The sequence below is a fragment of the Gigantopelta aegis genome, chromosome 8 (genome assembly GCF_016097555.1).
Source record: "Gigantopelta aegis isolate Gae_Host chromosome 8, Gae_host_genome, whole genome shotgun sequence".
Taxonomy (NCBI): Eukaryota; Metazoa; Mollusca; class Gastropoda; order Neomphalida; family Peltospiridae; genus Gigantopelta; species Gigantopelta aegis.
Window position 1 is genome coordinate 62926348 of NC_054706.1, and position 72089 is coordinate 62998436.

Below are 72089 nucleotides of genomic sequence, written 5' to 3' on the forward strand. Positions count from 1 at the left end.
GGGTGCAAATCCTCAAATTCGGGCAAAAAATTAGAGAGAGATTTTGGCAAACTGCTAATCTATAGTTCATCCCATAATTCTATAAAAATGTTTTTTATAAATAATTTCAGTTTGGTTTGTCATAAGAACAGTAAAAGTGTTTTGGAAATAACAGACATATACTATTTTTGTGTGCAATTTACAAATCAGTTGGCTCAGAAATAAATAACTTGTGGTAAATTTCATAGTATGAAAAAAGGCATTACCTGTGGGACGGACTATAAGGCCTTTTAACCATGTATTTTCGTCATTCTACCTGCAAAATTAGTTATAATCCATGTAAAAATGTGTAGTGATTTTTGTGCAAACGTACATGTTTATAGCTGTTTAGCCTATGGCCATCAAAAATGTGCTGTACAAAGACAAACTTGTTAGCAATATCAATCTGGTATAAAGTGTTGGTGTAACTGAATATATCCGATTCAGTCGGTTTTCCACAAAATGTTCTGTAATCCTTTGTTTAGTTTTATCCTATGGTCAGTATACACATGTAGTTAAAGATATTGGGCCAAATGTTGTCTTACATGCAAGTACATGTAACTGCATGCATACATTTACACTACGATTAATACAGGTTGTGTTTTGTAATGGACGACTTGTGAGAGAAAAATGTGATCCTCCAAGACAGGCGACTTAACAGTGGTAGTTGGCCCTAGTTGAGAGACAAATGTGATCCTCTAAGACAGGTGACTTCTTAACAGTGGTAGTTGGCCCTAGTTGAGAGACAAATGTGATCCTCTAAGACGGGTGACTTCTTAACAGTGGTAGTTGGCCCTAGTTGAGAGACAAATGTGATCCTCTAAGACGGGTGACTTCTTAACAGTGGTAGTTGGCCCTAGTTGAGAGACAAATGTGATCCTCTAAGACGGGTGACTTCTTAACAGTGGTAGTTGGCCCTAGTTGAGAGACAAATGTGATCCTTTAAGACAGGTGACTTCTTAACAGTGGTAGTTGGCCCTAGTTGAGAGACAAATGTGATCCTCTAAGACGGGTGACTTCTTAACAGTGGTAGTTGGCCCTAGTTGAGAGACAAATGTGATCCTCTAAGACGGGTGACTTCTTAACAGTGGTAGTTGGCCCTAGTTGAGAGACAAATGTGATCCTCTAAGACGGGTGACTTCTTAACAGTGGTAGTTGGCCCTAGGTGAGAGACAAATGTGATCCTTTAAGACGGGTGACTTCTTGACAGTGGTAGTTGGCCCTAGGTGGACTGATTTTATCTCTTCTTTACGAAGTAAAAAGTCGAAATAGAGGTATTACTGTTCCGATGGCAGCAACTGTCCATTGAAGTGTTAGATGAGTTGCTCACAAACTACAAGTCCTAGGTAACTGAATCTTGGGATCATGTTCATCACAGTGCACTGGCAAGACATTCAATTCCACAGGGCTTTTTTTGGTTTTGGGGTGGGGGTTTTTTGTAACGCCTAATACCCCATGACTGATGTATTAAATAAAGTTGTAGTACATGTATGTAGTGTCCTGCCTATGGGAAAGTGCATATGAAAGATCCCATTTCACTTCATTGGTACTTGACAGAGCACTCACCTGAGGTGTTTGGGTTGTGGGATCAAAGCTCCTCGGCTAACCCATTGTAGCCCATGAAGTGGCGACAGCGGGTTTCCTCTCTCAATATCTGTGTGGGCCGTAACCATATGTCCGACGCCATACAACAATAAATAAAATGTGTTGAATGCATCGTTAAATAAAACATTTCCTTCCTTCCTTCCTCTCCAAGACTATACCAAATTACCAAATGTTTACATTCAATAACCGATGATTAATATGTCAGTGTGCTCTAGTGGTGTCATTAAACAAAACAAACTTAAATGTCAATAAATTATCCAGATTAATATTATCCAGATTTACTGGTCTAATTTTTGTATTTTCTGTATTGCTTAATTTACCACTGTATTCACTTGCACAATTTACAGTTAGCATTTTTTTTGTATAGAACAAATTTATCATTACCTGTATGTCATGATAATAATATAATATAATATGAGATAATTTGAAGTTTTATTTTACATTTTTCTTGCAAGTGTATAAAGGCATGATAAACTGGATACTTGCACAATATTTCACGAGAACCGTTTGTTCACGTGTCGGTTACATAACTTTAAAATCACGTGAACCACCAATCAGTTATGTGGTGAACAATTAATTTCTCAAATTAAAGGTACCTTATCAGAAGTTAAACTGAAAATCAGGTTTTTTTGTTTTTTTTTTAAATACATTTGAACCACCAATGAAGCATAAAACCCTAGGTTTTAGGATTAGATATATGTAGTCCAACTCATTGGTTACTAGAAATATATTTGCGTAACTGAATAATCAGTTAACCAAGTAAAACTCACGTGAACTGACTTTGGGTTACCTAAGATTTTGAAATATTGTCCCCTGTAAATCTGATTTATGTGTTATCGCTATAGGTACGGTAGTACTAAACCAAATAACTTCCAGCTGGGTCAAACTGAGGTGCATCCAACTTTAAGTGAACACCCCAAGTCCTGTGATCAGTGATAAATGTGAGTGTTGGTTGTAAAAAAAATTAGTTTCATTTGGGCAAAACATTTATGCAATTTTATTTCATCAAGTACCACTGTGTCAAGTAGCCTTGTGCTTGAAACATGTATGGGGTACCTGTAAAGAAATTACTAGAATTCTTTGCGAAACTAGGGTAGTCATACATGTAGATGCTACCCATTGTCTTAGAAATGAGCAGCTTGACCCCCAATTTTTTCTGATTCAACTTCAGGGCGAGGGGTGGTAGTATTTATATCCATGGCATTTATGTCAATTGATATGCTGCAGGTAGGAGTTTTAGACACATGTTACTATTGTCATCTATGGGATTTGATTTGGTAGTATACACCCTATAGACTCATGAACTCTAGTTTAGATGTCATTCTGCCATTCAAGTGACTGCATCTAGCTTGGTGGACAGAGTGCTTGCCCTAAGGTGTGTGGGTTATAGGATCAAACTACCTCCTTGGACTCATTCTTTGATTGGGTTTTTCCCCTGTCCCAACCAGTGCCCAATGACTGGTATATCAAAGGCAGTGGTATGTAATGTCCTGTCTGTGGGAAAGTGCATATAAAAGCTCACTTACTGCTAATAGAAAATGTTTTTGGATTGCAGCTAAGGCTATTTTTGTTTAACGACACCACTAGAGCACATTGATTAAGTAATCATTGGCTATTGGATGTCAAGCATTTGATAATTCTGACTCATAGTCAACAGAGGAAACCCACTACATTTTCCAAATGCAGCAAGGGATCTTTTACATGTATATGCACTTTCCCACAGACAGGAAAGCACATACCACAGCCTTCGACCAGTTGTGGTGCACTGGTTGGAACAAGAAAAAACCCAATCAGCTGAAGGGATCCACTGAGGTGGTTCGATCTTGTGACGTAAGCACCTCAGATTAGTGCTCGACCAACTGAGGTAAATCCCACTCCTCCTTTAGCACTATGACATTGTGTAAAAAATTATCACAGACATGCAGGATTTTACTGAAATTCCAATTTTTTTAATCAACTGTACATCATTTCAGGGGTTTTCAACGTTTGTCAAAAAAATGTAATATTCTCCGTCCAAACTTTAAATCATTTTTAATAAAGGCCACCAGTATTAAAATTTATCAAGTTTGACATCTAACAGTCAATAATTATTAATCAGTGTGCTCTAGTGGTGTTGCTAAACAAAACAAACTTTTAATCTGAGATTCAAAATTGTGTATCATATTTCATATTTTTTCCATACTTTTATGTTCACATTTCATTATTCATTATCAACATTATTATGATGTGCATAAATGTATAAACCATAGCAAGTAATGGATTTCAATGACTATGAAAGCACTTGAAGAATTTGACCAAACCATAGATATTACCATACAGAGATTTTAAAGACATGCATATAAACCTTGTTTATTATACCACATTTGACAGATATTTAGTGTCGTCCATTATTTCTAACGATGTGGTTCACAACAAAGTAGTTTGTAAATCAGGCATGTGATTCTTCTGCTAATTGGCAGAATTCCGCTTTTTGAAAAAAAATTCTTTCATTCATTTTCCTTGCATTCTGCACTCAATTATGTGCATTCGGCACGCATGTATCATTTTCAGCTTTTTTAGAAATGTTTCAATCACGTGCCTGATAAATGGTGATGTGTAGGTATGCTATCTTTAAGAAGTCAGGTCTGAGGAAGTTGTCATAGTTCTTGAATGCCATTATTTGCCATTTTCACACATCCAAGTTAGGTGTGCTTTTACAACATAATTTTTTTTTTTTTATATATACCTCTGTACACTGGATGTTGGAATACATTTCAGAACAAGCAGATTCCAAAAATAAAACTTTATGTGCAATGCCTTTATATTCAGTGTTCCAGTACTAATAAAGTGATTATAAATCACCTGTTGTTCTTCTTTTATTTGTCCTTAACAACTACTATAATAGGTGAGCTTTCGGGACCCTTAAAATTCAGTTTAAATCTATCTATAAGTCAGTTTAAGTTTAAATCAAAATCTCTATCCTCCCTCAACATAAACCAAATGAAAGGTTAATCTATCTTGGAAAATTTCACAGATCATAAGATGGAAGCACCTGCCAAATCTCTGCAATCTGACTTGCAAAATATTCTTATATTTTAACTAGGACCACAAATTCATTTTTATTTCATTAAAACAAATATATATACAATATTCATAACAGTAGACAAATTTCAACTGTATAACAAATGATATCCATTCTTTTCTTTTCAAGATTATTAATACTTTCTTTCTGTATCTACTAGAATTACTGAATGTGCTGACACCATTTTATTATCAGCATATCAGACCTGTCAACCCTCCCGGATTCCGCGGTAGTCTCCCGGTATTTGATCAAATCTCCTTTCACCTGTGCGGGAGACAGTTTCTCCTTTTAAATGACATTTTTGTAAGCATAAAAAAAAATAGATCCTCTTTTGTCAAAATAACAGAAGGGAAGTAACTCTGCCTTTTTTTCTCATTCGGAAAATGTCGACTACTTTCGGTTTCCGAGAATGTAACAGGCCGAATTGTCCCGACTGTTTAACCTTTGCTGAAGTGAGAATTGTGGGATAGCCTATTTATATTGTTAAAAAAGCACATGGAGTTTATAAAATGACGTGTTATTATAATGTTTGTTGTCATCGTAATGGCTACGAAGCGTGTTGCCGCTAATTCAACAGGCTGTGTGTTGACATTCAGTGTTGCCATAAAAAAAAAAAAAAAAACTATCCAATTTAGTTCTAATAACACCTCTGAATAGTAAAATGTCTTCCCACTGGATTACATAATGCAACTATGACAAATTTGAACTGCCAGACTCCCGAGTTGACAGGATACACACGATGCATGTTAAAATCACATGTCACAGCAAGACAACGAAAAGACCAATTAGCTGTATAAACATACTTGTGTCAGTTAATTTTGTATGTTTGTGCGGTAAAATGTTGGTTATAAGGGTACACTTCAAGAAATTATTTTTGTACAATTAAAAAATGTTGTGTTTGACATTGACATAAAGTTACTCACGGAAATGGGTATAATTCCGATATATTTCACACGATGTCCGTAATGAGGTTTTACTTATGATTAATGAAAATACAATGTTTATTGCATCATTATAATGATTTTTAATAAGTACCACGCCACCGTTCCTCATTATAGTAAAAACTGAATATTAATTTATAAGATTTATATAAATTTGTCTTTGGTACTTAGGTACACTAACCACAAATGATAATGTAACGCAACCTGTAAGGCTGTAAGTGTAATACCGTAAATGTACTAATTAATTTTTTTATTTCTTGTTCATGTTCTTAAAATTTTTGGATAAAATATTTTATTTTTTTAAAATATGTATTAAATCATAATAATATTTAAACTTTAAAAAAACAAAAAAACAAAAAAAAACAATTTTTTTTTATTTTTTTTTAATGCCAGATCTAAGGTTAAGAAGTATATATGACATTATAAAATATTCATATAACTTATTGTAATAATGTTTTTCTTAAATCTTGCGATTTTGGGTTAAATTGTGTGAATTTAAAAAATCTCCTGCTTTTTGACAAAATCTCCTGCTTTTTCAACACACATCTCCTGCTTTCTCTTGACTAAAGGTTGACAGGTCTGGCATATGTTATTTGTAAATTTTTTATAATGAATACACCTCTTTAAACCATAACTATTTGTATTGGAGCAGGTCTTTAGTGAACATGTCAAATGGTTGGGGTTTTAGCCCCATTATTTCCTTAGCCACTGACAATTACAGAACACTTTCCAAAACATTAATAATTTTCATTTCTCAGTGTTGTACTTGTTTACTATAAATAGCACTGAACATTTTCAAAGTCGTCTCTTAAAATGTCACATGTGTGAAATGAAAACAGTTTTTACTGATCATGTTGGACAGTCGTATATATGAATGGCGCGATCGTCGGACACGGAAACAATCTTTGTTCCTTGTGAGTTGTACTTGGTATTCCAGACCTGAAAGCAAATGAAATAACACTCAACAGAATATAAAAGTCAAATTAAGGATGGTCGAGTGGGCTAGCTTGGGATGTGCAGAAACATTTGCCAAATTATTTATTAAACTTCAATTTTTTTTAAAACTTTTCTATTTTCTAACACAATACCAATTATTACGTGAAATTATCAATTGTTTTAAAAACTGGCAATTGTCAAACTTGGCATGTGACCGAACTAGCCCTGGTGGAGAATCATTGACCACACCAGCATCTTATCAGGAAACCAAGAAAAACATCACAGGTGTCAACAATTAGAATAAACTGTCTTTCAAATATATTAGGTACAGCAGGTTTGTCAAACAAACATGGCTGCCAGCAAATTTCAAAGGCTGTTTTAATTTGAATGATGACTACATTTTACAGATTACATTACAGATTAATAATTTTTTTGATGATGGTGATTGACTTAAGCGGTGATTAGTCGCACTGACTTGTTGCATTTGATCAAATCTTACTGTGCAAACACCTAAATTGTGCTCAAGTCTTACCGATTAGAACATGTCCTATTTCACATGAAACAAGTCGGTGTGACAAATCGCATAATGAGAATGCCGTTTTACAGCCTACTTTGAATATGCAGTTTCCTACATTAAAAATAAGGACCACCTTGGGTACAAAACACTATACAGTGAAACCTCTCAAAACCGGACCCTCTGTAAACTGGAATTCCCTTAAAACCAGACGTTTTTCATGGTCCCTTTTTAAATATCTGTACAGAAGAGAAGCTCTCTAAACCAGATAAATATTAAAACCAGATGCTTTACTTGGTTCCAAGGGTGTCGGGTTTAGAGGAGTTTCACTGTATAATAAAACCCTTCAAACTGGACCCTCGAAAATATGAATTCCCTCATAACCTGACTACATTGTACATGTACCTCTTAAAACGTGGCTTTTACTTGGTCCCTTGGGTGTTTGGTTTAAAGGGCTTTCACAGTATTTGAATTTATAATTTCTCTATACGACACATAGTTTTAAAAAAGTGCATGATGAATGAAGATAAACTACTGTACCTGGTCAGAGTGCTCGTGAAACGTGTGGACACACTGACGTGTTCCAGCATTCCAAACCTTCACCGTCTTGTCAGATGACCTGCAGGATGACAGGATTCAGATATATTATATTTGTATAGTGGAACATATATGTATGGCATAAGTAATGCATATTATGTGTACCGTATTTACTAATGAACTGTCAAGTTGTATCAAATTAACCAATAAATGTACCTAACTTGGAGCCATTAAGGATGAACTGGAACTAGTAAACCTTGTTTTATTAAGAAATAAATGAAAAACAGATAGCTTTATGTATTGTAATAGAAAAGGAAATTTGTGTTTAACATGTACCTCAACACATTGTAAACTAGAGCTATTTGGTGCAACATGGTTATTTTGTTATTTGGCCGAGAGTAAGCCCATTGTGACCACAAAGGCTAATTCTACCAAAACGTAGCAATGTATCTTTTATAAGCACTTGTCCATACACAGGACAGTACATGACACAGCTTTTACGGTATTGGTCATGGTGCACTGGCTCCGATAACAAAAAAAAACGAGGGCAATAGCTCCTAAAAAGTTAAAAGTTTCTTTTGTTTAACAACACCACCAGAACACTTTGATTTATTAATCATCGGCTATGGATGTCAAACATTTGGTCATTTTGGCAAGAGGTTCTAATACCCATCGTAACTCTCTACCACAGAGAAAATGTACATCTCACCTTGGCATGTCACCAAGGATGGTTTGGGAGGGGGGAGATGTATAAACCCCTGTTTGGCAATTATTGTTCTTTTTTGCAGTTCTTTGCCTTCAAAAAATTATTATGAGCCATAAAATGTATTAGGTCATTATGAAAATCGACCCCTTTCAAAAATTCCTCTATAAGTCACTCCCTATAATGATAATCTGGACATCCATGTCGAATTGAGCTTACCCTGTCACAAAGTGTGTGTTGTCTGGACAGAAGTCGACACTCAGTACCCAGTCCCCATGACCAGATAATGTTCCAGCAGGGTTGGCATGTTGGCTGAAATAAAATTATAGTGTAAAGGAGAGTTAAGTTTAAACATATTAAAAAAACAGAAAGTTGCTTTTAGTATAGCACATTAAAAATTCATACAATGACAGTTCTTTTCTTAAAACTGACATAAACTTTTAGCATTATAAAAGAAATTAGATTCTTTAGACATTATTCATTTCATATGCTTAAAAGTAGATTAGCTTTTGATACAATACACTACAAAATTGATAAGCAGTTGTTTTTTGTAAATCGACTGTAAACTCGTGGCTGCTTTCACATCAAATGTTTAGCTAACATTACTGAATATTTTAGTTTTTTCTTTCCATGACTATTTAATCTGAGAAATGTATTCCTTCCTGCTCCCTGGTACTCCCTCTCAACATACAATTAAATGGCTATAATGTGGAATCAATTAATGTTTAAAGACATCCGAGGACAAAATAATTGTTCACTGTGGACTAATTTGAGGGATGGGAGGTGGGGAGGGACAAAGTCTGTTTTGTTTATGACACCACTAGAGCACAATGATTAATTAATCATTGGCTACTGAAAGTCAATCATTTAAAAATTCAGAGGAAATCCATACATTTTTCAATTAGCAACAAAGGGTGATTTATATGCACTTTCCCACATACAAGACAGCACATACACTGTACCACAGCTTTTGATATACCAATCATGGAATGGCTGAAAAAAACAAAGGGGTTTGCTAAGGAGGTTTGATCCTTGATCCAACAACCCAAGAACCTCAGGTGAGTATTTAACCAAGTGAGCTAAATTCTGCCCCTCGGAAGTCAGGTTAATGAATGGAAAAGAAAGATTATTTCACTGGGGTTTTTAAAGGTCAATATGTATGTTTTGAACAGTGTTGATTTAAAGGTCAATATGTATGTTTTGAAGAATGATGACTTGCTGAAAACGTATTCAATGATTCAGTTAACATGAGAAACAAAAATTACAATGTAATCATCACTTACACATCATATAATTTTATGTGACTGTCGTCGGATACTGTAACAAGGAGCTGAGAGTCTGGAGAGAAGCATAAAGACCTGATGGGCATAGCATGACCTGTGTAGAAGAAAACAAAACATATTAAAAGTCAATTGCTGAATGGATCTGGCATGGTGCATATAAAATTTCGAGTCCAGACTCGAGTCTGAGAGGTGAAAGTCATGGCAACGCCATACAAACTGTATGCATGTGACATGATTTGAGACTGAGTCGGGACTCTTAACCGTTTTATAAGCACGGGCCCTAACACTAAACTTATAACACCTTTAGAGTTGACTCAAAAATCTAATAAGAGTCTGAGACTTTAACATCATGGCAACACCACACAAAGTGCATTAATGTGACACTATTAAAGATTGGAGTTTTGACTCAGGTTTTAAAAGCATGGGCCCTGTTATGTACATGTACATGTAGCTTGGCTTAGACTGGTTGAGAGCTTACATGGAGTCACAACAAACAAGAAATGTTTTGGGTTTTTTTTTTATATAATTAAGACCACATAAAATGATTATGATTTAGCCATTTTTGTAGTATAAAGCCCTGCCATTTTATAAGAGGAGTGATTGATAACATGCCCCATACAAGCAAATTAATAACTATTTTATGTGTGCAATGCAAATGCAATTGCTAATTTTATAGTGTTTAGTACTATCAATGCATGCCAGTGGCATATCGATAAAAAGAAAAGGTCCATTGAAAAGCTAAAAGTTGTTTTGTTTACAACACGAGAGCACATTCATTTATTAGTCATCAGCCACTGGATGTTAAACATTTGGTAATTCTGACTCACAGTCACTGGCTGAGATAGAAAACAAATCCAATCAGAGAATGGGTCCACCGAGCAGTTTTGATCCTATGACCCAAGCCCCTCAGACTAATGTTCTACCAACTGACTTACCTGTAGATCCCACCCCAACTTATGTTAAAGGGACTGTTCTGAGTTTGCAGCCATTGTAAGATGTTTGCCATAACAGAGCCTTGTTGACTACTATTTCATACTAAATACATGTTCTTGTTTAGAATACCAGAGTCTGTAAATCAAATGTGTTTGTGGTCGCATACTAATGTTTGTAGCACTCAGTTTTGTTACTTTAATTTGTGATATATATTTTTTCGTATGTACAAAATTATTGAGAGGTAAAATCTGGTTTGGGCTACTACAAGCATTAGGACAACAACAAACACCTTGTAAATACAGACACTGATATTTTAAATATGAAGATGTATTTAAATTGTATGTTACATCATCAGGACTGTCCCTTTAAGGTTCTACATGTATGTTAAGGTGGTTTTGGGGTTCAACACAAAAATATCCAATGTTAAAGCCAACCTTCTAATGTGTGTATGAGTTTCCCTGTTGTGATGTCAAAGATATTCACAATACCATCTAAAGCTCCGGACGCTATAAACCGACCATCTGGACTCTGAAATAAAAAAGAAATACTTCGATATGGTCTTATCAAGGCAAACTAATATATGTTCATATCCTAAGATAAACAGGCACGATAAAAGTGTCATACAAGACAAATTGGAACAAAAGATTATTTTAAAACCACCATCAAACTCCTCATTTGAATTTCTGACCACCAAATACTTTAACCAAAGATTAAACAAATGCATTAGCTTTAATGCCTGCAGGTTGGTATACTCTGTACCAAATAGAATCCCATAACACAAATGTCATACCCATTAAAAAATAAAAGTTTAAATGATTTTTGAAAAGCTGAAAGCTCTATACAGTATATTATACATAAATAAATGTCATTTTTCAATATTTGGTAAACATTATTCAACACACAAAAACTCTGAAATCGGTCAAATTTTTAAAAAATCACATCTCTGCATAGACAACAATGTTAAAGTATATAAAAAATACTATATGCAATATATCATACAAACTTTGACCCATAAATATAAATACTACAACACCTTCCTCAGTTTAATTTCATTTCAATTTATTTTTGTGCTTATATCCAATTAAGGTTCAAGCACACTGTCCTGGACACACACCTCAGCTATCTGGGCTGTGTGTCCAGGACAGTGGGTTAGTTGTTAGTGGTTAGTAGTAAGTGAGAGAGAAGTGGGTGTAGTGGTCTTACACCTACCCACTGAGTTATTAAAACTTGCTCTGGGTGGGAGCCGGTACCGGGCTGTGAACCCTGTACCTACCAGCCTTATTTCCGATGGCTTAACCACAGTGGCATAGCATGGGTTGCCAGCGCACGGGGCAAGGCAAGTATTGCACCCCCTAACCAGAGGACCGTTAACACTCCCCAGAGTCCCTTCCACCAGTCCAGAATTTTGTGCCTGGGGCAACCGCCCCTGTGGCCCCACCTACGCTATGCCACTGCTTAACCACGATACCACCGGGGCCGGTCACCTTCCTCAAAGTATTAAACTGGTACTCTGGATGTGGAAGAACCTCACACAGACACACTTACATAAGCAACACTCAGCGTGAATTTACAGCGAGTATCTAGCGAGGTTTCCTTTCTTCCCGAGTCAATTCCAAACAAGTTGATTTTGCCCGTGTGACTTCCTGCAGCCAGGAACCTGGAGTCTGGTGATATTCCTATTGTCCAAGCATCAACTGAGAAAGAAAATCAAAATAAAACATATAAATATATCAGCCAGTTAATATTGGTCTAAATATTGGTCTACTGAAGTCATTGCTGTCCATCTATGTACATGTATGTACATATACAAGTACACAGATAACCGTCTCTTAAAGACACAGTCCCTAGTTTTAACTCATAAAAATGGACACTAAGTTTAGTTCATCTACAAAAATGTAACACATTTAGATAAAGTTACAACAGAGTGAAAGAAGAGTTTGTGATGTTAAAACCAGGAAATATCCTTTAAAAAATAAGACCAGAACTCGAATCAATAACTACTACTTCTCAGATGCACATACATTTTTAAAAATATGAAAAAATGAATTTTGTGGTATTAAAAACAATAGGATGACCAGAAACACTTTGGTTCTATGGAAAAGGATAATCTAAAGAATAAAATGTAAGTAATGTTTGATTTCAGTGATCATAAATGGCTAAAATAGTGAAAAATATGCTGTAGTGTTTAAAAACTAGGATCTGTCCCATTAAATGATAATTATGTGTAATGTAAATCATATTCAATATCAAGTGTACTACATGTATATGTATATAGAACCAAATAATTGTTGGTAAAATTCAAATACCTAAGCAGGGTTTCAGCTGTTGTGTGTCAAATATAGATTCTGAATTAAACATTGAATCAGGAAATATACACATGTACACTAAATAATAAATTTTTCAAAAAGATAATTTAAGAATTACATGTAAGATATTTTATTAGCCTTTGGTTGGATTTTGTTCAACTGAATATACTACGCCACTGTTCACCAAAATGCAAGTACATGTACATTGTTTGGTTTTTAAAAAGGTAATATGATGGCAAAACAAATTAATAATTTTGTTCTACTATGTAGAATTTTAACAAACATCATAGAAACTGGTTCCAGGTGATCAACAATAAAGTAACCACTACTATTGCCTAGCTGACATCACAATACTGACCAGTATAAGTACAAGCCAACCACAAAACATTAGTAAATATTATATATGTGTGTAAATTATATATATATAATTATACACCTGTGAGATTGAAAGTATAAATTTATATATCCATCTGTAAAACATACCTGGGCCTGCATCAATACTTTTAGCCAGTTTTCCTGATTCCAGATCCCAAACTTTGATGTGTCCGTCTAAACTTGCAGAAACCGCCACTGAGTGTGTTAAGGAGCATTTGTCATCACTAGAAGTTTACTACCAGTTTATATTAATAATCCCAATAGTGTACCAAAATGTGTTATCTTAAGACCTTCACCTTGTCATGAAAAAAAAATTGATGGGTACAATTAAGTGCTCCCTTATCTTAGCATAACTACACTGTACATGTAAGTTAGGGGAGCAATTAATTGCACCCATCAATTTTGTTTAAAGATATTATATTGATACCATATAAATTCACATGCTAAGGGGAACTAAAAATTACTGTCTTTGAACTAGTATCAGAGGAGTGATGGGGAGCATGAGCAAGGTCTTTAACTTCTAAATCACAAGAATGTCAAGAACACATTAATGCATCATTAATAAACAAAGATCCTTAAGGTTGGTGCTATCAACGTCTCAGTCCGAAACCCAACAAATACAAATACCTGATGGAGAAAATTCTCACTGTATCATATAACATCATTTACTAGATGCAAAATATAAACTCATTTGAAAAAACATAAAATTCAAGGACATTTCTTTTTTCCAGGACATAAAATGTTCAATCAATGAATGTTTTTATAATAAATTGTTGTCTGAATTTAGACAGGTTATGAGAAAAGCAAAAGTAAAGATGCGAACCAAATAAACCACCAAATGTTTTGCCTAAATTTCCAGGTCACAATAAAATGTTTTGCTTTTTCGAGGACATTCGAGGCCTGGATATTAAAATTATAAAATCCAAGGACATTCCAGGATGCGTAAGAACCCTACAAACACATCATGATGCTTTTGAGTGTGCATCAACTAGCATGACTCATTAGACTGCGGAATGACCTAATTACACATGGTCACTACCGGTAGTATATAGTTTTAGCAACAACAACATGTTATATAAATGTATATAACCAGAACATATGATAGCAAATTAAAGAATACAGGTTCCCTCTGGGTTTATGTCAACTGACAAAACGCCCAACTGATGTCCTTCCAGCACATGCCTCAATTCTAATTTGTCATCTGTCCTGCAAAAAAAGGAACCCAACACAAATCAATACCAATACATGTATAATAATTTCCACAGTAAGGTATCTTCAAAAATGCATGTAACAGTTACAGTAAAAAAAACAAAAAACATATAAATGTCTATTATGCATCGCAACACTGATGCTCAAGTTACTGTTTTATTGTAGATTTACATGTAGTGATGTGGTCACAATACATATATACAAGTACATTTAACACAAAGAACAGCATTCAAATATTTTGTTATCAATCAAATTTCACCCCCTAAGATAAAAACAGGTACATGTTTTAAAATCACGATAAGTATATAATATGTATATAAATTATTAACATTATGTGACATGTACATGTATGTATAACAAAGTATAACAAAACAACATAAGCACTTACCACTTCCATACTTTGACAGTATCATCTAGAGAGCCTGCGATGATGTATGTATAACAAAGTATAACAAAACAACATAAGCACTTACCACTTCCATACTTTGACAGTATCATCTAGAGAGCCTGCGATGATGTATGTATAACAAAGTATAACAAAACAACATAAGCACTTACCACTTCCATACTTTGACAGTATCATCTAGAGAGCCTGCGATGATGTATGTATAACAAAGTATAACAAAACAACATAAGCACTTACCACTTCCATACTTTGACAGTATCATCTAGAGAGCCTGCGATGATGTATGTATAACAAAGTATAACAAAACAACATAAGCACTTACCACTTCCATACTTTGACAGTATCATCTAGAGAGCCTGCGATGATGTATGTATAACAAAGTATAACAAAACAACATAAGCACTTACCACTTCCATACTTTGACAGTATCATCTAGAGAGCCTGTGATGATGTATGTATAACAAAGTATAACAAAACAACATAAGCACTTACCACTTCCATACTTTGACAGTATCATCTAGAGAGCCTGCGATGATGTATGTATAACAAAGTATAACAAAACAACATAAGCACTTACCACTTCCATACTTTGACAGTATCATCTAGAGAGCCTGTGATGATGTTATCTGTGCCTTCTTTCTCATTCCGTGCCCAGGCACAACTCCAGATGCTGTCATCATGAGCTACCAACGTAAATTTATTAAATGTACACACATAATAACCAGCCTTTTTATGTACAATAAAGTACACACGAAGATACATAGTTGCATGTACATACAAAGATTAAAAAAGATAAAGGTACATGTTTGTCGAGTGAAAATGGAAGGTCTTACCAAACACAATTTATTATGAGTGGCTCTAAAATTGCCTTTAAGTTAACATAAACAACTTATTTTTAAAAGTGGGTCTAAAACTTCATGTGTACATGTATATAGTCAGAAAACTTAGAAAGGACTTCTTAGAAGGCAGGGAGAGATGCTTTCTTTAACTACATGCTGAACACATTTGTATTTATGATTGAGAATAACACACGTCCAGATGTTAAATACTGGCAGATAATGTACACCAGGTGTGAACATTTTGCTGTCATTGATCTTTACTGACAGCATTTTATCCAATTCCAATGGCACAAGTGCCGTTGGTGATGTTGGCAAGTGCCGTCAATGTCATCGTTAAGATTGAGCCCTGGAATATGTATTTATTCTCTCTTCCTCAGATATATGGAACAGAGCTATTCCATGAAAGAAAGCGATGTAAGAAATTTCTATCCTACATGGGATATCACATGCACTCATTTAACATGATGTCATTGGTAATTTGTAAACTGATGGCGAGTGTTCTGTATTGTGATTGGTTAATTATATTCTTTTTCCGGGATCAAATGAAAATAACACCCGGAAAGCTAATGACCCTCGGTGGTTAAAATTTTGACCATGGGACTCGGCAAGCTTCATCCCAGGTCGAAATTTCTACCACCTCGTGTGTACTTTTTTATATATATCTCCCACATGACCACATATGATGGGGTCTTATAATATGTAATTGTTACTGTTAGTTGTTATGTTATGTACACTGGCATCATACTCAGGATAGACCATTCAAAAACTGATAAAATGTAATTTAAATAAAATTATACAATCATGAACGTAAACTTCACATGTTTAGTATGTGCAATATAGTGTTTACAAACAATGGTAATGTTTAGTATGTGCAATATAGTGTTTACAAACAATGGTAATGGCCAGTACATAAGAAAAATTACCTTGCTCTTGCTTAAAGACAATGGAATACTGAAAATACAAAATAATATAAATAATTTAATAAATTAAAATGCATTTTTAAAGCAGCAGCTAGATTTTGTTTTATGATAAATAACACACGATTTTTATACACCTCATTCACCTGCATTCATAGATCTACATGTATAACAAATTATGTAGGTATACATGTACATCATACATAGATGTATTCACACACACACATACACACGCACAAACACACACAAGGGCACAATACACCCTACCTCTGGGTGAGCAAAACATTTTGCAAAATTGTCTATTAAACGTTAAAAATTGCAGAAATCAAGTTATTTTCTAAATATTTTACATTACACTGTTGTTTTGTCTCCATGTCAGATACACAAATCAAAGTTCAATAAATTCATGTGAAGCCCAAATATGTTACAAGGTTAACCAATAAGTTTTAAAATTTAGAGCTGCAAACCATTTCAAAATAATATTTTCGAGACTGATCTCAGACATTTAAAAAATACACATGTATGATATCTTAAAAATTGCAAATTAATTTTAGAAATTACAATCTGGAATATCAATGTAGTACAGAATAATTCTAAGCACACATCACTGATTACCTATGCAAATATAACAGTAGGTAACTGAACAGTCGGATACCATACACTGTACATTGTGTATCTGTAGGCAGGACTCAAATTTAAGAATTTGTAGGAAGGACTCAAATTTAAGGATTTGTAGCCCACAATAATAATATTATTTTAAAAACATTACCATGAGTGAAACAGCGCACTGACGGAAATTTTTAGCCTGCATATAGCAGAGCTTTTTTTAAATCGACTCAAATCAACATAACTGAAAGGTTAAAGAATATTGTTCTGTATGCACGTAGACATATTTCATACGCACAAATGTTAAATACTAGTTAGCAGATAATATACACCAGGTACACATATATATATATATATATATATATATATATATATATATAGTTTAACATCATTGAGGAATTTTATCAATGTTAGAAATGATGCTCCTGACCTACAGTAATTTATATATCTCAACGATAGCATAGAATATTGACAACTGTCCAAATGTCCATGTATCAACATGTAGCTCTTAAACAGCAAAGTACTTGGCCTAGCTAGAGTGAGAGGCCTACCAAAGCTATAATCCAATTTTAATTACAAATCAACAAATTTAAGGCAGTAGGTCAACTAACCCCATGCTGTTTAATTAACTCACCCAAAATTTGTATCAACTCGCCCCAATGATTGGTCAACTCGCCAAAATCTATCGTTATTACATGTAGTAACTACATGTATATGTATGCAAAGTTTAAATTAATTGGAATTGATAGATGCAAGGAAGGAAATGTTTTATTTAATGACGCACTCAACACATTTTATTTACCGTTAAATATGGTGTCGAACATATGGTCAAGGACCACACAGATATTGAGAGGAAACACGCTGTCGCCACTTCATGGGCTACTCTTTTCAATTAGTAGCAAGTGATCTTTTAGGAGTCCGGCGATTTCGCCACCAGTCGATCTCGCTGTAAATTCCATATACTGCTGGGCGAAATCGCCGTACTCTATATACATATATGCAGACGGGAATGTCACTGTTTATTACAATAAATTGGTTATTATAATAATATTTAATTAATGTTTTGGGTTTGATACTGTTCTTTATTCCCAAGCTTTTGTTTTTTCTGTCATTGCTTTTGTTCGGTTTACTTCATATCAGCAAGGTTGGGCGAGATCGCCGACGTTTTGTGTACCATTTCATTGTACACTTACTTATTGTTTGAGAACATATTAATGTAACAAATTAATATTATTATTAATAAACATATCACATAGGCCTACATCATAGTTCCCTACGTCAAGCTTAATTGTTTAGAACATTTATTAAGCAGAAATAGCGACAGTCCCTTCAATTTACATACTCTATGTACATACACCCCAAAGTAGCCTAAGTCCGGACAAAACTATGGCGATTTCGCCCAGCTTCAACCAGCAGGGGCCTTACGGCGATATACAGCGATTTCGCCCAGCTTCGATCTGCAGAATACAAACACTAGCTAACACTTTAACAGGCAAAGACAGAAAAAAAGGACACATCACATTTGATTTGAACATTGTTCGTATCATTTCATGCCATAAATGATAAGATTTAAATGCAAACGATGGAACACGGAAGGAAAACGTGTCGGCAATCTCGACCAACAATGGCGGAGTAAACAGAAAGAAAAAAATATATATATATAAACATCCACACAATGAGTTTATAAGGTAATTAATGTTAGTAATATAAACATTTTAAATAATAAAATTCCTCTTTAGTTAGATATATACAGTACGGCGATTTCGCTCAGCAGTATGTGGAATTTACGGCGTGGCGAGATCGCCTACTTCATCTTTTATATACTCTTCAAAAAAAGAAACGCAAAAGGGTACAAATGGGTTATAACTCCTATTTTATGTTTCCTACCGGTTCATGCTTTGTGAATATAAGGTCATTGCATGTCCCAAACACATTCCCACGGTTACATTCGATAAAACGCAGCTACTGTACAATAAAGTTCCAAAATGTGAATATTCGCAAAAACGCAGCCACGTGCAAACCATGTCACCACTGCACGTGCGTTGTCTGCACGTGCAACATGAACACCGACAGTATAAAAGTGCAGGGTGTTCGCTTGCCTGGCCTCTGTATCTGGCCGACAGTTGACAATCCAGGACATGCCACGTCTCAGTGAACCGCAGAGAAACAATGCCATCGGCCGACTAGACGCAGGCGAATCCAGAACGGCCGTTGCCAGGGCATTCCATGTGTCCCCAAGCACCATCTCCAGACTGTGGGACCGTTACCAGCAACATGGATCAACACGTGACCTCCCTAGATCCGGTCGACCACGGGTCACTACCCCCGGGCAGGACCGCTACATCCGGGTACGCCACCTTCGGGAACGATTGACTACTGCCACCTCCACAGCCGCAGCAATACCAGGTTTGCGCAGGATATCCGACCAGACCGTACGGAACCGCCTACGTGAGGTAGGAATTCGTGCCAGACGTCCAGTTCGAGGTGTCATCTTAACACCACAACACCGTCGACTCCGACTGCAGTGGTGCCAGATTCATCGACAATGGCCTCAACTGCGATGGAGACAGGTGTGGTTCAGTGACGAGTCCCGATTTCTGCTCCGACGTCATGATGGAAGATGTCGCGTGTATAGGCGTCGTGGTGAACGTTATGCGGCAAACTGCGTGCAGGAAGTGGCCAGATTCGGCGGGGGTAGTGTCATGGTGTGGGCAGCCATCTCACACACTGGCAGAACTGACCTGGTCCACGTGCAGGGCAACCTGAATGCACAGGGCTACACTGACCAGATCCTCCGGCCACACATCGTTCCAGTTATGGCCAACGCCAACGCAGTGTTCCAACATGACAACGCCAGGCCTCACACAGCACGTCTCACAACGGCTTTCCTACAGAACAACAACATTAATGTCCTTCCTTGGCCATCGATATCACCGGATTTGAACCCAAATGAGAATCTATGGGACGAGTTGGACCGACGCCTCCGACAGCGACAACCACAGCCCCAGACCCTGCCCGAGCTGGCAGCAGCCTTGCAGGCCGAGTGGGCCACCATCCCCCGGGACGTCATCCGTACTCTGGTTGCTTCAATGGGCAGGCGGTGCCAGGCAGTTGTCAACACACGCGGAGGCCACACCCGGTATTGACTCCAGATGACCTTGACCTTGGTGGTGTGTCCTATCACTTACTCACAATGGACTAGAGTGAATTGTGAACAATCCTGCAACATTTGGTAATTATCGGACTCACCATTCAATAATTAAATCAATTCTCCAAATGTTACGACAATGTGGTTTTGCGTTTCTTCTTTTGAAGAGTATATATATATATATATATATATATATATATAGATATATATGCACCATCCCACAGACAGGATAGTATATACCGCTGCCTTTGTTACACTAGTTGTGGAGCACTGGCTGGCAAGAGAAATAGCCCAATGGTCCCACCTACGGGAATTGATCCTAGATCCATCATGCATGAGCCTGAAGAGGTATGTCCCACCCCTCTAGCTGATCTATGCAAGATGTATTACTTTAAGTGTTGGAGGATTCAGTGCCCCCTACTAAGTACTTCCTGCAGTTATTCAATATTAGGATCAACCTAGTCCAAGTACTCTGTCTGTAAAAGAGCTAGACAGACATTTGCCGTTATCATTTGCACAGTTAACAACACTGACCGTCAGAGACCAATGTATATAAATGGTACTGGCGTTTCATGGTAAAATGTCGAGTTCCAAGGTAAAATAAACAACTAACATGACACATCAAATTATGTAGTAGAATGCTATCATCACAGTAATGGACAGTGAAGTGTGATTGGGACAAGATAACCAATCATAGCGGCGAGTTGACCAACATTCGACAAAAAGGAAACACGGTAACACAACAAATTCAAGTAATTTTAAGCTAGTTTGGCATTATTCTCTACATTTAAATGCAATATGCATGTCCTTTTTAAAATTATACATATTGCATCTACAAATACAGCTCATAAACCAAAATAAGCTATCGCACATGGTATTACCGAGCTCATTTTTGTACAAGCGCAAACGGTTGTTGTCCACAAAGCAACATGCAAGAGAATTTATATAAATTCACAAATTAACGGAAGACATAGAATTAAACAAAATATATATATATTAAACAGCTAAATGTGTCGTGTATAATATTCTAAAATAAACAACCCTATTAAATGTGTTTCTGTACGAATATAAATGAATTTGTGAGTTTAGTGTTACTTCTATATTATTCACCAATCCTTATTCGAAATATTAAATAAATACCATTTTTCGGACAGGCATCTGTCATGGCGTAGGTTGATAACAACAAATCCATTCACCGTTTGATTTACTGAATTTGAGGTTATTTGCTTCATTGTGTTTACGATTTGTTTATAGAAATAGTATTTAGAGTGTTTTACCGTGTTATTCAATGTATTTGACTTTAGTATAAATTATGTTTTATCTTTTGTTTTGTAAATAACCATCGTGCCATTCTAAGATTCTTGGACTTGGCATCGTTTGTTTTGTTTAACGACACCACTAGAGCACATTGATTTATTAATCATCGGCTATTGGATGTTAAACATGTGGTCATTTTTACACAGTCATAGAGAGGAAACCTGCAACATTGTTCCATTAGTAGCAAGGACAGAAAAATAGCCTAATGGGGCCTACCGATGGCGATCGATCCTAGATTGACCATGCATCAGGCATGCACTTTATGAAGTTTATCACTGGGCTATATCCCGACCCACATGTCATTGCGGCAGACCCAGTGGTCCAGTTTTATGGCTCAAGCTGTATGCATGTACACAAATTCTCTTGAATCACGGCCTCAATTGATTCGGGGCATTTGGAATTTTCCCACTTTTTAAAAACAATATGCAACCGTGTATACGTTTTCATTATACCATTAGAAGTGCTAAGTGTGGACCATGGTCAGGTCAGGTTTAACGTGCACATTCAGAACAAGCTGTTGTAGCACACGCCTGTCCTGGACACAGGTGCCGGCCTCGGCCGGCTCCTCCATCCAGGACAGGAAAGGGTTGCGTTGGAGGGGGGACCACCTGCACTAGCAGGTGCAAGGGAGCACCAGCAGTCTGACCATAGCCGGTAACAGGCGGAAGGTGGTATGGTGCTGTGGAATTTGGAATGATTAAGCCAAAGAGGATGGCCCCGGGTGTGCACTTTTGATGAAGGAATTTAGGCACAATTTTGAACAGTCAGCCAAAAGATAAAGATAAGGAGCTACATGTATGTATAGTTTTAGACATTAGTAAGCCGAGAGTAGCTTGTGTGGACCATCCCAAGAAAAATTACCCAGGGACAAATGTGGTCATTGTAACGAGGTCTGACTGTGTATATATATACTGAACCGCAAAAGAAACGCGAGATTTTTAAATGTCATTTCTATATGGTAAATTATAACAATTTATTTCTGGGATGTAACTGTCAATATTACAAGACATGCTGGTTTATGACTGAGACCCAAATTGCAGGTACCCTTTCAACTTTCCATGAAACGACACGCCAAAACGCACCTGTCTCGAAGGCCGTGGGTGGCAGTCGCAAACAATTGTCATGAAAACCGAAATGCACGTGCATCTCGTGGAGGTTATGGGTATAAAAACCAACTTGAACCGCGTTCCTGGCATTCGTAATTTGCACGTATCAGGTATGACCCGATTGTCAGCAGCGCAGAGAGAACGAGCTATCGGCCGATTGCAAGCCAGGTAGCGTGCCCTGGTTGTTGCTAACGCTTACAATGTCCATGTCAGCACCATCCATCGTCTACAGCTGCGGTACATCAACACCAACAGCACTGCAGACAGTCACCGCAGCGGGCGCCCCCGGGTGACCACGCCCAGGCAGGACCGCTACATCAACCGGCAACACCTCCATGATCGCTTCAGAACGGCCAGCATGACAGCTCGCGCGACCATTGGCACTGGACAGCGACCCATCAGTGACGACATGGTACGACGTCGACTGGCCGCCAACAACCTGTTTTGCCGACGTCCCGCTCGAGGACCTGTCCTCACCGCCCGCCACCGTCAGACACGACTACAGTGGGCTACACAGCACCAACATTGGCGGCATCAACAATGGAGGTTGATAGTCTTCTCTGACGAGAGCCGGTACTGCATTTCCAACTCGGATGGCAGAGTGAGGGTGTGGCGTAGGAGGGGTGAACGCTACAGAGATGCATGTGTCCTGGAGAGAGACCCGTGGGGTGGCCAAAGCATCATGGTTTGGGGTGCTATAGGCCTGAATCAGAGAATTGGGCCCCATTTGTTCCAAAATGTTGGTGCAGGCAGAGGGAATGGCATCACAGCGCAGCGCTACGTTGACCAGATTCTAACACCTCACATAGTGCCCTTCTTCACGCGTCACCATAACCACGTGTTCCAGCAGGATAATGCTCGCCCCCACACGGCCAGGATCACCATGGACTTCCTGCGTCAGCACAACATCAGAACCATGCCGTGGCCGGCTCTCAGCCCTGATTTGAACCCGATTGAACACCTGTGGGATGAAATCCAGAGACGGCTTAACCAGGTGGTCCCACGGCCGACAACTCGTGTGCAACTGGAGGCAGCTTTCCTGAGGGTGTGGGCACAGGTGCCAATGGCTTTTGTGAACCGCCTCGTGCACTCCATGTACCGACGGTGTATGGCCGTTTTGAACACCCAGGGAGGACATACACGGTATTGAACATGTCACGCCCTACAATCTCGATGTGCTGGATCCCCCCACTACCTGAACACAGGCAAACGACCCAGAGACTGTGGTCAAAGTGCATCCAATAAATTGACTTTATCAGATTTTTCAAAATTTATCTTTGATATTAATAAATTGAAACATATTTTCTCAGCCACACATGTGTCGCGTTTCTTTTGCGGTTCAGTATATATATATATATATATATATATATATATATATATATATATATATATATATATATATATATATATATATATATATATACATACTGTATATAAATGATAATTTATACAGCTGAATTATATGATCTTTAAATTACAGAGCTCAGTATAATGTCTGATATAGAAGAAGTACCACTGGATGATATTGTTCCTGTGGTCCCTGTTGTTGAGATCTCCACTAACCAGCACAGATCATCTCACCGCTCCAGATCGCCCGCTCATCGCAGGCCGTCATCTCGATCTAGGAGGTCGCCGGTTTACTCTGATCGCGGCGATTATTCCGATGAACTTACAGAGTGAGTCAGTTGTTATTGCACACAGATTACACAGATCAAATATGTTCAATCAGGGCTTCTAGAATTTTTATAAAATCCACCAGCCATGGGATCAGTTATTTAAAAAATTTACTGGCCACGATTTTTATAAAATCCACCAGCCATGGGATCAGTTATTTAAAAAATTTATTGGCCACGATTAAAAATTCACTAGCCCTAATTTACTTAAATTTAATACAGTTTTACTAAATAATAGTAATAATCAAATATGTTACCAAAAGATGGAGATAGAGATTAAAAACACTAACATTGTGTGTGTGTGTGTGGGGGGGGGGGGGAGGGTTGAGGTGTGGGCAGGATATTCATATTTAGAAAATAGACTTAACTGCAACATTTGAACCCAAAAATGCACTAGCCGTCGGGCATGGCAATAGTAGTTATTTACTAGCCCAACATTAAATATCACTAGCCATGGGAGTGGGGCTACCATAATCTAGAAGCCCTGTCAATGTTGTGTGTGACTGAGAATTCCAGCTAAGGCTACATGTACGTAGCTCTGGGTATGCAAAACATGTCTCCATATTATTTCAAAAAGTGCAGAAATCCACCATTATTTTCCAACAAAATATAAATCATAACATGAATTTTTTTCGCATAATTAAAATAAAATTTGCCAGTTGTGTTTAAAATTCTCACTTGGTGAATTTGGCAAGTGGCAGATCGAGCTACTTGTAGCTGTGCATTGAGGCCTCGGAAAATTGCAAGAATGATCAATGGTTTTGTATGTTCAAATAAAAATGTGCATAACTCAGTTTTTGTTCACACATAAATTTTGGACATCCTTTGCATGGTCATGACATGTGACACACCAAAAATAGATAAATGGTTTATGATGCAAATTTAAAATTCACAAGAGGCCTGCCAGTTTCAGGTATCTTGTTTAAGAGGCCTTTTCAAAGTTTATCAACATTTTCATGAGTACAATGTGTATTTAGGCTACCATACGCTGGGGGAGGAAATGGTGCTAATGCTAGTGTATGCTTTTCAGGTACTAGTGTACCAAATATCTCGCTGTGACAACATTCAAACTATACCTAACTTTGAATGTTACATTAAATAAGACCACATTTGCCATGCTATAGTGATATACATTTACCTGTATATGACTAAATATAAGAACTCGGCTCTATAATTTACTATAAACACACAGTAACACATGATTTTGTTTGTTAATGAATATATTTCATCTTGCAATAGGTGGGAAAATGGCACAATACATACATGTAGCAACATATACACTGTACATGTAACTAGTGACTGCTTTTGTTAATAAATATGGTCAAACAGTCATTCTAGAGTTGTATCCCCTTGATTGTGTTACATGCATATGTGCACAGCTCTGATCATGGGTACCAAAAGTGTTACATGAAGGTCAAAAAAAAAAAAAATTTAATCAAGATATTTATTGTATTAATTGTAAGAGTTATGAATATACTACATACATTTTTATAAAGTAGACCTTGGAGATGTGTATTTTGACTTTGAGAGGATGTGAAATACACTGAACTGAGAAAGTTATGCATATAACATGGTGTCCTTAATCTGTATATTAACAAGTTGGTAAAGGCGCAAACAAACATAATGACACAAAGAACATTTTAAATCAAAAGCTCTTTATTCATAGTTGCTATTTCAGATAACTTTATTAGGAAGATAATACTGGGAAAGATGATAAAAAAAAGACACCGTTATATGCGGAACATGCACAATTTTTTATATTTGCTAGTTACAAAATATGACAATATTTTTATATTATACTGGGAGAAAGCAATTTTCTCGTATACAAAGATTTGTTGTTACACATAGCCAGTCAATATCCTTATGCCTTATAGTAAAAAATCGATTTAAATAACACGTGATCCGCATATAACTTGGACACAATGCAAAAAATAAAGCAAAAATAAAAACAGAATGTAGAAGTTAAAAGCTTATTTTCAGTATTTTAGCCTGAGAAAGTGTGCAATCATCATTACTTACCTCACTGATGGTGGTTTAGTAATAATAATTGAAGGTTCCACAGGAACAACCTGTGATGTCACACTTGTGACATAACTGAATTTTCAAGTTTACAACTCTGTGGTAATACAACAGTGACACATTTTTTACTCTTCAGAAAGCAAGCATGAGTCACCCTTAATCGCCTGCTTTAATTATAAGTTTTTGTTTCATTTTGTCTTTAAAAGAGTAACCGTCTGTTTGGACATCACAGGTTATTCCCTTTTAGTCATTCGTACATAATATTTGAGGTAATACAATCCTATGTAATGGTAAGAATATAATGTCAATTTGATATATGTATAAAAACAACAACATATAAACACAGCACCTAGCAACCAATATTTGTTTGAGTAACCTATTTTAACTGGTTTATACATAGCTAGCATATTTCCTACTAAAGTTTCAGATATCCCTGTGAGGTACGAATAACATTTTATATTGCTGAAGTGGTTTGTAGTTAGGAGTATATTCTTCAAATATAGGTTAGAGCAGATAATTGAAAAATATGGTACCTTCACTTGTCATCATTATTACATTGAATGTACCTAAATTAAATATGCTCTTTATATTGGTTCAAAACTTATTACAAAAAGATCAATATTTCCATGAAATAAAGCCTGAGCCATCCAGGAGCTATATGTAATAGGAAAACACACACCGGCAGGAAGAATATGCACATTACAATCAAAACTAAAACTAAAAATAATATTCATTCACTAAAGAACAGCCAGAATTAACTTTCAGGAAATAGTGTCCTTTTGAATCAATTGTCAAAATAGAAATGTCCGCGTCTGTTGAACCGTGGTTCTGGCAATATATTCAGGATTTCATGAAACAGCACAATAGACTCGTCTTCAATTGCAGGGTAAACATAGAAATCCCCTTGTGTCTTCCGGAGAAAGCTGACATGTGCTTTTTCTTCTTGGCGCATCACATTCTTGACCTGAAAAAAAAAAAATTTGATACCAATTCAAAAGTTTCAAATTAACAAACCAATATCTTACTTCCTGTTAAATACATTATTATTAGGACAAGTTCAACATTAAATGCCTCCCACACTCCTCCTCAGTTTTCTTTCTCATATCACACAACTTAAGAGTTAAGTTTCTTTTTTGTTTAACAACTCCACTAGAGCACATTGATTTATTAATCATTGGCTATTGGACATCAAACATTTGTCAATTGTGACAAGTAGCCTGAGGAAACCCGCTACATTTTTTCTTATAGCAAGGGATCTTTTATATGCACTTTCCCTTAGACAGGATAAAAGGAAGAAGACATGAACTCAGATTTACCTGCACTCAAGAGCTGTAGTATTTATTAATGAGCCTTAGTCTTTGAAAATTACAATTTACAAAAAACAACAACTTACAAATGCAACAAAAACTTTGCCCCGATTCACTTTTCCATTGAGTGGCAGGACGGTCACTCTCACAAAGTCCCCAACTTTGACAGCTAGCCTGAAAAAAGACCAATGAAAAATAGTTAAAATCATGTATGTAATATCACAAAAGTACTTTAAAATTCCAAAGATATTAAATTGATGATAATGATAATCCTAGAGATCAAAAATAGAATGTTTTTTCTAATATTTTGTTTAACCTTGAAAACCCCCACCCTCATGTCCAAGGAGTTTACAATAAGGAAACTGAGAAAACTATTCACTTAATTGTTCCTATACAGAACACAAAGATTTTGAAGATTATGTGAAATTAGGGAGTGATTAAGAATAAATACATATATCCCCTTGATTGTGTTACATGCATATATAGTTACATTTGAAGGTAGCACTAAACCAAATAATTTCAGACTGGGTCAAAGTTTGAGGTGCACCGAACTTTTGATAGAGAAGTTATACCACAAGTCCTGTGATTGGTTATAAATGTGTGTTGGTTGTAAAAAAAATTAGTTTCATCTGGGCTAAAAATGTATGCAATTTTATTTCAACACCACTGTGTCAAGTAGCCCTGTGCTTGAAACATGTATGGAGTACCTGTAAAAAAAAAGTACTCACATTTTGTGTGAAACTAGGGGTGTTGTAAAAACATCTGGTTATACCGAAAATGAGCCATGAAAGGTACCATTTTCTTCAGTTAATACTTTGAGGTAGGGGTTGTTGTACTGATATTTATGGGTTATATAGTTTTGTTGATATATTGCATATACATGTAGTGTTTTTAAACACAAACGTTAACATGGTTGTCTATGGGATTTTATTTGGTATAGTCATACCTGAAGAGTTCATTTCCAAAATGCTTATATAATCATTTTGAGAAAAACATGGTTTTGCTTTACCATGAAGCATACATTATATATCACACAGCACAGTTTTTAACTTCCTGTTCAGTGGGCATACATTGTACATTGATTTGTATATCACCTTTTGACGTGTACTTTGTTGTATTGTTTCAGTGGGGGGTGGGGGTGGGGGGGGGGTGGGGGGGGGGCAAGGCATAGCCCAGTTTGGGATCGATCCCTGTCAGTGGGCCCATGCATTGCACTATTTCTCATTCCAGCCAGTGCACCACGACTGGCACATCAAAGGCTGTGGTATGTGCTATCCTGTCTATGGGATGGTGCATATAAAAGATCCTTGCTACTAATCGAAAAGAGTAGCCCATGAAGTTGTAACAGCGGGTTTCCTCTCTCAATATCTGTGTGGTCCGTAACCATATGTCTGATGCCATATAACTGTAAATAAAATGTGTTGAGTGTGTCGTTAAATAAAACATTTCCTTCCTTGTTTCAATGGTGAAGCCATGTGTCTCTAAAGGGAGTGGTTAGGTGTACTCTGACAAACAAAGTTATATCATGGTATTTGATGTATTCTGAGCATACACAGTATTTCCTGGTGAACATGCCCATCCATTTCTTAGAAAAAGAATTGGGGAAAACCATGGGGTTGCAATGATCCAAATAGCCTCACTTGGTCTGTGCCCTTGGAGTTTATTGACCAACATTGATTTACAAATGAAATCATGGGGACAAATTACATACATGTATGTTTGCATTAGTCCTGAGTACCGGCCTCGGTGGCGTCATGGTAGGCCATCGGTCTACAGGCTGGTAGGTACTGGGTTCGGATCTCAGTCTAGGCATGGGATTTTTAATCCAAATACCGACTCCAAACCCTGAGTGAGTGCTCCGCACGGCTCAATGGGTAGGTGTAAACCACTTGCACCGACCAGTGATCCATAAGTGGTTCAACAAAGGCCATGGTTTGTGCTATCCTGCCTGTGGGAAGCGCAAATAAAAGATCCCTTGCTGCTAATCAGAAGAGTAGCCCATGTAGTGGCGACAGCGGGTTTCCTCTCAAAAATCTGTGTGGTCCTTAACCATATGTCTGACGCCATATAACCGTAAATAAAATGTGTTGAGTGTGTCGTTAAATAAAACATTTCTTTCTTTCTTTAGTCCTGAGTGTTCATAAATCATTACAGTGAGGTATTTATACATGTATGTACATATACATGTTTATGTATACAGGTATCAAGTGGATTTGGAAATTGTTACATCTGTATTAAACTGCTATAGAAAAGTGATTGTTTATACATTTTATTTATCCGTAAGTTTTACTTGTTTTTCAGCTCTGAAGAAGATGATGACGACGACGATGATGATGATGATGATGGTGAACACATGCCAAGTGGTAGACATCATGATAGACACAGGGGAAGTCATGAAATAAAAACTGTCAATGGAAAATTAAGGATTGACATGACTCCGCCAGACCTAAAACTGAAGGAGAAGGAGAAACGAGCCAACAAATTGGCAGCAAATGGCAAAGTAAGATACTTGTTCAGTTATACGGGTCATCCATCAGGCAGTATGTATGGAGATTATTCATGTTTCGAGAGGAGGTTGATGGACATACATGTATGCTAAAATTTAAAAAATATATTGGTGTAAAATGGATACACATATGTATGCAGTCTATTATTTATTTCGACTTATTTTCATGTTTATATCCAATTATGGTTCAAGCACGCTGTCCTGGGCACACACCTCAGCTATCTGGGTTGTCTGTCCAGGACAGTGGGTTAATTGTTAGTTGTTAATGAGAGAGAAGAGGGTGTAGTGGCCTTACACCTACCCATTGAGCCTTTAAGAACTCGCTCTGGGTTGGAGCCGGTACCGGGCTGTGAACCCTGTACTTACCAGCCTGTAATCCGATGGCTTAACCACTGCGCCACCGAGGTCGGTATGCAGTCTAAACTTCTAATTGTATCCTGGTACTGGCATTCACCTAGAGTGAGTCTAATGACTCAGCGGGTAGGTGTAAGGCCACTATACTGATATATCTCTCACTAACAACTAACCCACTGTCCTGAACAGACAGTTCAGATAACTGAAATGTGTGTGCCCAGGACAACTTGCTTGGACCTTAATTGGATATAAGCATGAAAATAACTATGAATGAAGGAAGGAAGGTAATGTTTTATTTAACGGCGCACTCAACACATTTTATTTACAGTTATACGGCATCAGACATATGGTTAAGGACCACACATATTAAGAGAGGAAACCCGCTGTTGCCACTTCATGAGCTAGTCTTTTCAATTAGCAGCAAGGGATCTTTTATAGGCACCATCCCACAGACAGGATAGTACATACCACAGCCTTTGTTGTGGAGCACTGGCTGGAATAAGAAATAACCCAATGGGTCCACTGACGGGGATCAATCCTGGACCGACCATGCATCAAGCGAACTGGGCTACTTCCCACTCTTAACTATGAATGAAGTGATGTGTAGGGTAATATGTACTGGCCACTTGATAGGTTAGGTGCCTCTGTTTGGTTTTTCAGAGTTACTTTGTTCCAATGGCACTGCCTGATCAAGGTTTTTTTTCGTTCCAGCCAGTGCACCACAACTGGTATATCAAAGGCTGTGGTATGTGCTATCCTGTCTGTGGGAAAGTGCATATAAAAGATCCATTTCTGCATTAGGAAAGATGTAGCGGGTTTCTTCTAATGACTACGAGTCAGAATTACCAAATGTTTGACATCCAATAGCCGATGATTGATTGATTAATCAATGTGCTCTACTGGTGTTGTTAAACAAAACAAAACTTGATCAAGGTTTTCTTTTCAGAGGAATTAACTCTGTTGATGTGTTGCAGACTTTCATTTTGAGAGGCGTGTGATTGATTGATTGATTTCAACTTATTTTCGTGCTTATATCCAATTAAGGTTCAAGCACGTTGTCCTGGGCACACACCTCAGCTAGCTGGGCTGCCTGTCCAGGGCAGTGGGTTAGTTGTTAGTTTGTTAGTGGTTAGTGAGAGAGAAGAGGGTGTAGTGGCCATACACCTACCCATTGAGCCCTTAAGAACTCGCTCTGGGTTGGAGCCGGTACAGGGCTGCGAACCCTGTACCTACCAGCCTGTAGTCCGATGGCTTAACCACTGCGCCACCGAGGCCGGTGCATAATTGCACCTCTGCTTGCACCTTAATTCAATCTGAAAGGTGCAAAATACACTGAACATCTACATTGTGTATGTTTCAGGCTGACAGGGCTATTCAGGAATATATCCGCTGCATGGCCCTGGCTAGAATTGTGTATGGCAGCAGTCACTGGAGGTTTGCTGAGAGTATGGTCAACTTGGCGGAAGCATACTTCGATCTCAAAGGTTTGCTTAAGATCTACTGTTCAGGGAACATTTTGTTTTCAAAATCTCGATTATTAATATTTCTGGTCAACTAAAAATTGTTTAGCAACTACTGTTTAATATATATTTTTTAATATATATATTTTATATATAGTGTTTTAAAAGTTGCGTAGCAATCTCTGAAACCTGCATAGTGAATCGTGACACGATACTTAACAAAATGTTCTCTGCTGTGATGTCAGAAACTACAATGTAGTTGTATTAAATCACATGCGATTGAGTCATATTGTCAGAGAAGAGACTATTTCCTGGAATTATATGGATTCTTTTCTGTCTCAAGAGGGGCGGGATGTAGCCCAGTGGTAAAGCACTCGCCTGATGCGCGGTCGGTCTTGGATCGATCCCTGTTGGTGGACCCGTTGGGCTATTTCTCGTTCCAGCCAGTGCATCATGACTGGTATATCAAAGGCTGTGGTATGTGCTATCCTGTCTGTGGTATGGTGCATATAAAAGATCCCTTGCTACTAATGGAAAAATGTAGCAGGTTTCCTCTCTATGACTATCAAAATTACCATATGTTTGACATCCAACAGCTATTGATTAATAAATCAATGTGCTCTAGTGGTGTCGTTAAGCAAAACAAACTGTTTCAAGAATGATCTTAAGATTATTGTCAATATTTGATGAGAAATTATATAAAGGAGGTAAGGTCTATCATTTGTACAATGTCAATAGTCTGCTGTGTGTACTATGTAAATAAAACAAGATACCAAAGAACACTTGCATGTATAACAAGCTTTTTTTATTTTTCATTTAAAATCACACAACTGACTAATTACATAGTCCCAAAGAAAAGAACATTATCGCTTGGGTATCGTGAGTAGTAATTTTTGCCCCCAACGTACCCTACCAATAGGCTTAATAGTATGCTTTTTTTTCTTTGGATTTTTTAAAAGAGAAAAATACTATAACCCCATTTCATTATATTAATGCAAATTAAAATATACTGAGTTAAATAGTTTATTATATTATCAAGTCATTTACATGTATGTTTGATCAAAGTGAAGCACCTTGTCATAAATGACTGCGTTTATTTACACTGTGCATACAGGAGTTGGTCAGAGCTGACGTCACTATGCCCAAAGCTAAACGTTTGGACGCAACAAAAAATGGCTGCCCCCAGTTAGCAGGAATAATCTCAGTTTTTTATTAATTCTAAAATTACGTGTTTTTCATTTCTTAAAGTGTCAGTATGTGTGGGTGGCCCGGGTATGCATCTTCCCAACACAAAAGGCTCATGTTTGAGTTTACTGTCAATTTAACAGTGGAATGAAAACATGGATAAAGCCTGAAGCACATCTCAGCTGGGTCTGTGTCCGAGTCTAGCCAGTCTAGCACTGTCAAAATATAACACTATGTTCTATGTCATCTGCTGCTACATCTGTAGTTAGTGTCAGCACACATGCAGTGTGTTTTGTGACATTTGATTCAGACTCATTCAATGTGTTTCTTTTTCGACTACAGTAACACTATACTCGCTAGACCCAGTGTGTTTTGGGCCTTAGACATGAAGTCGTTTAGGTGACTGATTGACATAATTTCTTAAGTTGGTCCCATTTGGAGTGATGCAAAATGACAGTTGTTTTTACTTCTTAGAACTAGAAGTTCTAAAGGCTGATACATATATGAGAGAACCCATCAGTTTAACACTAAATGACTGATTCTCTTTAAAACAACTTACATTCTGACAGTAACATAATATTATAGACAGTAACCAATTAGAATCAGATCACAAACGCAGAACACAATTAACTCTGGAACTGATTTAGTGGCCATTATGTAGCTCTTGAATGAGTTGTCAGTATACATTTAATTATAGTACATTAATATGCAAATAACCGATTTATGCTATAAACCGATATGCAATAAAGTGGATCTGACTGTATTAATAATAGTGGTAAAAAAAGGTTTTTGTTTTATATTTTGTTTTATAAAAATTATTATTAGTCTCCTACTGGGCCAACTGAAGGGACTGTAGGTTTCTTCTCCGTCCTTCTGTCCATCTGTCTGTACCACACATAGCTCAGGATATCGAGTTGAAATTTAGTGCATAGCTTATAGTGTACAGTTACCAATCAAGTTTGACTTCCATGTCGATTTACCCATTTTTGACAGCACTATATACATTTCCAGAGTTTCTGCCAGAGGGTAAAACAGATATGGTGCCATATTCAAATTGTTTTGCAGATGTTTTTTTTTAAAGTTAACTTTTTGACAAAATTAAGTACTGTTGTCATTACTGTATGATTTTCGTAAACCTAACCCTAATTTTAACCTCTGTTCTTTCTGGGGAAGACCCACCATACCCCTTATTGACCGTGGTTGCATTCAATTCCATAGCGCCATACCCAAAAATGTCTTTCTGGCAGAAACACTGATTTTGTATTGCTCTTGAACTTAAGAGATACAAAAATGTGTTGGGCCAGGAAGGGGACATTTATTGCTTTAGCAGCACTCTTAAATTGCTATGTTATTTTTACATTATTTTTTCTAGACTATTATTTGCAAGCTGAGTATCACTCGGAAAATGCGAAGGACGTGATGCTTCATGGTGTGAGCACGAGTGCATCCCAGCAGGAGAAGTCTGACATCTACCTCGTCCTGATCCGTGTGTTCTACACCCTGGGAAGAGCCGACAGTGCCTTGAAGAAATATCCTTTCACTTAAGTCAACAGTATTTATAGAATATTAAACGAGCTTCCATTTTGTACCATGTTTGTCCCGTGTGAAATAATTTTTAATTGTCATGAGCTTTAATGATGGAGCGACAATGAAAAGTATTTCATGAGGGACATAACTGGTAGTGAGTTTAATATCCTATTTATTACTAATAATCGATCTTAATTTATATCACTCAACTCGTTTAGTTGATGTTCCAGTGTAAGGACACTACGGTTGAAGTATACTAATCAATGACGTCATCTTGGGATGTCGAACAGTTACATCCCACTTGGCGTTCTACTGGGACATATTACTTTGATATGTACTGAGATATTTGTAACCAAATTAATAATAAATAGCTATATCCATTCCACAAAGAAATGTTTTTTCATTAATCTACTTAATTTATGCATATACACTGTATTATTATGATGAATAATCTTAGATATGGATTATAATACTTTTTTGATATATTAATTAATTTGTGTAGTCATTTTTAGTCAGTTAGTTTAAAAGTTTGATACAAATGTAAGTCACCACATACAGAAGCCACATTATTATCCATCTGGTTCAACATAACTGAGTTAATAATAATCATACGAAGCACATGTGTAATAAAAAGTGTAATGACGTAATTTTGGGAAGTGAAGTCATAACATGACGTTGCTTCTCCAGTCCTAGCTCACTGTGCATTTGCAATTTGACATCATTTTGTTGTCTCCTTCTAGTTGTGGCTGAAATATTTTCAGTTGGGTCTTGTTATTCATAAAGAAAACAACACTATTAATATGGATAATAAAGAAATTATTACACTCGCGTGTGAATTGTACTGATTTTATGAAACTCATGTCAGGATTCATGTATTACCCTCGCTCTCGCTCAGACAATACCAAAATCTTGACACTCGTGTCGTAAAATCAGTATGAAACACGCTCATATAATAATCGCTATATATCATTTTACTTCAGTCAACAATACGTACATTTGTAGCTACATGTACAAGTACAAAATATATGTACAAAGAAATGTTTTTTCATTAATTTACTTAATTTATGCATATATTAGAATGAGTAATAATCTTCAATTAGAATTATAATACTTTTTTGATATATTAATTAATTTGTGTAGTATCATTTTCATTTTTAGTCAGTTTGTTTAAAATTTTGATATGTCACCACACACAGAAGCCACAATACATGTATTTTGTGTGAGTGTTTTTGTTGTTGTTGTTGTTGTTTTTTTTTTTTTTTTTGGGGGGTGTGTGTGTGAAAAGAGTACATTGTATGTCACTTGGTGAAGATTTGAGAATTTCATGTTGTCTGACCACAGCCAGAAGCCAGAATGTTTGATTTGTTGGTTGGTAAAGAGTATATGACACTTGATGAGCATTTGAGAAGTTCATCTTTGATTTAATTCAAAAAATATTTTCCTAAAGAAACCAAATGTTCAAAGTTAAAGCATTCACCTGCATTGTAATAGATCAGCCCATCATTGAACCTATTGGATTGTTTTCCATTCCAACCAGTGTTTTTTGACTGGTATATTAAAAGCAGCCTATGGGAAATTAATTCACTGCACCCTGGCAAGCACTTGATCCATGGCTGTTTCCCATTTCCATGTTAGACTATCAGACTCCATCAAATGTGGTCATGTGGGATAGAAAAAGTACACCTGAGGTGGTGAAAGTTTCGACCTGGGACGAGGCTTGCTGAGTCCCATTGTCGAAATTTTCACCACCGAGGGTGTACTTTTTCTATCCCACATGACCACATATGATGGAATCTTTTTCTCATTCATTCGGTAAATAAACCATTATTTTACACGAACAGACAAAGATGTCTGGACAAGTAACTTCTTTATTTGACCATTTTGTCATATAAATAAACTACACTATCATATTTGCCGTGTTTGTTTCATGTGTTAAATAATATTTAACACTACAAATTAACGTGATAGCTTTTAAAATATTAATTTATAACTGTGTCGAATGACCTCACATCACCACCTCATATTAATATGACATCATATATTACCAACGGCGTCATGTTAAACGCAAGCGTGTGATATCCCAGGTAAGATAGAAATTTCTTACATGGCTTTCTTTCATGGGATAACTGTTCCATATACCTGAGGATGAGAGAAAAAAGCGTAATTTTGTCTAATAAAATAACATTTTGATAAAAATAATTCCTTGACAGTAAGTTTACATATTCTGAAGCAGAACAAGCCTTCACAAAAGCTGAGAGAATATTGAAGGAATGGAGCAGACTGCCCCATGTTAGGGTAGAAGATAAAGAGGACTTTGAAATCAAACTGTTTCTAGCAATGGCCAGGTATTTATTTCAGTGCTCAATTCACTTTTTAGACTTTCAAGCCAGGCATCATTCTTTAAATTAACTCAGCTAATTGCTTTTAAAACTTGAATCATGATTTCTGCTAAAGCTTTAAATCTAAACTCAAAGTAATTGTTTTATTTGGTATTAAAGTGTAGTAGCCTTCTGAAAGTTGTTTATGAGTTGAGTGTTATAAGAATGGGTAAAATGTTATTGGAAGTATAATTGCGTAGTGTAAATCAGGTTTGTGTATATTAATTTGTTAATGGTTACGGTAGCAAAACTGAACAAAAAAAGGTCGTGATCTACATTGTAGCTGAATGTGTTTGGTAAATTAATGCAAATTTTAGCTTAGTAGTTATGGCTATAGATGTAGGTACTGTAAATCATAAAATATTAATGATCTTAATATTTAGCGACATCCAAATATGTGACATATTAACAGCATAGAACTTTAGCGAGGTTATCATATCAGAAACTGAAAGAGGAAAATTCTCAGCTGTAGGATCCGGTTAATAATACATGTACTTTTAATCTATACTGACGTTATACAGCTTACAGACAGCTGAATTTTAGTAGAAAATTGCAGAATGTGCATGCTAACAGTGATAGAAATAAGAAGACTTTTTCACTAGTCCACTGGACAAACATCTAGAAATCTACTTGTCCGCCAATATTTTCACTTGTCCAAATAAATTATTTGTTTTATTCAAGTACCAGGATGATGTTTTTGATTGCTCAAAATAAAACTGCATTGAAAATTTCTACTTGTCCACTGGACAACCACCAAGGCACATTTTGCTTGTCTGAATAGATTTTCTCTTGTCAGGACAAATGGACAAGTGCTTATTTCGAACACTGGCTAACAATTGTTGTTTGCTATATCCATTTTGGTTTAATCGGCAGCATGCATGTGTTTAGTTAATCATTTGGTCACACAAACATTTTTCGGAACAGTCTGTTGTACATGTATGTCTCTTTAAATTTAGTGTCAATAAATATTAGCATCTTGTATGGCCTCGCTAAATTTGCTAACATTTTATGCTCGCTAACATTGGTTAATATTGGTCATTCTACAAGTGCTGAAGATGACTGTTACTGCTTTGAAAGTTAATTATAAAAATTAATTTCAGATTTAGGTATTGTTTTGACCATGTTGTTGACAAGATAATTATTAAGCTTAGAGTAGCCATTTAGTTGAAATTACTGTATTAATAAGAGCACTCACTTAAGATGCTTGGGTCAAAATATTGAATTCCCTCGACAGACCTATTTTGTTAGGGTTTTTTTCCATTCCAACCAGTATCTCCCATGACTGGTATATCAAAGACTATGGTATGTGCTGTCCTGATTGTGGGAAAGTGCATATAAAAATTCCTTGTAACTAATGGGAAAATGTTACTGGTTTCCACTGACTACATGTCACAAGAAAGTTTGACATCCAGTAGCCAGTGATTAATAAATCAATGTGCTCTAGTGGTGCCATTAAATAAAAGAAACATAACTTAGATGATTTGAAATATTTAATACATGTATGTATTAGAATCCATGACAATTTGGGTCGGAATTTAGCTTAGTTGGTTGAGTGTGTATGTGACTTTTAATCATGCTCATATACCACAGAGGTTTCGAGCATGTCTGTCCCGGGTTCCGCCTCTGGATAGCCAGAAACCCAACCCGGGACAGAGTTGGTTGAGTGCTCACTTGATGATCCATTCAACTGATTGGGGTTTTTCTCATTCCAACCAGTGCACCACCGCTGGTCAAAGGCCATGGTACAGGTATGTGTTTTCCTGTCTGTGGGAAAGTGCATATAAAAGATCGCTTGTTGCATTAGGAAAATTAAGCGGGTTTCTTCTGATGACTAAATAATCGATGATTAATAAATCACTGCTCTAGTGGTGTCATTAAAGAAAACAAACTTTATGTTTTGTAACAAAGTTGACAGTATTGTGTTTTGTTTGTTACAGGCTCTACAGTAGACAGAAGAAGTATGCCTTGGCTAGCACACAGTACGACAAAGTCATTGACTTGATGGAGAAAGTCTATGGACAAGACAGTTTGCATCTCATACCAGTTTATCACGATTATGGTGCCATATCCTTTATAATTCAATTTTGTGTTACTTTCATTACAATTTAACGTCATTCCAATGGTCCAGCCGTAGCAATACGAGTATGTTCATTTCTCGATGAACGTAAAAATAACGTTGTCAGGGAATATGTCATATTTGATGACGTCACTTTATATTGGTGCTTTGTTGTACTGAGCGTTATTGTTGAAGAACAAAAACATTATTCAAAATAAAATATGAATTTTCAGTGTTATTATTAGTAAGTATGTTTCAAATTTAATTATAAGAATTCTCTGTTATTTCTTTTACGTTCATCTGGGTGTGAAAAAAAAACAAATCTGCAGAATTGTGAGAACAGCTTCGCCAATTCACACAGTTTGCAGATGATTTTGTTTTGGATCCATACCCTTTGTTCATACCCTGATGAACGTAAAAGAAATACCACACAATCCTTAAATAAATATTATAAATTGTGAAACATTAATTGAAACGGTTTGTTAATGTGTAGATTTCTTATTTCCATGCTTAATGAATTTAATTCGATTTTAAAAGGAAAATATGATTTTATTTATATGGATGTTATACATGTAGTACATGTATATGACCATAAAATAAGTCTATGACACAAATCACATAATTACGGAAATTGTCCAAGACCTGTGTTAGTTTGCAAATTACATTAATTTTTGAAGTGATCCAAATACATGTATATGACACCATACTGCACAGTTTGAAGTTACTGTGTTAACTTTTTAGCAAGATTTGTTCATAATTATGTGCATGTATGTTATGAAGAAAGTATAGAGTCAACAACAAAAAGATTATAACAGGAAATATTATGGGGTTTTTAGTAACAGAATTTGGTGTAAAAGAATTAGCTCATCGCAGGATCGAACCACCTCGGTGGATCCATTCCACTGATTGGGTTTTTTCTCATTCCAACTAGTGTACCACAACTGGTCAAAGGCAGTGGTATGTGCTTTCCTGTCTGTGGGAAAGTGCATGTAGCGGGTTTCTTCTGATGACTGTGTCAGAATTACCAAATGTTTGACATCCAATAGCTGATGATTATAAATCAATGTGCTCTAGTGGTGTCGTTAAACAAAACAAACTTTTACTTGTTGTATAAAAAGTATAGGGTTAGTTGATTATGGATGTACCTGACACAAAAAGACACTCAATATGAGAACCATCTTCCTGACTACGTGTAGTAACTGTTATATTTTACTAATTGAAGGTTCACTTTACAATAAAATGGTTAACTATGAGCTAAGTTGTTAAAATCTATTTTACTGTATGCTTTTTATTCCCAGATCATATTTAGTACATATAATACACACCCACAGACAGGGAAAATCATGCAAATTACAACACTGTTCAAGTCAGACATTTTTACTCTAAAGAAAGATAGCACAAACCAGGATAGCACAAACCATGGCCTTTGTTGAACCAGTTATGGATCACTGGTCAGTGCAAGTGGTTTACACCTACCCATTGAGCCTTGCGGAGCACTCCCTCAGGGTTTGGAGTCGGTATCTGGATTAAAAATCCCATGCATCATCGACTGGGATACGAACCCAGTACCTACCAGCCTGTAGACCGATGGCCTACCACAACACCACCGAGGCCATTTTTTTCCTCTAAGGCGAAAAGTAATTTTGATACAGGATTTTTTATAAAGAAATTATAGAATTGAAATAGCCTTTATTGGAATAAAGTACGTAATGTGATCTACATGTACTTATATTTGACTACAAATTGGCAAAGCAATTTCTTTTCAACATCACCTGTCCTCAAACTAGTGCATATTCCCCTAAGGATAGTAGTCTGGTTCGAACATCCCAACAGCCTGTGGGATGGCCTAAAATTCCTCTACTGCGCACCCCATCCTGTTCCGGTCACATGACTGTAACTTCCTTCTTTTTCCTTCACTCTTATTGTTTGGACATCCTGGGTTTCGCTCATCATAATCTGGTTTTATCTTTATAATAGCTTAATGAGACAACTTGATCAGCTTGATGACTTGTCACTGATAGTCCTGTTGTAGGATATCAGATATCTTTTAATATATTACATGAAAGAGAATTATGTCTAGTTTGCTATTTTTATTTATTGCAATGCCCTAAGAAAAACATTCAGCACTGCGGTGTCATTAACCCATCCAATCAGGATGGGTTAATGACACCGCAGTGTTGAATGTTTTTCTTAGGGCATTGCAATCAATTTGAAGGTGAAATGTGACAGCACATGTACGTGTACACATGTATATACTTCACAGATTAATACAGTGAAACCCCTATAAACCGGACACCCTTGGGACCAAGTAAAATGTCCGGTTTTGAGGGAATTCCGGTTTTCTGAGTGTCCGGTTCCAAGTCAAGGGAGAAATGTGACTACCTGAACTGATGAATTGTAGTGTTGTAACAAAATTATGTTAAACATGACATCACGAGTCATGGTTAGCTGATGTCACCATACATATTTGTGGCAAGACGTAGCACCGTGGTAAAGCGCTCGCTTAATGCATGGTTGGTTTGGGATCGACCCCCGTCAGTGGGCACATTGGGCTATTTCTCGCTCCAGCCAGTGTACCACGACTGGTACATCAAAGGCCGTGGTATGTGCTGTCCTGTCTATGGGATGGTGTATATAAAAGATCCCTTGCTACTGATCGAAAAGAGTAGCCCATGAAGTGGTGATGGCAGGTTTCCTCCTTCAATATCTTTGACCGGCCTCGGTGGCGTCGTGGTTAGGCCATCGGTCTACAGGCTGGTAGGTACTGGGTTCGGATCCCAGTCGAAGCATGGGATTTTTAATCCAGATACTGACTCCAAACCCTGAGTGAGTGCTCCGCAAGGCTCAATGGGTAGGTGTAAACCACTTGCACCGACCAGTGATCCATAACTGGTTCAACAAAGGCCATGGTTTGTGCTATCCTGCCTGTGGGAAGTGCAAATAAAAGATCCCTTGCTGCTAATCGGAAAGAGTAGCCCATGTAGTGGCGACAGGCAGGTTTCCTCTTAAAATCTGTGTTGTCCTTAACCATGTGTCTGATGCCATATAACCGTAAATAAAATGTGTTGAGTGCATCGTTAAATAAAACATTTCTTTCTTTTTTTTCTTTCAATATCTTTGTGGTCCTTAACCATATGTCCGATGCCATATAACCATAAATGAAATGTGTTCAGTGCGTCATTAAATAAAACATTTCCTTCCTTCCATACATATTTAAAAATTATGTAAAAGAATTTCCAGTCTGCAAGCAAAAGCTACATGCATGTACATGTAACTACTTCATTTCAATGGTGAAGAAATATAAGTGCATTTGTGTCAATTATTGAATCCTTCATATTGCATGTTTTATTTACATGATTGGAAATTAAATTTTAATTTTTGTTTGTAACATTTAATTTCCCTAACCTGTTTACCTGGAACAAAGTAAAGGTCGTCATGCCAACCACGAGAAAGCGATCGAGTTGTTTCTTCAAGCCCACTCCATCGCTAGTTGTCAGTAAGTACTTTTTATACACCTTGCAGATTTATCTTATTGTTACATGTATGGTATGAGACCATTTGGAGGCTTTTAACCAATCCCAAGTCATGACTGGAAATAAACATGAATAATAAAAAAAAATCTTCAAACTTAATTTAATAGATAGACTGTCATAATAGACCTAAAACATTCAATTTGATAATTTGAATAGATGCAAGAGCTAAAACATGTTTGTGATGTGATTTTGATAAAGCTGTCAGACATTGTACATCAGCTTTCTTTATACATTAAATGTTTTTTTTTTTTTTTTTGTTTTTTTTCAATATTACAACCTAACATTAAAGTCACCAAGGGTTGGGTATATTTCAGTGGTAATTAAAGCAATTATCCAGGATTGATTGATTAGTCTGATGGAACATCAAAATCTCATTACTATTATTCACAAACTGTGGTGATAGTTCTTAGCTAGGTGATATCCCCTCCCACCTCCCAAGTACAGTGAAACCCCTTAAAACCGGACCCTCAGTAAACCGGAATTCCCTCAAAATCGGACGTTTTACACGGTCCTGTGATTTGCTTATTTTTTAACACTAAAATTTATCCCTCTAAACTGGAAACCCCTCCAAACTGCACCGGATGAAATTATCCGGTCCCATTGTGTTCCTTTAATGCAAATTTTACCTCACACCAACATCAATCATTACTGTATTATTTATACTTTGATAGCATGACTGCGTACCCAGAGCTAACTACATGTGCGCATGCTCCAGTGTCACTGTCGTGCAGTTGACAAATACTAATTAAGGGATTAACTAACAGCTTTGATGTTTAAATAACTGGAGGAAACACATGTACTCCCTTTATTCTGAGCTTGATTGTTACAAAGTTAGATTAACTTACGAATTTGATTGAGCTTCTTTTCATAGCCTACATGTACGTCTCTCGATTACCGCAATGAACAGCAAAGCAACTAGGAATTTAATTCATTTTTCCAATTATTTGAACCCTCTTTTTTGTTGTTGTTTTGTTTTTTTATCTTTGCAAAGTTTATTTAACAAAATAAAGAGTAACCAAGAGTAAAATTGTTTGGCTTGGTTTGGTGGAAATTTTGTCAACAGTGATTCATTTTAGTATCTACTTTGGATATGTAGGAACATCCAGCGAAATGCTGCCATGTTGAATGATAAACTTAAAATAATAAACCTGTAAACCGGATACCCCTCAAAACCAGACTTTTTTCTTGGTCCCATGGCTGTCCGTTTTTGAGGGGTTTCACTGTAGAAGCAATGTTGTTCACCCCCTTCCACCAACCAGTATCCTATGATTAGTATTTATCAAAACCTATGGTACATGTATGTGCTTAACTATTTGTAGAAACATGTATAATACATGTATATAAAAGATCCCTTTCTGCTGTTCAGTGAGAGTAGCTTATTTGACACTGTCCGGTCTCTTCTCTTATAAATGTTAAAATAACAATATGTTAGACTCCGAGTAGCTATAGTTAAAAATGTGCTGAGATGTCACTGCTGGGGGGGTTTTCCCTTTCAGTCACCGAGAAGGGAGCGTGAAGCTGGTAGAAACAGCTCTTGCCCTGGCCCGTGCGTACGCTAGTACAGGTCGCGAGGAAGCGGAAGGGTCGGCAGAAAGCTATCTCAACGAGTGTCTCGGGAACTGTACCGCGGTGTACGGACCCCACCATGCCAAGACACTGGAGGTCAACGATGAACTGGCCAGACTGCTCATCAGAACCAACAGATACGAGGTGGGTGCTCTTAAACACTGGTGACACCACACAACACAAAACATGTGCATACATTTAGAGTAGGGCGGGACGTAGCTCAGTGGTACAGCGCTCTCTTGGTGTGCAGTCGGTTTGGGATCATTACCCATCAGTGGGCCCAGTGCGCTATTTCTCGCTCCAACCAATGCACCACAACTGGTACATCAAAGTCTGTGGTAAGTGCTATCCTGTCTATGGGATGGTGCATATAAAAGATCCCGTGCTGCTAATCGAAAAAGGATAGCCCATGAAGTGGCGACAGCGGGTCTCCTCTCTCAATATCTGTGTGGTCCTTAACCATATGTCCGACGACATATAACCGTAAATAAAATATGTTAGTCCGTCGTTAAATAAACCATTTCCTTCCTTTCTTAAACACTGGTGATACCACACAACATGAAACATGTGTATACATTTAGAGCAGGGGGGAACGTAGCTCAGTGGTAAAGTGCTGGCATGATGTGCGGTCGGTCTGGGATCGATCCCCGTCAGTGGGCCCATTGGGCTATTTCTCATTTCAGTCGGTGCACCACAACTGGTTTATCAAAGGCTGTGGGATGTGCTATCCTGTCTGTGGGATGGTGCATATATAAAAGATCCCTGCTTGCTACTAATGGAAAAATGTAGTGGGTTTCCTCTCTAAGACTACATGTATATGTTAAAATTACCAAATGTTTGCCGATGATTAATAAATCAATGTGCTCTAGTGGTGCATTCAGAGCATTAACAGTAGTTAGTGGGTAGAAGAGCCAAAAGTTAAAAAATATTTTGACAATTTGTAAAGGTATAAATTTATATAATTAAATTTTCTTTGCATCTACATGTTGTACACACTTCACAACAATCTGATTGGTCCAGAGGTGCTTACTCTTTTGCATTCATATTTCAATGAACCGAAAAAATAATTTAAGCCATGCCCACACCAACACTCGCATTACTTTTGTGCAACTAGCCCATTTATTTAGGAAACCATATTTAGATATCTTGAAGAAAATACACATGAAAGATACAAAAGCCATAAAATCGTGACACAGATACCACATAGTAGTATGCTTTTTTTATATACGCTAAATTAATGGATAATGCTATTATAGCTGATGCTATAACTAAACCAAAATGTGCACACTGCATAGACTCCTAAGATGGTCATACAAAAGTACTTCTATAAACCAAAATATAATTGCGGTCATTTGTTAATTAATCCTATAACTTACCCACAATAGTCATGTGATTAAACCATTTGATATTTTGCTTTATTAACCTTGTTAATACCTTGTTAATATGGGTTTTTTTGCTTGAGAATAACGTTTTGGTAACATTTAATTAAAGTGCATGGTGTCAACCTACATTTTTGCAAAGCGTGATGACATATTACCAATGAAGGTGAATTTAGAACTGTGGTTTACTAAATATCAAATTAAAATGTTATTTTAGAAATGTTATAGGATAAATAGAATTTGCTACCCATGTTTTTTAATATGTAAAGCAACATCGTCTAGTTAATTGGTATTTGTCTCGGCAGAGTCTCGACAAATACTGATTAGCTTAAACTCAGTTGATATATTGCATATTAAAAACATTCATGACGAATACTCTATTTATATTAATTTCAGGAAAATATAGATATTAGATATATTTCTTGTAAGATGACAATTCAGAGCCCTAACCCTGATATTATCCTAGTTTGTCTTGAACAATAACACTGAAAAAACAACAACAAAACACTCTTAACAATTTGACGAGGTATAACTTATTAACTTTGTTTCCTGAAATACATATTTTGAATATGAGATATTATTTGTAGTAAAGGCTGGATTGTTTGTTAACTGTTGACTCTAAAATACATACATAGAGGTTATTACCCTCGTGTTTTTTGGTATCGTCAATATCATATATTAGGAATAAAAATTGTATTATGCGAGCCTCTGGCGAGCATAATACATTATTTTTATTACTAATATATGATATTGACGATACCGAAATACACGAGGGTAATAATCTCTTTATCATATAAGCTCAAGCTTAATACAACATGTTTTTGTAAACTGTACATGCAACTTTAATTCCAGTCCGCCATTACTAGATATTCAAATGACGTAAGAATATGTGGCGCGGTGTTTTTTTTAATGGAAATGACGTCAAACTCGAATGACGTCATTTTGGATGTCCTTACATCAAAATAAAGTTATGCCTAACGTTTTTTTGTTTTCTGAACGCTGGACAGCTTTCAGTGTCAAATTGCCATTGAAATGTTTTTATTTGATGACTATGAATGCATACGTCAATCATGGAATGTCACCCAAGTACGTTTGCTTAAATGTCAATAAACCTGGTGCCGAGACCTCGACTAATTTACATCTAATTTGCAAAGTTATCAAATTCTTAAAGTATGTGATCTGAAAAATATTACATACTTTGATTGCACTGAAAATGTAAGATATTATATGATAAATACAAATGTACATGTACATGTACATACTCCATCAGATTTTAAGTTGCCTTCTATGATTGTATTTTATTATACAAAGTTGCATATGGTTTTACTCTGCATCATACCCGTAATCATTGGATCAGGGGGGTGCGGGACGTAGCCCAGTAGTAAAGTGTTCGCTTGATGCGTGGTCAGTCTTGGATTGATCCCCATCGGTGGACCCATTGGGCTATTTCTCGTTCCAGCCAGTGCTCCACAACTGGTGTAACAAAGGTTGTGGTATGTACTACCCTGTCTGTGGGATGGTGCATATACAATGTAGATCCCTTGCTGCTAACCAAAAAGAGTAGCCCATGACGTGGCGACAGCGGGTTTCCTCTCTCAATATCTATGTGGTTCTTAACCATATGTCCGACGCCATATAACCATAAGTAAAATGTGTTGAGTGTGACGTTAAATAAAAACTTTTCCTTTCATTGGATCAGAGTCCTGTTTTACGAAGGGATCTTAGTCCTAAGATCACCTTAAGTGCGTAGCTTCCTTATACATTTAAGGTGATCTTAGAGCTAAGGTCGTTTTGTAAAACGGTGCCCATATTTATTAAGTTTGTTATTCAAATGAAATGCAGGTTTCAAACTTTAGAATTTGTTACCAATGGCAATTTTGAAAGGTTTTAGGCATAATCAAAACTAACCTACAGCAATTTTGAGCCTGACTACAAAACTTTTAAACCGGTAATTTTTGCAACAAATAAACACAAAATTGAAAATGTAAAAATTACCACTTCAGCAGACTGCAGTAGTTTTTATCCAGCAGCAAAGCAAAAAACTGCCATCAGTAAAAATCCCTGACCTAACATAGAATTAATCACGTCACAGCTATATGTCTGCTGTCTGTGCCACTATTAAGTTTGGGGCGGTACGTAGCCCAGTGGTACAGTGCTGGCTTGATGTGCAGTCGGTGTAAGATCGATCCCCATTGGTGGCCCCATTGCGCCATTTCTCATTCCAGCCAGTGCACCACGACTGGTATATCAAAGGCTGTGGTATGTACTACCCTGTCTGTGGGATGGTGCATATAAAAGATCCCTTGCTGCTAATCAAAAAGAGTAGCCCATGAAGTGGCGACAGCAGGTTTCCTCTCTCAATATCTGTATGGTCCTAAACCATATGTCCGACACCATATAACCCTAAATAAAATGTGTTGAGTGCGTCGTTAAAAAAAACATTTCTTTCTTTTTTTCTATTAAGTTTGAACCATGCAGATAATGGCACTGGGTTTTATTATGTTGTGTTTATTTGTTTTATTGATGCACATTACACTGTTTGAAACGCTCACTTTATGTTCAGTCAGTCTGGGATCGATCCTCATCTGTGGGCTGGGCTGGGATTTAACATAGTCAGTTGAGTGCTCGCCTGAGGTGATTGTGTCGCAGGATCAAACCACATCAGTGGATCCATTCAACTGATTGTGATTTTTCTCATTCCAACCAGTGCACCACAGCTGATCAAAGGCCATGGTATGCTTTTCTGTATGTGGGAAAGTGCATATAAAAGATCCCTTTCTGCATTAGGAAAAATGTAGCAGGTTTCAACTCATGACTATGAGTCATAATCACCAAATATTTGACATCCAATAGCCGATGATTAGTTAATCAATGTGCTCCAGTGGTGTTGTTAAACAAAACAAACTTTTCATCGGTGGGCCCATTGAGCCATTTCTCATTCCAGCCATTAATGCACCATGATTGGTATATCAAAAGGCCAGACTATGTGCTATCCTGTCTGTTGGATGGTATATACAAAAGATCCCTTGGTACTAATGGAAAAATGTAGTGGGTTTCCTTTTAAACTATATTTTAAAATGACCAAACGTTTGACATCCAATAGCCTATAATTATTACATCAATGTGCTCTAGTGATGTGGTTAAACAAAACAACCTTTAACTTTTAGCTGTCTGACTACTTTATCATCAGGGGCGGGACGTGGCCCAGTGGTACAGCGCTCGCTCGATGCACGGTCAGTGTGAGATTGATCCACCTCGGTGGCCCCATTACGCTATTTCTCGTTCCAGCCAGTGCACCACGACTGGTATATCAAAGGCTGTGTTATGTACTACCCTGTCTGTGGGATGGTGCATATAAAAGATCCCTTGCTGCAAGTCGAAAAGAGTAGCCCATGAAGTGGCGACAGCAGGTTTCCTCTCTCAATATCTGTATGGTTCTAAACCATATGTCCGACACCATATAACCGTAAATAAAATGTGTTGAGTGTGTTGTTAAATAAAACATTTCTTTCTTTACTTTATCATCAGTACACTGTTTGTTGTTTCAGGAGGCGATGACCATCTTGAAGTCCAGTATCAACCCTAAGAGTGAGGTGTTTGGAGACTACTCTGAACAGGTGTCCGACACGTACAAACTCATGGCGTCCATTCATCTGTCGACGGGGGAAATAGAGAAGGCTTTGAGATCTTACAAAAAGGTAAACTTGCAGGGCCGAATGTTTACGAAGCCTGTTCTTCTTAAACGCTGGTGTTTAAGCACTGTAAATGTACGTAGATTCAGTTACAATTATATAACACATAAACAGCCTTTGTAAATTCAGCCCCCAGTGTTTACTGATAAAAACAGTACAATCAAGAAAACAGTGGTATAGCTGACATCAGTAATGTAGAGTTTGTTTTTGTTTTTTATTTAACGACGCCGCTAGAGCACATTGATTTTTTATCTTATCATCGGCTATTGGACGTCAAACATATGGTCATTCTGACACTGTTTTTAGAGGAAACCCGCTGTCGCCACATAGGCTACTCTTTTTACGACAGGCAGCAAGGGATCTTTTATTTGCGCTTCCCACAGACAGGATAGCACAAACCATGGCCTTTGTTGAACCAGTTATGGATCACTGGTCGGTGCAAGTGGTTTACACCTACCCATTGAGCCTTGCGGAGCACTCACTCAGGGTTTGGAGTCGGTATCTCGATTAAAAATCCCATGCCTCGACTGGGATCCGAACCCAGTACCTACCAGCCTGTAGACCGATGGCCTGCCACGACGCCACCGAGGCCGGTCAGTAATGTAGAAGTCCATTGACATACATGTAACTCATGAATAACAAATTGTGGTTTTATAACTGCATGTACATGTATATACTGATTGAAATAAATATGGGAACACATGGTATTTAAGACCATATTTAATTCACTGTTAGAGAAGATATACGTGTATACAATACAGAAATGTAATGTGTGATTCAATGTCAGTACTGTGGGAATGAACATTAATAACTGTTAACTTTTTGTTAAAACGGATGAGGGCCACCAAAATTGGGAGGAGTGGGCTCACAAACTGACTTTTACACAAGTTATAGGGTGACAGACAAATATAAAAGGTGGGGGGGGGGTGGAAGAGGTGTGATTGGTGGGGAGGGGGCATGTCCTGTGTTACACCAATGTTTAATATTATGTTGCTATTATTCATTCTTCTTCCTCTTGTTCTGTTATTGTTATTAGTCCTCTACTGTCCAACCATGGGGGACTATAGGTTTCATCTCCGTCCTTCTGTCTGTCCTTCTGTCTGTCTGTCCAACATATAGTTTTCCATATGGGGTTTTTTTAGTGGGTTTTTTTTAGAATGCCTTGAGATATTGAGTTTAAATTTTGTGTATAGCTTTATCACGTACTATTACAGATCAAGTTTGACTTTTGTGGCGATTTACCCATTTTTGACAAAGTTATGGCCCTTGAACGTAGGAGATACAAAAATGTGTTTTCCAGACTTTCTTTTCAGAAGGCCTTGAAATATTAACCTGAGATTTTGTGTATAGCTTTATCATCATATGTACGGTTATTGATCAAGTTTAACTTTCATAGGGATTTATCCACTTTTCACAGAGGTTTTGGTCCTTGAAGTTAGGAGATAAGAAAAATTGTTGGGTCAATATGGAACATGTATTGCTTTAGCAGTACTCTCAAAATGCTTGTTGTTATTGTTGTTATTACTATTATTATTATTATTATTATTATTATTATTATTATTTGTAACTACATGTATATCTTTCTTTATTGCAGTGTCACACAATTGAAACTTTGGTGCTGGGTAAAAAGCACAAGAAAACTATGGACAGTCAACGAACATTGGAAATGCTCATGGCGTATGTGTGTTTAAAGTTACTCATGTTTAAGACTATGATCCTTTTTCCACTTTGTTAATGCTAATGGTAAATTTTAAAATCCATGCAGAAATTTGTAAATTCATGTAATTGTTTCTTATGCCAAACCTGTTCGCCCCAGTTAGTTTTCTCCCATGTCACTTCTCCCCATACCAGTTCACCCCCCAAAAATTATGTCGGTTTACTCCCAAAGTGTTACCAGTTCTCCCCCACAAAAAAATCCTGTTTGCTCCCAATTGGGGTTTGGTGTGTCCATTTTTGAATATCAATAAGAAAAATCTAAATTCATGAAACAAATAACATATGGTAACTGACAGCCATATTGTTTAATGTCATTTAATATTGGAAGTAAATTCAAATGCAGGTGAAAAGAAGTTCATAGTACATTTTGGTCCTTAATTTAATTAAAATTATAATTCATATATTAGTGTATGTCATGCAGTTTTTAATAATCTGAAATGAGAGATGGTTGTATGTAAATCAAAAACCCTTTGATCTAGGCTGATCAAATTGTGTATCTATTAATAGTTATTAGTAAACATTGCTGATGGTGATTATCTTCATGATACTTCATTACTAATAACTGGAATTGACCTCATTTGTTAATCCCACTAGTAAAGAAAGGGCATAGTGAACACCACCTATACAAATGAGGTCATATCATATCTGTAGTTCAAAGCACTCTTTGATATCAACCAATATCATAATAGTATTATTTTCAAAGCATCAACAACCTAGTTGTTTTAGTTCCACGACTAACCTTTTAAAAATAAATTGTATTGACCCTAGTTTCAACACGTGAAAATTAACACTAAGTTTAGTTAATCTACAAACCTGTACACATTTGGATAAAATTACAATTGAGTGAAACATGAGTCTATGACTTTGAAATGGTGAAATACCCTCTAAAAATAGAGTAAAACTCAATTTCATAGCTGTTACTTCTCAGATGCATGTGCATTTTTAACAATATGAGAAATGCATTTTGTGGTATTAAAAACACCAGGATGACCACAAAAAAATTCGAATGTACAGAAATTGATAATCTAAACCACAAAATCTAAGTAAAGTATGATTTCAGTTATCAAAAACGGCTATATCAGGGTTCAAAAGGGCGACTAAGAATTTTACAAAGGTAGTCTGTTGGGCGACCATCAAATTTAGGGTCTGGCAACTATGGTATCAGTTAAAAAAAGAAACCACTGAAACTGAATCGAATGTGGCAGAACACACCGTGTCTGCGCTGGCGTGAACTACAAATCTGGCAGCAGAAAACATAGAACATTCTTTATATTTTGACAGCACCAGACTCATCTTCTGTGACTTTGGACTAGGTATTTCTAAAAATAAAGCTCAAAATGTATGGCAGGCACTGCATGTATTTTTAAAATCTGGAAGTCGTCAGCTTATTGGAATGGACTGGATACGCCATAATTATCTAGTGGACATACTTTTTGACAATTGTTATTAAATGTTATGGCACAAATTAATCATATTTAATTAGCTTACATGTATGTTATTCTGGGACAAAATCAAAATCTATCTTGTAGTTTTAACTCGTACTGATGTGAACGCATGTGTGCATATAAAAATAACAATGGAATTTTCCATTACTACAGGAATTATTCCAAAGGTCAGTTAATTGATTGTCTTTGTATTGTTTTAAATTTAAGCAATTTCCATGCAATAAGAACAGATCTTACATGATGACAACCATCTAAATATTACTGTAATATACAATAAGTACGTGTTTATGCTTTGTAATATAACAAAGTGCATCATTTTTTATATTGGTACAATGTTGGGTTTGGCTATTGCTTTACTGTTGTTGGGGGTTGTTTTTGTTTTTTGGGGGGGTCATAAATGTATTTTTATTTTCATATTTATTTTATTAGTAGCCTAATAACTGTAGCATTTATAATATCTCTATCTAGTAGTGCCACGTATATAGGACAGTCACTCCCGAAAAAATCCTTTACTGGCTATGTCATCCCTCTTGCATTGCCATAAAGAAGACTGCCACTCCAAGACTAGTTTACTGAAGCATGCGCAGGTCTACCTTTAGTCTCCTTATACTGCATTATTTCTGAGACAATGCAAGTCAAGGTGCAAAGATTGGCTGTTCTAGCACTGTGTCTTCACCCCTGTATTATAATTGAGATTTATTCTGTATAATTTAATGGTAATTTGTAAAAAAATATATACCGTATGTATATTTATACTGGATTTCTTTTTCAAAAAATGTTATTTGAGTTGGTATGGGTTTAAATTTGTTTTCATATCAATTTTTTACTTTATTTATTATAAAGTTGCATGCCAATTTGCCCGCTTCCTTTTGACGCAAACGGACTACATACAGTGTGCACATGATTACTATTCAACAAAGAACATTCAAGTTTTGATTTTGGCTGTGCAGTTAAATTTCAATATTATAATTGGAGGGCTAGTTGAATTTGAGAAGGGCCAGTAAGATTTTTCTTTAACTGGCCCTGCTGGCGACCATGGTTTTCATGTTAATTTTCAACCCTGGCTATAATAGTAAAAACAATATTCCTTAGTGTTTAAAAACTGGGGTATGTTCCTTTAAATATATTTGTGGTGTTATTATACATTTTTATTACATACCTATTCAGTCTTACTGTAGTGATAAGGACATTTTGAAATGACAAATAGTTGGGGCAGAAATGACTGGGGGTGAACTAACATGGGGCAAAATGTCTGGTAATCCAAAAAAGGTTGCATTTTATGAACCCAGATAATTTTTTTATAGTGGGTGTCTGCTTAATAGGCTTGAGTAGCTTTGACTGTACAATATGCATTAAAAAAAAAGGAATTCTTTGGGATCATCCATACATGTCAAATGAATGCTTTTCACAATCCGACAATAAAACTACATGTACATATGAAAAATATTTGGATAATATATATTTTGTTAATGGACATGTTTTTTAAAATTTCACATGGCAGTGTTAAAGGCATACTGTCACGAATTTAAGGACCTTATTTCTCTAAAAATGGATAATAAATAAAAATTACATTAATTGTTGGAAACCAAATCTAGCTATTGCATCACGTTAACTGAACCATGATGGAATGAAATCCATGTCAACCCTCTGAGTAATTTTAGTTTTTGAATTATCGACCATTGCCATAATTCAATTATTTTTACAACATACCATTAATTAATGGAGTATGGTGGTTATGAAGATGGTTGAATAAAGTACATTTAGGGACAAATCAAATTATTTTTGTTCAGGTAATACTTTGTTAGACCATTAAATAGGTCAGTGGTCTGTGACAATATATGCCTTTAACGCTCCAATATCAGGAACACTTTTAACATCAAAGCATCCTATTTTGTTTACCCCACTCAACCCACCCAGGCTCATGTGTAGGGGGAGAGTTTCGGGATCTAAACCCCTCCCTGCTGAAGCTAATTTTCTTCTTTTTAAAAAATATATTTTACATGAAAGCGTGACTCAACCCCCGTATTAAAGTTGGTTGCCACTGTCTAGACCCCCACTGCTAAAATTCCTGCACACACACACCTGCCATCTAACCTCGTAAATTGTCATTCTTTGATTTTTATTGCTTTTTAAGAAACGTTTCACCATATTACTCTTATATTTAGTTATACCTTGTATTACAAACCTATTCCAAACAGTGTCTTTATTTAACATCTGTGTGATTTGTAATTTCGATAAGATTTTAAAAACTTATTTATTGTATTGTTTTAGGAGTCCATGTGTTTCCAACAAGTTTGTGCTGAGCAAAGAAGACGAACTACAAAAGCGTCCAAGATTTTCAAGTGTCGTAAAACAGTCATAATAGTGGTGGAGACAAGCTTAGTTGTTAAACATTTTACTTTATTTACTCAACAGTCTGCAAATCATTTACTATAATTATACCAAATTTTGCATTATATAGAACATTTCATTTTATTGTTAATAAACCAACTATGGTACATGTTGTAACTAGGGTAATGTTTCTGTATTGTTAAACTGCTACAAATAATTCCATGTAACTTAAGTCATATTTGTGGTAGTATGGGTAGGGGATCTACAATTCATAAACCTAAAAGGAGTATTTCCCTACATGTGAAGGATTTTTTGTTGTTGTATCTCTGGAAGAAAACAAAAGTTTATGATCTATTCCAAATACTTAAATATTAAAAATATATGCACTTCAGTTTTTAAAAAATATATTTGTTAAAAAATCCAATTTCTTTGTTAACATCAATTCATAGATGTACATTAACATATCTACTTAAGGTGACGCCACACGATACGCGTGTCTTGTATGAGAATAACTGATGCATAGCAAACCATTGAAGTCTTAATGTTTATCTTGTCGATTGGATATTCTCGTATGACTCAATTGTATCGTATGTGGTGTCGCCTTTAATTACATTCCTTCCATACATGTAGTTGTATTATATCAAATATTAGCTGGGTACATATTCATGTGCATTTAATTGTTTAAAAGAAAATTTTGATGTTGTATTTGACTGTGATACGTTTTGAACCAGGTTTACATTGTAATATATGTTGTGTATTTATTGTGATATATTTTCAATTTGTTTCTTCTCGATGGGTTTTTTTGGGGTGGGGTTTTTTTTTGGGGTGGCGGGGGGCATTTTTTTTTTTTTTCTTAATTGTTGAGTTGTTTTTAGGTTGGGGGGGGAGGGTGGTGGTAATCTTTATAAATGTTGTCTTCTTCATACCATTTTTCTTTTCTTAGAAATACTATACCTTTTGTATTTTTATAACATACATACATCTGGAAATTAATGTAGTACCACCTAGTTTTGACCATGTGGTTTATACTTGTACTTCGCAAGTAAATTGTGATTATATCATGGACACAGACACTGGAATTAATGTTCTGTGTATTCAGAGGATATTTAAAAAGACTGACAGTAAATGACACTGTCGTTACATTAGTATTTATTGAATTTCAGAGAAAAAGACGGAAACCTTAAATATGCATGAAAATGTATGGTAATACTTCGAAAATAAATTTTGATCATGTCATGGATATAAGACACTGGAATTAATGTTCTGTGTATTCAGAGGATATTGAAAAAGACTGACAGTAAATGACACTGTCGTTACATTAGTATTTATTGAATTTCAGAGAAAAAGACGGAAACCTTAAATATGCATGAAAATGTATGGTAATACTTCGTAAATAAATTTTGATCATGTCATGGATATAAAACACTGAAATTAATGTTCTGTGTATTCAGAGGATATTGAAAAAAGACTGACAGTAAATAACACTGTTGTTACATCAGTATTTAATGAATTTTAGAGAAAATACAGAAACCTTAAATACATGTATGCATGAAAATGTAGGGTAATTAACTATGGAGATGAAATGTCACTGTTTCTCACAACCAGTAGATAGGGAATGTATAAAAACTCTCAATATCTGGTTTAAACCAGATCGCCACTGACAACTACTTCTAAGCATCTTTTGGGATGCAACACAATTCAGGTGGTACTTTATTAATTTCCTGGTGTTTATTTTCAAGTTGTAACATTTTTGTCTTGTCGTCTTTTACCATTACCCTAATGGTGGGCAGTTAAATTTTCTTCTTTATTAAAATTTTGGCCTTTACTTATCAATTTATATCCCGGTAAATTATTTTTCACATATTCATGACAGTACATCAAACAACTGTTAACGGTTGCAAAAATATATTACAGATTTAGTCAATGTATAAACACATTTATTTCAAGTTTAAGGGGTGCGACATTGCCCAGTGGTAAAGCGCTCGCTTGATGCACGGTCTGTCTGGGAACGATCCTCATCGGGGGGCCCATTGGGCTATTTTTCATTCCAGCCAGTGCACCACAACTGGTATATCAAAGGCTGTGATATGTGCTATCCTGTCTGTGGGATGGTGCATATAAAAGATCCCTTGCTACAAACGGGAAAAATGTAGCGGGTTTCCTCTGTAAGAATACATGTATATGTCAGAATGACCAAATGTTTGACATACAATAGTCTATGATTAATAAATCAATGTGCTCTAGTGGTGTCGTTAAACATTTTTTTTTTTTTACTTTTAACTTTTTGAGTTCTTAATAAATTAAAGTGATATTCAGGTTATTCACCTTTCTTTGGTATGTGTGGACCTGTTTTTAATATTGTGTTTAGGCTCATGTAGACTGCATGTGGCGCATGCTTGCGGTCCGGCTAAAAAACAGTTAAAATATTTTCAATGAGAGCGTCAAGACTGGATGTGTGCGTACGTGCATCTGTAAAATGCATGCAGTGGGCCGTAATGAAATAATCATATATGGTTTATATGCCCAAAACGCAAGCATTAGATGAACAGTCGGATGGCATGCATGCATCATATCCAGCCTTTACGGGCCTTTAATTGTTGCAAAAAATATCATAGGGGAAAATAAAAATTGTTATTTTATTGATTGCAACAATGGTGATGATATCTTTTTCATCCTTAATTGGGGTTTTTTTTTTTTTTTTGGGGGGGGGGGGGGGGGGGTTGTAGCTCTACATTAATAGAGTTTGTCTTCAGAATCTAAAAAAAAGTTTGTGTTGTTTAACGACACCTCTAGAGCACATTGATTAAATTAATCATTGGCTGTTGGATGTAAAAAATTTGGTAATTCTTACAGTCTTAGAGTGGAAACCTGTTACATTTTTGCTAATGCAGCAAGGGATCTTTTATATCCATTTCGCCACAGCCTTTGTCCAGTTGTGGTGCACTGTTTGGAATAAGAAAACCCCCAATCAGTTGAATGGATCTACTGAGGTTCGTTCGATCCTGCAACTCAAGCACCTCAAGCAGGCACTCAACCGACTGAGTGATAACAGTCTGAAGACAAAACGTTCACATCAATGCTAACGCTGAAGACTCGATCGCTTTTGTTTCAATGTCTTGTTTTACTTGCCTTCAAAAGGAAGGTGCCAGGATTTAAAGGCATATTGTCACAGTCTACTGACCTATTTAATGGTCTAACAAAGTATTACCCGAATATTTTTTATTTGATTTTCCCTAAATGTACTTTATTCAACCATTTTCATAACCACCATACTCCATTTATTAATGATATTTTGTAAAAATAATTTAATTATGGCAATAGGCCATAATTCAAAAACTAAAATTGCCGAAAGGGTTGACATGGATTTCACTCCATCATGGTTCAGTTAAGGTGATGCGATAGCTAGAATTGGTTTCCAACAATTAATGTAATTTTTATTTATTATCCGTTTTTAGAGAAATAAGGTCCTTAAATCCGTGACAGTATGCCTTTAAGTGCTAGATCAACCAAAAGAACACCACTAATTTCATGCACAGATATACATGTACCTCAAGTTGAGGGTCATCTGATGTGATTGCATCAATAGATTTAAGTACAATATTAAATATACCGGCCTCAGTGGTATAGGGATTAAGCCATTGGACTTGAGGCTGGTAGGTGTTGAGTTCGCATCCCAGTACCAGCTCCCATTCGGAGCAAGTAAAACAACTCTGTACGGCCACTACACCAACTTCTTTCTCACTATCTACTAACAACTAACCTGGACAGACAGATAGGTGTGTGTGTGTGTCCAGGACAGTGTGCTTGAGCATTAATTGGATATACATGTAAGCACAAAAATAAGTATAATTGAATATTGAATAAAAGTTTAAGCCAGTTTCATCTTAATTTCATTACTAAATATGGATGTATCTATTAGGTATATACATGTAGTGTTGATTATGATTTATGTGACCCCTTGTTACAGTTTTCTGTTTATTTGATTTATAGTTACATTTTATAAAACATAGATATAACTATTAGTTTTTATTGCAGATAATACTAATTGATACTCTCATATGAAAATATATATATAACACCACTGACGTCATCCTGTTCTATATGTTTATTATCTCATCCGTCCATATTGCGACGTTTTGAGGGGTTTCCCAATATTCGTGTATACCATGGTAGTTACAATTACACAGCAATACCTTGTGCAGAACTTCATATTTATTAATAAAACATTTCTCTTTCAAGCGTGGGTTGATTTTTGTTTTTCTGCGTTTTGTTTCGTTGTGTGTGTTTTTTTTCTGTTGGGTTTGTTTGTTGGGTTGGGGTTTTGTTTTGGGGTAGGGGGTTGTTCTTTTATTGGGGGGGGGGGGGGTAGAGTGAAATTGGATCATTGCGTGTACAAACGTTTTTGAAGTATGACGCAGTCGCGCGGATTTAATTATTGTTTCTGCCTACACAAATTGGAGACTGGGGATGCTTTAGGCATTTATAGATTCCATTTCTTAACGCACAAGGAACAACTAAATATTTAAATATAGATGTTTGTGTTGTGTGTGAGAGTGGATGTGTGTGCGTGCGTGCGTGTGGGGGGGGGGGGGGGTGGGGGGTGGATGTGTATATACTTATTGGTTATGTAAACTAATTACAAAGACGTGAGGTAAAGAAAGTAGTGCTTTATGTCACATCGATATATTTTTCAGTGAATGGCTATTCTGTTCATTAACCATCTGTGTTTGAGTCTAAATCCATAGGGAGATTCTACCAACGCAAGCATCTGATGCCAAGACTAACAGTTTTGTCCTGGGGCTTCACAGGGATATTCCTGGTTGGGTGTGGGTGTGAACAAATAATCAAGATGTTTATGGTGGAATGTATCTAATTATCGTTAATGAAAACACTGGCTAACTCAGAAGATGAGAGGACAATTTGTATTTGTTCGTCTTCTGTGTACTAGTATTGTACGGACAGCCAAAGGGAAATTTCGTAAATTAAAGCACTTGATGTCAACACTATTACATTTAATTACGAAAATACCATTCTTGTCCTGAAAACTCCAAGACATTTCTCCCAGTAGGCAAACATGGTGTGATGCTAAATTATCGACGCTTGAAACCGTGTTCATTGCCTGTAGGCAAAAGTACTAACCTCAAAGTACTATGCGATCATTTATTTGTGTAAGCAGTAATTATAGTAACAAACTGAGAAAAAAAAAAGAGGTAATAAACGGGTTTTATTCCCTTGAAGGTGGTAATAATATGATGTCAATGAGTACGAATTTCAAAGAAAACACTCGCTCCGGAAAAACATATAATTGATTTTTTTTTTTTTTTAAAGAACAAAACGTCTTAAAAGCATTTTTAAACCAGACTACTGTCATATAATATAACAACATAACTTTATATGACAGTAGCCTGATCAAATGTATTTATATTTTTAAAAATAAGATCGTGCAGATCAATACTGTATTAAATTTATAATTGTATTGTATAATTCTATCATACATTTTACTTTTTTAATGTATTCCTGGGCCCGTGCTTATAAAACTTAAAGTCTAGACTTTAACGTAATGTTATTTGAATGGCGTTGCCATGACGTTAAAGTCTGGACTTTAAGGTTTATAAGCACGGGCCCAGTTGAGTAGATTATCATCACAAGAGTACGAGACAGGGGACAGGGGGCAGGGGGCAGGGGACAGGAGACAGGGGACAGGGGGCAGGGGGCAGGGGACAGTGATGCTAATATCAATAAATGTTGTTGTGCAGATTCGGGCATATTCATTTAATTTGGCAAAAGCCAGCCTGCTCCCTTCCCCCCACCCCCCCCCCCCACCCCTTACAAAACTGGAAGCCCATACGCCTATGATTATTATCAATTTTCTTAGAACACCCCCCCCCCCCCCCCCACCTCAAGAAACACAACAACAAACAAACAAAAAAGCCTTCCTTTTGAAGGGAAGTAAAAGAAGCCATCAAAACAAAAGCGATCGAGTCTTGAAGCGTTAGCATCGACGTGAACGTTTCGTCTTCAGACTGTTATCACGCTCTGATGGAATGAACCTTGAAAAGTCATGAATGGCACTAAAAATTACTGGTCTTGTCGACACTCCACATAAAACTAATCGGTTTCGTCTTGCTTCCCTTAAAAAATAGCGTTTTTAACATTATCAATCTGGTTGTCTAAGGCTAAGCACGAGTATTCAATATTCATTATTTGCATTCTTATGTGTAATTGATAATAAAGGTCTGTTGCCTGGGCCGATATCTAAACTATTTTGGTTGTTAGGTGAGAGAGAGAGAGAGAGAGAGAGAGAGAGAGAGAGAGGAGAGAGAGAGAGAGAGAGAGAGAGAGAGAGAGAGGAGGAGAGAGAGAGGGGGGAGGGGGGGGGGGGTGGAGGGGGAGGGTGGAGAGAGTTAAAATAAAATGAAACAAAACAAATGTCTCTGTCCTATTTCCACCTCGTGTCTTGAACACAAATAATAAAAACAACAACTTAAGGAAAACACAGTGCACAGAACAGTGACGGAAATCATTGTTCAGAGAGGGGGAGAAGGGGCAGAGGAGAGACAGGGGAGAGAAAAAAAGCGAGAGAGAGAGAGAGAGAGAGAGAGAGAGAGAGAGAGAGAGAGAGAGAGTCCGTGAAAGACAGAAAGAAGGCGGGGGTGGGGAGGAATTTTGGTTAAAAAGTCTACGATGTGGATTCTGCTTGGCTGACAATAAAGTCAAATTACTTATAATTATATTCATTATAAATAGAGATAACATGTTTAAATTTCCCGACGTTTGATGTCCAAGCGCGGATCCAAAGGGAGGTCACGTGGGCTGCTGCCTCTTATTTTTGATTTCATTAAACTTAACAAATAATTGAGCAAATAATAGGAACCCATTAATATTATGCTAATATATTTGTTTGCTCTGTATTTCACAACAAACCATAGACACTTGCTGATGTAAACAAAAAACATGAAATAACAGCTCGCTTATCCATTTTAAAATGGAGAATACATTTTCTTGGATTACGTATAACGAGTATGGAGCCAAACACTATCTAAGAGTGGTGTTGAACAATAAGAACATTAATGTTGATGGTCTGTTCTAAACAATAAGAATATTAATGTTGATGGTCTGTTCTAAACAATAAGAACATTAATGTTGGTGGTCTGTTCTAAACAATAAGAACATTAATGTTGGTGGTCTGTTCTAAACAATAAGAACATTAATGTTGGTGGTCTGTTCTAAACAATAAGAACATTAATGTTGGTGGTCTGTTCTAAACAATAAGAATATTAATGTTGATGGTCTGTTCTAAACAATAAGAACATTAATGTTGGTGGTCTGTTCTAAACAATAAGAACATTAAATGTTGGTGGTCTGTTCTAAACAATAAGAACATTAATGTTGGTGGTCTGTTCTAAACAATAAGAACATTAATGTTGGTGGTCTGTTCTAAACAATAAGAACATTAATGTTGATGGTCTGTTCTAAACGGTAAAACACCGACACTGTAACTTTAAGATATATTCACTTAAAGCGAACATTTCAAAGTTGCATAACCACCAAAACATTAATTTTTCAAGAGAACTGTCAAGATTAACTTGCTGAATATGTTTTATACTTATATTTTGTTCTTACATCATCAATCCCGTCATTGACGAACTATGAATTGTTACTGAACACAGTCCTGCTCCACCTTTAGTTTCAGTCAGACACAGATCGAGGGGGGGGGGGGGGGGGGGGGGGGGGGGGGGGGGGGGGGAGAGGGTTACGCAGTGGCATTTCGATATTTTCCGTTAAGTTACGAAAATGGCCGAAAATGTTACCATAAAAACTTTCCTTTGACGTGACGCCAACAGTGCTAAATGATTTGATGTCCAAGCGATACTACGTACATTCGTCTGAATATAGAATCGCTGTTTCACATTTACAAGAATATTTATTTAAAGTTTGTATAAATGTAAAATACCTGTGCATGGATCTAACACTACCTAATGACGACGGCTAACTACTGTGCTGTTTTGTTGCAATGTTTTGTTCAACTCGTGATTATATCTCTAAAGGTAAGTGTGTGTGTTTCTTTGTTTGATTGGTTGTTTGTTTATCAGGACACTTGAAGATGGAGGTGGTGTTGCGGAGGCATTGGCTTAGCTAGGTGAAAAATTATCCCCTTTATATACACCAACGAGATCAGTCTAAGTAGGTCGAGGTCGGGTCAGTAAGATGAGGCTGGGTCACCGGCCTTGTGGTTAATTAGGTAAAGGTTACGCAAAAGTAGGTCATGGTTCTCATCAGGCCTTGTTACTATTGGTACTATAGTCTGTAAGCGCCCTTTTTAAGCGTTGCAACCCATGCCTACAAAAATATTTTATCCGCCCTTGCCTGTTGTGACAATATAAAACAATTGGAATATTGCTACCATCCATTCCCCATCTGACAGCATCTCAGCGTTGTTGTGACTCCTGCCCGAGGCCATAATGGATCTACCACTATTGATGCCCATGATATTGGTAGAATAGTTTTTATACTGACGTTGTTCATAAACCAATTTAGCAAGCTTCTTCGCGAACTTGCAGCTGTGGACTCGAAGAACAGCAGTGCCCAACCTATCAAGGTTTGAGACAATCTGAATGGCCTATTTAAACAACAGTACAAACCAAACTCTATAGTGACAGGAGAACTGGAAAAGACAGCTCATTTCATTCTATAGACTACTGATGCAGCTTGTGAAAGAAAAAAAAGAGAGAAAAAAATGGAATACAAAATAACTGGCGCTCCCAGGCTTTTATATTGGGGGGTACCGCATTAGGGGGAGGTTACCACATTTTCTGTGAGTCATATCATGGCGCGACAACAAAATATATATACTATTCAAAAGAATTTAAGGGTCAAAAATTTATAACCAAATAAGTTTCAGAGTGTATTAGATTGATGATGTAAACTACACCAAAAATTTAATTTATTGTTCCATATTTACAAAAAAACACAATCGATCCTGGCGATACCTTGTTGTCTGAGAAAGTCCGTTACCACCCTGGCGCGGTGGGGTCTGGCATTGTCATCGTGCAGAACTGCCCCGCCGCCAATCTGCTGAAGGCCTGGGAGAACCAACGGCCGGATAATCTCATTCAGATAGCGGATTCCATTCAGATTGCCATCCACCACATAGAGGGGGGTCCTGTGGTGGATAGAGATGCCGCCCCACACCATGACGCTGCCAAAACCGAACCGGTGACGTTGTCTAACGTTAACGTCAGCGAAGCGCTCCCCAGGACATCTGTAGACACGAACCCGACCGTCGTTGAACTGGAGACTAAACCTGGACTCATCAGTGAACATCACTCGACCCCACTGAACACGTTGCCACCGCAGATGAAGCGTGCACCAGTGATGTCTGGCCGTTCTGTGACGTGGTAGGAGTGGTGGTCGAACAGCCTGGCGACGGCAGCGTAGATTATTGGCTCTCAGACGATTGCGTATGGTTTGATCAGACACTCGAGTTCCAGTCGCAGTCCGCAGGTTGTCACGTAATCGGCGTGCAGTGGTTGTGCGTTGACGTAGAGCCATATTGGTGATGTAGCGGTCCTCTCTATTTGTAGTGCTTCAGGGTCTTCCCGAACGTGGACGATTTCTAACAGAATTCGTTGCTTGGTACCGTTGCCACAGTCGGCCAACGACACTCTGACTGAAACCAAGTCTCAGAGCAACATTTCTTTGCGTATTGCCATCCTGAAGCCAAGCAATAGCCCTTCCTCGATCTTCGATAGTCAGTTGACGTCGTACCATTGTGTGCACCGTACACGAACGCAAGCTCCAATTATACAGAAATTCAGCATTGGGAACATGGAATACACATGCAAAGCGTGCAAATGAAGCGCTTTGTGAAAAAGCAAGTTATGGGCACTTAGCAGACCTTTCGCTTTCGCCCTAATTTACGTGCAAATGTAAGCATGTTTTCGCCATTAGAACTAGTCGACAGTGTCAACGACAGTGGATTTTAATTCATTTATGGGTTGCTTAGACCCACTTTCGTCAAAATGGAACAATACCATGCGTGACATTATGGTCTAGCTAATATAATTGACATTCAGAAAATAATGTCGAAAATATCGTCTGACCCTTAAATTCTTTTGAGTAGTTATATATATCAAATGGTGTGTAAAAAAAGAGGTGTGATGTGTATGTGTGTGTGGGGGGGGGGGGGGGGGCATTGCCCCATGCGCCCTCACCGAACCCTGGCTACGTCAGTGTACGAAATACATACAGTATGTGAATATGGTAAGCATAGTGAGTTGTATTTTGGCATGAATGAATGAATGAATGTTTAACTACATCCCAGCACGAAAAATACATCGGCTATTGGGTGTCAAGCTATGGTAATGCAAACAAATAAAGCGATGATCAACATCAATATAAAAATTCAAGATTTAAATAAAAACAGTGTAAAGAACTGTGCAAAAATACAAATATCACAGATAGATACTGACTTTTACTCAAAATTTCAATTTGTGCTGTATTGGTCATTCTCAAAGAGAATTTTACACCCCTGCACTACGGTGAGGTTACAGCACGCGCAAGGGAGTTACATTCTAAGCAATCACGCACACTATACGTGGGTGCTTTCGCTTGATACATTTATACGTTTTGAAATAGCTCTTAAGATGAACTGTCACTCGAGTAGTATGGGGCTGTATCTATCTACTTTATTCGGTACGGCGCTCGACTGAGGTAGTTGCGTCCAAGGATCGAACCATCTCAGTGGACCCCTTGTCTGACTGGAATTTGTGTTCGTTCCAATCAGTGCCCCACGACTGGTATATCAAAGGCCGCGGTATGTGCTGTCCTGCCTGTGGGAAAATACATATAATAGATCTCTTGTTGCTAATGGAAAAATATAGCGTGTTTCCTCTGAAGATTACGAGTAAAAATTATCAAATGTTTGACATCCAGTAACTCAATGTGCTATAGTAGTGTCATTAAAAACAGGTTTAATTCTTTTAATGTAGTATTTTCTTGTTATATTATGTTAATCTCTAATCTGTATCAAAATGTCGCGTCATCTATTACTGTTGTATTCATTTCGGCAGTTATGTGATACCATGAACGTAATAGTGTCTTGTTTGATGGATTACTTTTTTTTAACTACATCCATGGGTAGTAATGTGCATAGACATCCGGTCCACTTCCCCGCTTAAAGGCGATCACTTCCGTGTTCGGGGAATCCTTTCTAATTAACATCAGGTGTTAGCGCCATTAACTTGAAGGTGTTAATATTTCTGAAAATGAGAGAACAGCATTTTTTTTATCCAGGTGCTATTTCGTCGCGAATACTCATTCCTTTGGACAATGTTGGCATTGGTCAGATCAGACGCTAATGCGAAATTTACTAACTTAAATTTTTGACAATTTCAGATTTGAAGAACGTTCTCTGGAATCGCCCTACTGAGGAGTGTCGAGATCACTCTTATGTGTATATCTCTCTCTGTCCCTATCTCTGTGTGTGTGTGTGTGTGTGTGTGTGTGTGTGTGTGTGTGTGTGTGTGTGTGTGTATCTCTATGTGTCTTTATTGCTATCTAATCTCTGTCCCTCCCACTCGTTCTAATATAGCTCTATCTAATTCTTTGTATTCAAAGAAAGGTTACGCGCACTTTTTATTCACTCTTGTTACAGTTTGCTTAACTCTGCTATCATTTCGAATGAACAAGTGAACGTCTTGACATCCCAGTAATCGTAAATGAACCTGCCACGGTGTTAGCAAGCAATTACCGAGATTTAAACCGGCACGAATCTTGTCTGGGTCTAAGTTGACTATGTTTAGCTAGACTAACGGCCAAAATATTCATTTGCGAAAAATAATCTTAATGTTCATCTAAATTATGTATTTTTTTGTATTGATTGTGGCTATGCAGAAAGAAAACACTTTCAACGATTTGGCCCATTTTGATGGAATTGATATCATGACTGCTAATGCGACTGTGTTATTTACACGTATAATTACAAATTGGCGGCTCATTAAAATTAAAAATAGACTGGTACCTGTTTGTAAACGAATCCGCTAAAAAATGCAAAAAGTAGAGCTGAAATTCTGATAAAATGCAATTTGTACAGTTAAAGCTGGTTGCCATAAAATCTATAACTGACGCAGATCGACCCAAATTAAAGAAAATTTGTCTGCGTCGGTCGGCGACCAGCTGCATGTTTTATGGAAACCAGGCTTTAGAATCAACGTTAAAAAGTTAAAGTTTTTTTTTGTTTAACATCACTAGAGAACATTGATTTATTCATCATCAGCTACTGGATGTCAAACATTAGATAATTCTGACATATAGTTTTAGAGAGGAAACCCGCTACATTTTCCCATTAGCAGTAAGGGATCTTTTATATGCACCATCCCACAGACAGATCCCGAGGATAGCACAACCACAGCCTTTGATATACCAGTCGTGGCGCTCTGGCTAGGACGAGACACTCCAATGGGCCCAACGGAGATCGATCCTAGACCGACCGCGCATCAAGCGAACGCCTTGGCCAAAGGGCTACGTCCCTAATCACGTTTTCAAGTCGCAGTTTATTAACCCTGATTCGATTTTATGGCACGAACCATATCAGTGTCAGTGAAATTAACTATTTTAATTATTACGGCTTCCTCGAGTAGGTGGGAAATAAAAATACACCACGGTTACAAATCATCAATAATGATGATACACGAAGAACACCTAGGAATGCCGTAAGCCCACATACATATGACACCAGTGTTATTGTGTTCACGGTAATTAATGACATGAAAATAAAATAAAGGAACAGAAGAAAAGAACATGTGTATTACAAAACAGATATTCACGGAGACTCGCAGACAGATTTGTCGGGGTTTTGGGATTTTTTTTTAATGTTAAATATGATTTAATATTATCATCTCCATTAGTTTATAATTTCATTTCTTACACACACGTTGAAACGAACATTATGTGCCATTGTTTGGTACCACACAAAGATCTTCCACGTATACGTGAAACTGTAAGCTCCGCACAAGTAAGTGTTATATTTTTAGTTGGAATACCCGTTCAAATTCTGTATCCTCTTGTCTTCAGATAGGCGAGAGTTCGCGGATGATTTGACTGGTACCGCCGTCGTCTGTCAATTAACATGTATTTACTGTTTGTCGCAAATACCAGTCTTGAACATGACTCTGGCTGGTGATGTTTTTGTTCAGTTCAGTTCAGTTCTGTTCTGTTCTGTTCCGTTCTGCTCTGCTTTGCTTTGCTTTGCTTTGCTCTGCTCTGCTTTGTTTTGTTTTGTTTTGTTTAACTTTATCTTGTTTTGTTTTGTTTAACTTTATCTTGTTTTGTTTTGTTTAACTTTATCTTGTTTTGTTTTGCTTTCTTTTACTTTCTTCTGCTTTGGTTTGCTTTGCTTTTGAGCTTTATATCAAATATAATTACTACTTGTCTGTTATAGATGTCATTTATCGTACAACTAGCTTAATTTTATTCGTTATATGTGTATAAAAACAATTTGTTGAAATATATATTGTATATCTAAAGCCACTAATATTTAGTATCTCATTTGACTGAAAATATTAAATATCCTGTATATAATATTATTATAATGCGTAACCAACATTTGCAAGATTAGCATTTTTGCATTACTTTAGGTTATTTCCACTAGGATAGTAGCAGGAAATATGATAGATAGATATATAAAAAAATTCATGTTACATACTATTTAATACATGTTTCATCTGTTTACATACTTTTTTATCGAGAAATCTACAAAAATAAATCATTATACATCTGTTGTTCATTTCTTGTTGCTCATTAGCGAAAAAGAAAAAAGAAAAATATTAATAGAGTAATACTACTAACTTATTTTTGGTGCCCCCCCCCCCCCCCTCCCCCTCCCCTCCCACTTTAATAATATAACGTTGCAACCTAATGCTGTTATAGGCAAAACACGTACACTGCCTTTTATTACAAAAGTGTCATACGAGGTAATAATTTGAAAATACAGTAACACACTAACTGGTAACAACCACAATGTGCTACCAAGTAAAGTCAAACACACACACGAACTCACATGCACGCACACACACACGCACGCACACACGCACACGCACACACAGGCACGCGCACGCGCGCACACACACATACACACACACATACACACGCACACGCACACACAGGCACGCGCACGCGCGCACACACACATACACACACACATACACACGCACACGCACACACAGGCACGCGCACGCGCGCACACACACATACACACACACATACACACGCACACACACACACGCACACACACACACGCACGCACAATGGGCGGGACGTTGCCCAGTGGTACGGGGCGGGACATAACCCAGCGGTAAATCGCGCTATCGGTCTGGGATCGATTCCCGTCGGTGAACCCATTGGGTTATTTTTCGTTTCAGCCAATACACCACGACTGGCGTATCAAAAGCCGTGGTATGTGCTATCCTGTCTGTGGGATAATGCATATAAAAGATCCATTGCTACTAATGGGAAAATGTAGCGGGTTTCCTCTCTAAGATTATATGTCAAAATTACCAAATATTTGACATCTAATAGCCGATGATTAATAAATCATTATGCTCTAGCGGTGTCGTTAAACAAAATAAACTTTAACATATATACACACAAGCACACACACACAGTGTGTGTGTGTGTGTGTGTGTGTGTGTGTGTGTGTAATGATAATGATATACCGATATAGGCCTATATTGTTTTGAAAATAAATTTAATCGGAACATAGGCTTTCAAAATGTGGATAACATGTTCACAAAACATTCATAATTTTAATAGACATCCGTCACCCTCACCCACCCACACACACAGACACACACACAAACATGATTTTAACTGGATAATTAGGGGATAACCCTACTGTTTTTCGATTTGCGGACGTATATTGGTGGTTTTACTGTCGCAAATTTAGTTTTATTGGCGACGCGGTAAATTTGCGACTGTAAATCGCAAATCGGAAAACACAGTAGGGTTATCCCTATTCTAATTAAATTGTTTGCTGGTTGATTTTAAATAGGAAATTGTCATTTTTAGTAAGAATAAGCATATAAACGTCGCCAGCTGGTGACGTCATTAGGCAGCCCATTAACAGACGATGGGTGGTCGGACAGTTAGCGGCTCGAACATAGATGTATAATTTGACATATTTAATCAGGTCTTGTGATTAGATAACGACTAATAAAGAATGACGTGTTCATTTCTGACATAAAAACGTCTCAGTATTTAACGACTTCTGTACGTAATATGAACGCTACAGAAATTGTCTTTATGACGTCATTACAAAACAACCATGTTCTTTCTTTAACCTATGACGTATTTCTGCCAGAAAATTTGCGACCGGTATATCGGTAATTTTACCACCTGAAATTTTTAGTGGAGATCCAATCAGATTCGTTCTTACAAATGTGTTGAATTAGAATTTAAAATAAATCAAAGAAAACTAAGTTAATAGTTGCGTTTATTTTGTTCTTCAGTATAAGTATAGGAACGTGACCCTCAAGATGATCGGAACTAGGTTGATTTTGTCACTGTTGTGGGGTTACTGCCCACGTCATGTCATCTCGGCTACGTAATCTACATAATAAACAGGGCTATGCATTAGTAGAGGCTTTCTCTTTTTTTCCTGCAAGCGTGGAAAGAATATAAATTTGTTGTAGACGTGTGGGCAAAACGTTTTTCATGACTAAATACCGGCCTCGTTGGTGTCGTGGTTAAACCATCGGACATAAGGCCGGAAGGTAATGGATTCGCAGCCCGGTGTAATATCCCAAACTATACCCCCGCCAAACTATACCCGGGGTATAAACTGGACTAGCCCAGAATATACCCAGGGGTATAAAACAGGCTAGCCCAGAATATACCTCAGTTGCTTTTCTTTTAAAGCGTTTATTATTATTATTTATTTACTTATTTTGTATACAGATTAGTAATAAAAAATTATGGCTAGGGTTAGGGTTAGAGGTATAAAACAGGCTAGCCCACTTTAACTCTGGGTATAGTTTGGCGGCGGAGGGGGGGGGGGGGGGAGAGGGTATATTTTGGGCTGTTACACTGGTACCGGCTCCCACCCAGAGCGAGTTTTAACGACTCAGTGGGTAGGCGTAAGACCACTACACCCTCTTCTCTTTTACTAACCACTAACCACTAGCAACTAACCTAGATAGATGAGGTGTGTGTGTGTGCCAGGGACAGCGTGCTTGAACCTTAATTGGAATAAGTACGAAAATAAGTTGAAATGAAATGACTAAATAAAAGAAAGGCTTAATTGTTTAACAAATGCGGCGTGCGTGCGTGTGCGTGTGTGTGTATATATATGTGTGTGTGTGTGTGTGTGTGTTTGTGTGTGTGTGTGTGTGTGTGTGTGTGTGTGTGTGTTCTCGTTTTTAATAGTTGGCTATTAACAAATATAACTGGCGTTTTGAAAGTCTGTTTTGTTTAACGACACCACTGGAGCACATTGATTAATTAATCATCGGCTATTGGATGTCAAACACTTGGTAATTCTGACACGTAGTCATCAGAGGATTTTTCCTAATGCAACAAGGGATCTTTTATATGCACTTTCCCACAGACATAATAGTCGTGGTGTATTGACTGGAACTAGTAATAGTACAATGGGTCCACCGACGGAGATCGTAATGAAGATCATGTTCTCGTTGTATTAAAGTCTTAAATGTGCGTCCATTAATGGTGCACGGTAATAGTGTAAAAGGTGGAGAAAGGGAAAATAAACCTTTATTAAAACCATTAACAATACCCACCCCTCCCTACAAAACCCCCAAAACAAACCCCAAATGCATGTTCATTAATAAAAGGTGGTTTCTAATCCATGTGTTACATCAAATCCTTTTTCTTGCCATTGATTTTTGAGTGGGAATTATGGATACTGGCTCCGATAAAAAAAAAATAAAAAAAATCCCCAGACGAAAATGGCTACATTGATGACCGTTGTGAAGAAATGTAATACATCAATGTTGTCTTTCAAGAAACAACTATTGATTTTGTTTTAATGTTTTTACGTTATATAGTAGGTCAGTGTCACAAAATTGAAAAACAAAAAAAAAAGGAAAAAAAGCGGGAGTTGCACTTTTGGCTCTCTTTAAAGGGACATACCCTAGTTTTTAAACACTAAGGCATATTTTTGTTTTACTATTGTAGCCCTTTTTTGAC

General features: G+C 37.0%; 2 protein-coding genes across 3 annotated transcripts; one reads left to right on the top strand and one right to left on the bottom strand.

The window, feature by feature from the left end:
• Positions 1-6379: 6379 nt before the first annotated feature.
• Positions 6380-21269, bottom strand: LOC121379092 (WD repeat-containing protein 61-like). Of its 2 annotated transcripts, XM_041507558.1 has the most exons (11): positions 21219-21269; positions 16590-16617; positions 15405-15510; positions 14333-14418; positions 13321-13407; positions 12077-12225; positions 10966-11059; positions 9599-9692; positions 8535-8627; positions 7616-7694; positions 6380-6564 (listed from the first exon to the last, which is right to left on the bottom strand). In XM_041507558.1, the coding sequence occupies exons 1-11, from the start codon at positions 21225-21227 to the stop codon at positions 6475-6477; spliced, it is 915 nt and encodes a 304-aa protein (XP_041363492.1). In that variant the 5' UTR covers positions 21228-21269; the 3' UTR covers positions 6380-6474. The 2 variants fall into 2 exon arrangements, with proteins under 2 accessions (XP_041363492.1, XP_041363493.1); XM_041507559.1 differs by lacking the exons at positions 15405-15510; positions 16590-16617; positions 21219-21269 and adding an exon at positions 15235-15359.
• A 219-nt stretch (positions 21270-21488) lies between these two features.
• Positions 21489-56901, top strand: LOC121379984 (tetratricopeptide repeat protein 23-like). Its single transcript, XM_041508692.1, has 12 exons — positions 21489-21555; positions 24241-24436; positions 30061-30259; positions 31980-32103; positions 34637-34793; positions 37011-37136; positions 39107-39233; positions 42639-42721; positions 44255-44468; positions 49252-49401; positions 50990-51072; positions 54828-56901. Exons 2-12 carry the CDS (start codon positions 24252-24254, stop codon positions 54916-54918), a joined length of 1539 nt encoding a protein of 512 aa, XP_041364626.1. The 5' UTR covers positions 21489-21555; positions 24241-24251; the 3' UTR covers positions 54919-56901.
• Positions 56902-72089: the final 15188 nt, after the last annotated feature.

Bases quoted from the DNA above. Each gene is read 5' to 3' on its own strand.
- LOC121379092 (XM_041507558.1), bottom strand. The intron at 12,226-13,320 runs GTATGTTTTACA...TTTCTTTCTCAG, and splicing joins AAGTATTGATGCAGGCCCAG to TTGATGCTTGGACAATAGGA. The intron at 11,060-12,076 runs GTAAGTGTGTCT...TTTTTATTTCAG, and splicing joins TCACGCTGAGTGTTGCTTAT to AGTCCAGATGGTCGGTTTAT.
- LOC121379984 (XM_041508692.1), top strand. From the start codon at position 24,252: ATGTCTGATATAGAAGAAGTACCACTGGATGATATTGTTCCTGTGGTC. The intron at 32,104-34,636 runs GTTTGCTTAAGA...TATTTTTTCTAG, and splicing joins AGCATACTTCGATCTCAAAG to ACTATTATTTGCAAGCTGAG. The intron at 34,794-37,010 runs ATATCCTTTCAC...CAGTAAGTTTAC, and splicing joins GCCGACAGTGCCTTGAAGAA to ATATTCTGAAGCAGAACAAG.